This window comes from Python bivittatus, unplaced genomic scaffold (genome assembly GCF_059951505.1).
Source record: "Python bivittatus isolate LINGU-HERP-01145 unplaced genomic scaffold, Pbiv_v1 ctg000480_np1212, whole genome shotgun sequence".
In the NCBI taxonomy this organism is placed as follows: domain Eukaryota; kingdom Metazoa; phylum Chordata; class Lepidosauria; order Squamata; family Pythonidae; genus Python; species Python bivittatus.
This window is the reverse complement of record NW_028277075.1, coordinates 73,525,270-73,597,358: the sequence shown is the minus strand read 5'-3', so window position 1 is coordinate 73,597,358 and position 72,089 is coordinate 73,525,270. Positions and strand designations below refer to the sequence as shown.

The 72,089-nt window shown below is 41.4% G+C and overlaps 1 protein-coding gene across 2 annotated transcripts; it reads left to right on the top strand.

Annotated features, from left to right (window-relative positions):
- The first annotated feature begins 35,451 nt into the window (after positions 1 to 35,451).
- LOC148215044 (aldehyde dehydrogenase family 3 member B1-like) lies at positions 35,452 to 64,091 on the top strand. 2 transcript variants are annotated; one of them, XM_088145163.1, is made up of 9 exons: positions 35,452 to 35,613; positions 36,216 to 36,326; positions 37,995 to 38,115; positions 38,233 to 38,318; positions 42,180 to 42,261; positions 44,882 to 45,268; positions 45,767 to 45,933; positions 47,858 to 47,957; positions 48,773 to 48,966. In XM_088145163.1, the coding sequence occupies exons 1-9, from the start codon at positions 35,518 to 35,520 to the stop codon at positions 48,964 to 48,966; spliced, it is 1,344 nt and encodes a 447-aa protein (XP_088001289.1). In that variant the 5' UTR covers positions 35,452 to 35,517. The 2 variants fall into 2 exon arrangements, with proteins under 2 accessions (XP_088001289.1, XP_088001290.1); XM_088145164.1 differs by lacking the exon at positions 48,773 to 48,966 and adding an exon at positions 63,898 to 64,091 and having other exon boundaries at positions 35,458 to 35,613.
- Positions 64,092 to 72,089: the final 7,998 nt, after the last annotated feature.

The following is a 72,089-nucleotide window of genomic DNA, read 5'->3' as shown; positions in this document are numbered from 1 at the left end:
AGTATTTCTTCTTTTATTTCTGTTTTCAACTTATCAAGATTCAAGGTTTTTAATTCCTGTAAATTTTTAGCTATATTTATTCCCAAATATTTAAAACTCTCTGTAACTTTAATCTTGTATTTCTTTTTAATTTCTTCTACTTCCCCTCTACTATTACTGATTAACATCATCTCAGACTTGTTCCAATTTATTTTCAAACCTGTCACTTCTTCAAAATCTTCTAAATGTTTCTGAATGCTACCAAGAGCTTTTAATGGTTCTACTATAGTTAACAAAGTATCCTCTGCAAACAAACTAATCTTTACTTTTTCTCTTTGTCCTATTCCTTCTATAGCTTTATCTTTTCTTGTCACATTTGCCAAGAATTCTATCACTAATATAAATAAAATTGGGGATAAAGGGCAACCCTGTCTTGTTCCTCGGCTTAGGTTAAATTGTTCTGTTATTCCATCATGAACTAATACGGAAGCTTTATTCCCTGCATATAACTTTGTAATAATTTGTTGAATTTTTTTTTCAAATCCTGTTTGTTGAACCAAATTTTTTAATGTTGGCCTTTCTACTGAATCAAAGGCTTTGAAGATATCTAATGCGAGTACTCCAGCTTTTACTTCTTTTTCATTTATATAATTAATTACATTCAATAACCTTCTCGTTAAATCCGCCATTTGTCTTCCTTTTATAAATCCGCTTTGATCATTTCTAATATATTTTCCTATAAATCCATTCAATCTTCTCACCAGTATTGCCATAAATATCTTCGCATCCTGGTTTATTAACGATATTGGTCTATATGAGTCAATTTCTGATTTATCTTTTCCAGGCTTTGGAATCGAAACTATTGTAGAATACTGCCAGGAAGGTAGAATACTATTAAATAATTTTTCCAATTTTGGAATTAATTTTTTTTTTAAACATTTTATAACATTCTGCTCCTAAACCATTCATCCCAGGTGTTTCTCCAACTTTCAAACTCTTTATAACATTTTCTATCTCTTCCTTCCTAAATCTTTGTTCTAATCTATCTTTATCATCTTCCTGGAGTTTGATACTTAAATTTTTCTCAACACAATTTCTAATTTTATCTTCTGAGCTCCCTTTAGTTGTATATAATTTCTCATAAAATTCTTGTATTGCTTTTATCTTATCTTTCATCAAATTACATCTCTTTCCTTTCATATCTTTAATTATGCTTATTTCCCTCTCTATCTTTTTCAGTTGGGCAGCCCTACTTAGCATCCTCGAATTTTTATTAGCATATTCAAAATATTCTCTTTTTAAATAAATCAGATTTCTCTGAACCTTTTCCATCTCAGATCCTTGCAATTCTTTTTTAACGCTAATATCTCATTCAAAATTTTCTTATCTTTTTTAGTAATATAATTTCTCTCTAACTCTTTTATCTTCCCTTCTATCTTTTCCTTCTTTTGTTCTTTTTGTCTTTTAATATTGAAGCTTCTTTAATACTTAATCCTGCTTAATTTCACCATTATTGTTAATCTGCCATATTTCCTTCCATTCTCTCTAGTTTTTCCAATATCTCTTCATTTCTAAAAATATTCACATCCATTTTCCATCTTTTGGCTTCCTTATAATCACATTTCATTTTCATTTGGATACTCACCATTGAATGATCACTAATTTTATACCTTCATTTTCAAGATTTGTAATTTTTGCCAGCGCATTATTTGAGGGAAATATGTAATCTATTCTCAATTATGTTTTGTGCACTTGTGAAAAATACGTAAATGCTTTTTCCTCACCTTTCAATTCTCTCCAGACATCTTTTAAATTAACCTTTTTCATCAATCTGTTTAACTTTGTTTTTCTATTTTTCATCTCCTCGATTGTTACATTTGATTTATCCAATTTCTTATCTACTACCGTATTACAATCTCCTGCTAATATAATCATCCCTTTACTTTCTTTTTCAACCTGCTTTACAAGAGTATTAAAAAATTCTCCGTTTTTCGTTCGGTGCATATAAGTCTATTAATGTAATATCCTCACCTCTTATTTGACCTTGTATCATTAAATATCTTCCTTTATCATCTCTCGTCATATTTTCCATTTTAAACTCACATCTTTTCGAAATCAATGTTGCTACTCCCCTTGTTTTTGATATACCATACAATTTTTCATATTTTTCAATCCAATTTAGGTTCAGTTCATTAATTTGATCTATTTTTTGATGTGTTTCTTGTAGGAAAATTATGTCTGGTCTTTCTTTTCTTAATTGTGCTTCCACTCTTAGTCTTTTTAACAAGTTACCCAAGCCTCTAACATTCCATGTTACAATTTTTATGTTCTTAACCATCTTTGAATTTATTACTAACCCAGCAGATATTTTTGTCCCACTTTGTGAACTATCTGTAGTAATTAACACCTTAATATAGCAATAACTAAATATAAAAAAAGACGGAGAGACAAAAATAAATAAACATATATCCCCCTCTCCCCACCCACACATATTAATCTTTTACCCCCTATCCACCCTTCACGCTTCCTTGCTCAGGTACTCACCCAAATTCTTCGGGGGGGACACGCCTCTTTTCCCCCATATCTATCCATTTCCCTTCCCTCACCAGCTGCTCGACTTTCTTAGCTTTCCATTTCTATCTGCCTCATTTTTAATCCTCTTCTGTCTCTTTTCTAAACACCTTTTCCATGGATCTCACTCCAAAATTTTAAAAACCTAATACTGGTTTACATGGCTGACTTGTGTCTTCTTAATATTTTACATTAAGTGGAAGATGTTTAATTTTCCACTTTTTCTTTGGAACGAGTTTTTCTAAGTCTCCTTTATTTTCAGCCAACATTTGTGTTTCCACATCCAGTTTTGATTTCAACTGTCATCTGTGCCAATGCTGACATTATTACACTATATTTACTGTAGAAATTAAAGATGTATGGAAAAAATACACATCACTGGCTCAGTGATCCACTCTGTTTGCCCAAACCCAGTTCTTGCATTAGCTTCTTGTTCAATGTAAAGTTATATTAGAAGAATAATCAGATGCTCTGCCACACCCATCAGCTTTAACATAGTCCACATTCTAGCATGATCCTCATAGTCAAAGGTAATTATTATAGTCAATAAAGCAAAGTATAACAAAGGATTAAGCTCCTTCTTAAATTCTATTGGACTCTTCATTGTGTATTTTATGTTAGCTATCTCAGCTCATGTCTCTTTGCCTTTGGTGAAATCTGTCTGCTTATTTAGCATAGCTTTTCCTACCTATGGCTCCATTCTTCTATGCGTTCTCCATTAAAACTTGGCTTATGTGAGGAATTAATGCAATGGTTCAGCAATTTGCCCTTTCTTTTGTATCTCCCTTTTATGGTGTAGGTACAGGTAGTCTGACGAACTGAGTTTGTAAGAAAAGTATGGGAGTAGTTATTCTTACTTCCGGCCCAAGATGATGATGTTCTTCATGAAAAGAATGAAACAAGTATTAGTCACAAGAGAAAAATATTATTTGGATCCTTCTCCAAAGTAGAAGTCTTTTTATGAAGTGTTGAGAAGCTAAAACGGTATTGAGCCATGGCAGAAACTCTCAAACTGGGTTAGAAAACGAAAGAAAGGCAAACCAGTTATCCATCCAGTTCCTACAGGGCATCCTGCCTTGCAGGGTCAGGGTTAACACAAATGACCTAAGGAATGGGACTCTTCCATAGCTCTTTTGATTCTATGAGTATTTGTTTTCTCCTAGTGAAAATCTCTATGCTGGCCTAGTGGAGTCCTTACGTGCTGCCTAGTGGACAGGGAAGACACGGCCTATGGAGTATCAGGTGAAAAAGCTGGAGGCCCTGTGTCACTTTCTGGAGGAAAGGCACGCCGAAATCCAGCATGCCCTGTGTGCAGATTGACCTTCAAGAGAGCATTTTTTAGAATCCCGTATTTGAGATAAAGGCTATGATATTCCTCCCTGATGCCCTCAGAGCCTTGTGGATTGTGTGCTAAGGCCAAACATTTTGGCATTTCCCCACGATTCCGCTATTAAACTCACATGTGGCTGAGTTGTAATTGTAATAGGGTTTGGGGGAGGCTGGAGGTTTAAAGACCTGTAAGCCTAATGAGGGCTTAACCCAACCATTCCACTCCTTAACCCTTTCCCCCAACTGTAACAATGTACCTTTCACAATTCCAAGGATTTCTAATATTTTGGCCCCACTCGCCCCGATGAGATAGTCCACCATGCTTCCTGGATGGCAAGCACATATGTGTGTACGTGTAGGTATCAACTCTCCAAGCTGCAACAGAAATGCCCACTCATAATCAGTTGGTGTGAAGTAGCCTTTTTTATGTCAGAAATGCCTGACGTACATAGCAAGGAAGAATCTTACTGAGATTAAACAAAATACCAACTAAACAAACTAAGAATACAGGACTGAAAATGGAAGCGTTTCAGCATCAGCTTTTCAAAGTTCAGTGCTATTCAAGCCTTGCACTTCCTTTATAAAGAAAAAGAGGATACACAATGCTAACTCATGTGCGCTAGAGCAAAGATTGGTCTGAAAGCAGACAACAATTTGTAGCTCCTCAAGTATTTCCACCCCTACAAAATCATCTAGGAATTTCCCTTTCTGCTTCACCCAGTTGCTTTCATGGATGTTTCTGGTTTTTCTATAGCTAACGAAGCTGGACTGTGCCTTCATTCGCAAGGAGCCATTTGGTGTGGTGCTGATCATTGGAGACGCTTACTACCCTCTCTACGTTACTCTGATACCCCTCGTGGGGGCCATTGCAGCTGGCGAGTGAGAAGTTATCTGCTAATTCATTGTAGACATTGGATCTTCCAAGAGATCCAGGCATGTGGTGGATGTTTTTCTCTTGCAGCCGTGTTAAAGTGTTCTCTCCCCGCTGCTAGGGAACTGTGTGATTCTCAAACCTTCAGAACTGAGCAGCTGCACTGAAAGGCTCCTGGCAGAATTGCTGCCTTGTTATCTTGATCCGGTGAGTTCCTCAGCTGCAAGTTTGCCTTGCTAAAAAATCAAAATGTAACTGAGGTTTTCTGATTTGCTTTTCCTCTGTCATTTGCCTTGATTTCTTGGAAATTATGACTGGGCAATTCCTTGGGCCTCTTCAGGAAGACCTCTGGATCTGAAGTAATCTCAAACCGTTTTCTGTTTTTTGAAGCTGAGTCAGATTAGTTCTGGCTGCCCCAGTTCATTTGAAACCCTCCAAAAATTTATATTCCTTCACATTGTGATGGTGGTAACCCTCTGAGGCTTACAACTGAAGCATCAGGGTGCACTACTTCACCTTTTCCTTCTTTTAATTTTTTATGATAACTTTATTAAAGTTTAAAACACAGAAAGATAAAAAATAACAAGAAGTAATCATCAAGAAAAAAAATGAAGAAAAGGAAGAATAACGGGGAAGAAGGAAAGCGGAAGGGCAGAAAAAGAAAAAGGAACAGAAATGTAAAAAAAGAATGACTTCCGACTTCTTTTACAGCTTATTTACAGATATTCAGTACTGTGTACAAGTTTTAGGCAGGTGTGAAAAAATGTTGTAAAGTAAGTATCCTTTCAAAAATATGTATTGTAATTTTTTATGTTTCTCAATTTAGAAAATGCAAAGTAAGCAAACAGAAGAAAAATCTAATCAAATCAATATTTGGTGTGACTACCCTTTGGCTTCAAACCAGCATCAGTTCTTACACTTGCACACTTTGTATATTTGCACAAAGTCAGGGATCTTGTAGGATTAGAGTCAGGGGTATGATTAACCAATTGTACCAAGCAGATGCTAATGATCATCAATTTGATATGTAGGTTGAAACACAGTCATTAACTGAAAGAGAAACAGCTGTGTAGGAGGCTGAAAGCTGGGTGAGGAACAGCCAAACTCTGCTACGAAGGTGAGGTTGTGGAAGACAGTTTCCTGTCACAGGTCATACATCATGGCAAGACTGAGCACAGCAACAAGACACAAGGTAGTTAGACTGCATCAGCAAGGTCTCCCCGAGGGAAAAATTTCAAAGCAGACTGGGGTTTCAAGATGTGCTGTTCAAGCTCTTTTGAAGAAGCACAAAGAAACGGGGAACGCTGAGGCCTGTAGACACAGTGGTCAGCCAAGGAAACTTAATGCAGCAGATGAAAGACACACCATGCTTACTTCCCTTTGACATCAGAAGATGTCCAGCAGTGCCATCAGCACAGAACTGGCAGAAACCAGAGGGAGCCAGGTACACCCATCTACTGTCCGGAGAATTCTGGCCAGAAGTGGTCTTCATGGAAGAATTGCAGCCAAAAAGCCATACCTCCAACATGGAAACAAGGCTAAGCGACTCAACTATGAATGAAAACTTAGGAGCTGGGGTGCAGAAAAATGGCAACAGGTGTTCTGGGCTGATGGGTCAACATTTGAAATATTTGGCTGTAGCAGGGGACAGTTTGTTCACCGAAGGGCTGGAGAGCGGTACAATAATGAGTGTCTGCAGGCAACACTGAAGCATGGTGGAGGTTCCTTGCAAGTTTGGGGCTGCATTTCTGCAAATGGAGTTGGAGATTTGGTCAGGATCAGTGGTGTCCTCAATGCTGAGAAATACATGCAGATACTTATCCATCATGCCATACCATCAGGGAGGCGTGTGATTGGCACCAAATTTATTCTGCAGCAGGACGACGACCCCAAACATACAGTCAATGTCATTAAGAACTATCTTCAGCGTAAAGAAGAACACGGAGTCCTGGAAGTGATGGTTTGGCCCCCACAGAGCCCCAATCTCAACATCATCAAATCTGTCTGGGATTACATGAAGAGACAGAAGGATTTGAGGCAGCCTACATCCACAGGAGATCTGTGGTTAATTCTGCAAGATGTTTGGAACAACCTACCTGCCGAGTTCCTTCAAAAACTGTATGCAAGTGTAGCTAGAAGAATTGATGCTGTTTTGAAGGCAAAGGAGGGTCCCACCAAATATGGATTTGATTTGGATTTCTCTTCTGTTCGCTGACTTTGCATTTTGTAAATTGAGAAACATAAACAATTGCAATATATATTTTTGAAACCATTCTTACTTTACAGCATTTCTTCACACCTGCCTAAAACTTTTGCACAGTACTCTAAATAAGCAGACATTGAAGTCTTACTCTAAGATTACAACTTAACCTCCATTTTTTCTATAATCTATTGATTTTACTAATCATCAAATCCATACATCATAATTTCATTTTTTTCTGTTTCCCACAAAAAATCCAAAAGGGGCTTCCAATTACTGTTAAAATTAGTTAATGTGTCTTCTCTAATCAAAGCTGTCCATTTCACCATCTCAGCTACCTCCATCAACTTTACCCTCCATTCTTCCATTGTAGGTAATACCTTTCCACACTACTTTGCTTTTTCCAGCCCCTCGATTTCAGTGAAAATGAAGGTTGCCAAAGCGAAGCAGCCAGTTTGATGTGCCTCAGTTCTCTTTGTGGAGCCACATCAAAAGGGAAATGAGAGCTTACAGTAGGGTGATCAGTGTCAGTTCATTTTGGACGTAGGTTATGCGCTCTTTTTTCTCTTAAGATCCAAGTACAGCGTAAGGGACTGACTATATACTGTTGTTATTTTAATGAAAAACCCTTTTGGGGAGAATGAGGCTAGGAGACTACTATGAATGTAAGACAATTCTACTCGCACAGGAAGGTTAGACAGAAAAAAAATCATAACAGTGAGCATCCTGTATTACTGTATGCTCACTGAATCAAAAATGATCATCTCATTTTAAAATTGAAATACTGAAGGAAAATCTTAGTTTCCTTTCAGTTTAATGCAGCAGTTCCCTGCTCCCAGTTGACCCCAAGAGGCTTTTTGCCCTGCAGGTTTCAGAGACAGAAAACAGCACCCGTGTGATGTGCAGGCAGGTTGAATGGATGTGAACTTCCCTTTCTGTTTTATAGGAGACCTTTGCTGTGGTGACAGCTGGTCCTGAAGAAACAGGAAAATTACTGGAAAATAAGTTTGATTATATCTTCTATACAGGTGATTTTCTCTCCTTGAATATTCTTTTCAGGTTATTCTTTTCAATCGTATTGTTTTTTTAAAAATTGATCATTAATGTCTGCAGAACAATCTGTGTGGTAAGCCAATATCCAGCTATTGAAACTGGAAGGTTCGGGTAATTTATCTAAGATCATGCATTAGCACACAAACACACACACACACACAGACACCCCATCTGCAGTAGAATTTCTCTCTGTGGCTACTGCAATGCCTTTCTAGAAGAGCAAATTGTTAATAATAGCAGCAGTTGGCCATGTGTCTTCGTTCAGTAGCTTTCTCACGTCTACTGCAGTGCAGCTGAGTTCGTGGCAAGTTAGTGGCAGCTTCCAGATTGCAGGTCTTGCCCACAAGTGGAGGAAAAGATTAGTTGTCACACTGTAAGTAGGAGAAAGGCTACGCTTGATGCAGAACCTCAGTCTTTAATTTCAGCCAACATCGGATTTCATTTCTATCTCAGATTTGCTTTTCCCTTTCATTGCCAGAATAGCTCAGGATAACAACAACAGCTGCAATGTTTAACAGGAGTTTGGCAGCAGAGTTTAGTATGGGGTTTTAATGGATTGCCCTAATAGATTCTAGACCTAAACGGACAGTGATTTTAATAACTTGGATGAAGAGGAAGACAGGATAATTATCATCTTCTGCAGATGAAAGAAAATTGGATGGAAATATATACTCTAGGAGTCACTGAAAACAGTAAGTTAGGGAAATGGACTGAAAATGACAGAAAAATGCAGTTTTTGACTTAGGAAAACAAAAATCAAATGAACCAGGTTGGAAACAGCCCTTGTAAAAACGATCTTCGAATAAAATGCTGATGACGAATTGTATGAGTCAGCAGTGTAATATGGCTGCAAGAAAAGTTTATACAATTTTAGTCTGCATCGGGCAAATTTCTAAAATGGGATTCACAGTTCTCCTTCACTCATTCCATTTGCAAGCTTAGGTTTTAGCAAAATTCATTTAAAATTACAGCAATCCATATCAATTCAGTCCATCCCCTCTAGTATTTGCCACGCTATTTGTCAACATTTGCCTCCGTATCTTTCTTGCAGCCATTGCGAACAATGCAACTTGATTAGTTACATATTCATTTTCATCAGACAACAAAAAATAGGTTTTTTCTAGATTACTCTGATTCAATTGATTTAGCAAAGGCATAATAAATCTAGCTCTTGGTTCTTGGTATAATCTGCAATGTAATAGATAATGAGTCAGATCTTCCACCTGTGAGGTATTCCAAATACATAAATGGTGTGTAGTTGGTAACCCTCTCTATCTTCCACCTAAATAGACTGTTGGCATTGTTTGAAAATGAAGTTCTTTAAAAGCTTTTCTCAGGGACTGGGGTATGGATTACTGTAAGGAATATGACATTCCGTGCCAATTTTTAAGAAGACGATACCACTTGGCCAACTTAAGCCTGCACACCTGATCTCTATCCTGTCTAAAATCTTTAAAAAATAAATAGTCCCTCAATAGTGTATGATAGCTTGTGTCGTTAAACAGTTCCTGATCTAGGGAAAATTGAAAAAATAGTTTTTGACACAGAATCGCCCATCTGTTGCTATTAAAATTTTCATAGAGGCATTTTTTGGCCGGATGATTATTGGGCATAAGAACTAATTTCCTATAATACAGGATTATTGCCTTCTTTACTCTTATATTAATCGATGGGAGGCCGACTTCTAATCTCAACATTGCCGCTGGTATACATGAAGGTAAGGCTAAGATTGATCTCAGAAATTTATTCTGGACCACTTCTAATTCTTCTAATTTACTAAACCCCCAAATTGGGGCCCCATATATCAACTGTGATATTATTTTCCCCTGGAAGATCGTAAGTGCAGGTTGATCTAAGCGTCCTCCTTTTGAATAGAAGAAGGAACAAATAGCCCTCATAGATCTCATAGCTGTTATTCTTGTTGATGCTATATGACTATATATATATAGTCCCAAGACAATGTTTCAGTAAACTGCATGCCCAAATACTTAAACGACCTCACTTGTTCTATCTCCTTACTGCCTAGAGTCCATCTATGTCTCTTTGGTCTTTTGGCAAATACTACTACCTTGGTTTTAGAATAATTTATCTGCAAGTGGTCTTTCTTACAATACATGCCAAATTCTGTCAGAATTCTTCTCGTTCCAATTAATGTTGTCGACATAAGTACCATATCATCTGCATACAGTAATATAGGGACCTTTCTCCTTCCAATGGATGGAAAGAAGGATTATTTAAGTCTTCTACAATATTGTTGATATAAAAGTTAAAAAGGAAAGGGGCCAGTAGACAGCCCTGGCAGACACCTTTTAAGGTTCTAATCTGCTTTGTTAAGGAACTGCTCTCATTTATCCTTACTTGTATGTAGGTATCTTCATAGAATATATATATTAAATAATCTTCTATCTATATCAGTAACTAAAAACTTCTCCCATAATTTCCCTCTATTTATTTTGTCAAAGGCAGATGATAAATCAATGAATGCTGCATACAGGCATTTTGAGGGTCCATTCACTGATTTGTGGATCAGGTGTTGTAAACTGAAAAGTTGATCTATAGTACTATGTCCCTTTCTAAAACCTGCCTGTTCTTCCGCTATAATCTGCCTGGAATCTGCCCAATCGTTCAGCCTGTTTAAAACATATCTTGTATATAGCTTGCACCCTATGTCAATAAGATTTATAGGTCGAAAATTAGCTGGATTTGTAGTATCTCCCTTTTTATATGTTGGGATTACTACACTGTTATTCCAACCTACAGGTAATTGACCAGTGGCGTTGATATAGGTAAACAAAGAGCCAAGTATAGGGGCCCACCAATCAGGACATTTCTGGAGGTAACATGTCCTCTCCCGGGCTTTACCAGCTCTCTGTTGTGCAATTATTCTTTTTACTTCTGCCACAGTTACAGGGGGCCATTTTGGGGATGGTTTTAATATATCAATACCAATTAGCTGTTGGTTTGATATACTAGTATCCTCAAATTTATTTTTAAAAGAAGTTAGCAAATCTTCCGGTGTAATCTGAGCTTCTATCATTACTTTTATCTCTCTCTCGCCTTAGGAAACTAGTTCCCAGAATTTCGTATTGTTATTTTGCATACATGACAGTCTTAGTTCTTGCCACTGTGTTTTATAATCATCTTGTTTACTCCTCCAAATCAACGTTTGATATTTTCGGCGTTTATCCCTCACTGCCTCTACCCTATTGAATGATTTATCCTTCTTAATTTGTCTGATAAGTCTGGCTAATTCCTTTCTTTCACGTCTACATTCATGATTAAACCACGAAATTCTGGTTTTATCTGTTTTCCCTTGCCATGTTTTACACATCAGTGGTTTAAGGTTGCCAGCCACCTCCTCATCTATGCTATTTGCATTTCCGGTATTTTGAATAAGCGTCAGCCTCTGCTGTAACATTGTTGGGCTGTATAATATTGATCTTAGAACTTCGGCCAAGGGGAGTATCCACTTTAATCGTTTCTGATTTTGTATAGAACTGCCTATACTATGGTTCTCTTGTGCTACATTATTTTTAACAACCCCACGTTAAATCCAGGCCGATTGGTAAATGATCCCTCTCAGGTCTATCTATAATATTAAAACACTGTACTAATGGGATCAATGAGGGTGATATAAACAGATAATCAACAACAGCTCCTCCTCTATGACTGACTGATGTATATGAGCCCCCGGATTGATCCCATTGTGATCCATGTAAACTGACTGTTTGTAATTTATACATCAGTTTGAGTAGTTCTAAACCATGCTTATTCTGAGTCTTATCATATGACATATGATATCATATGACATAGGGCCCAGGGGGAAGATGGCCTCCATTTCAAATAGGCCTTTATCTTTTAAGTTCAATATTTCCAAACCTGGGCCAATTCTAGCGTTAAAATCCCCACAAATAATTCAATCTATCATTGTGGAATACTGTAACATATCAACTAAAGACTGTTCCAGTGTATCCCATTTAGCCTGTTGTCTGGGTGGGGCATAAATGTTAATACATATTAACGTTCTCCCTTTAAATTTCAGCCTCAGTATTTGGATTTCATCTATATCATAATTTCCAAGATTTATTTCTTCTATTCTCACAACCAGATATACTGCAATTAGGCTCATTAAACCCCCTTTAAACGCGGATTTAATTTCTGTTCAAGTTTTAGATATCATGATAACCAAAAAACACGTGTCTCATTTTACTGGGGATTAAGGCAGTTATAGTTCAACAATCATGAAACACAGCAGGCCCGCAAATTATTATCCAACCAAGCTTTGCTTGTCATTATTAGATTCTCCTCTTTAGTCCCTTCTTTAAGAGTAGTTGTGCAACATCCATTGGATAGAAAACCTTTCATAGTGAGCACGATGAGGAGAGTTCTTTTTAAGGGCAGGTATCGTCCAGCCTGAGGAAAAAGAATAATTAACAAGGGCTGCGCAGGTTGTGTTGTCAGCTGAAAGATGGCAGTCAGCAGAACTGATCTGAACTTCTTCTTTTTTTAATATTGCAGGACTCAGTGGATTTGGCAAGTACCACGGCAAGTTTACTTTCTACACATTTTCTCACTTTCATGGCTGTCTTTTGCGCTGCATGGGCCTGGAGACAATCCACAAAGTGCGCTACCCCCCATACAACGATCATAAGTTGCAGCTAGCGATCTCTGCTTCGGAGATCAAGCGCAGAGGCATGTGCACTTTGCTGTGAGGCCTGGAATCACATCACCTGCGTTCTTAAGGAATCCGGCCAAGACTTTTGCTGTAGTTGAGAGGTTCTTCTCTTCATCAGCTGGTCCTGGAATTTTGCCTCATCACCTGCAGAGACCCTTGAAAAACACTCTCTCTTCTGACGAACCTTGTTTTCACCGTCTTTGCTCCTTATATTGTTTCTATATCCTGTATCAGCTTATAGAAATTCAACATTTAGTATGGTTAGAAAACGTAGATGATCCCCTTCAAGTCTCTTTGCACGGTTGTAGGGAATAGAACATATCCTCAATCCCAGTAATGACTAATTATACAATTAATTAAAGTTTAATCTTCTTTTGAACACATAAAGCCAATTCTGCTTTAAAAGCTACAAGCATCAGATTCTTTGTTAAAAATGGACATCATCATCATCGTTATTTCGGTCATTGACCAATAAAAATAGATACAATAAAACAGACAACAATATTACCCCTTTCATCAATAACTACTAGCAACCATTTGTGGGCGAAGCTTACAGATTGTGTGGCAAAATTTTGCAACTTTTAAAGAAATAGATCTGTCTGGATTATTTAACAAATAATGCAAGTAAAAATTATCGGAATGCCCGGGGAATTTAAATAAAAGAGGGGTAATCAGCTGAAAGCGAATGTCCCTATAATACTGACAATACAAAAGAACATGGACTGTGGTTTCAGTGGCACCTGTACCACAGGGGCAGTATCGAATATCATTAGGGAAATTACCTGTATTTTCCTTCTAAAACAGCTGTAGGGAGAGTGTTAAATCGAGCTAAGGATAAAGCTCTCCTGAATTTTGGGACTGTAATATGATACAAGTATCACTAGAATTTGGTTATTTGCAGTTATATTATGGGTAAAAACAGCAGTTTCTGCTTGGCCTTCTGTATCTAAGATCCTTTGCCTTAGTAGTGACCTGGCTCGGTCAAACTCTAAAGTCAAAATGGCATCGTTGGAAAACCCATAGAGACTCAGTTTCTTTTGGATAGCTGTTTTCCAGGTCGTCTCAGAGTTATCTGCCAGTATTAGATGGGTCAGTCCACCGGGGTTATGGTGTAATTTTAGCCAGTGGGTAAAGATATTAATCCATAGATTGGTTTCAAGTGTACCGACTCCTGCTTCCCGTCGGAGTACTGCATTTGGAACATTAGTCTTGGTATAATTTATTATTAATTCCTCCTCGATACAGTAATCTATAAGTGAGTTCAAAGCTCTCTTAAGGCCAATAGAGGTTAATGATAGAATAACTGCATCATCAGCATACAATAATAAGTTAATATGTCTTTCAGCTAATTTAAGGGGGTGGAATTAGAATTACTTAAATAAGAGACTAATAAGTTTGTATAATAATTAAATAAAACTGGGGCCAGTACACATCCCTGTCTAACTCCCCTCTTTACAGGTATTTCTTTTGTGCCATGGCCTTGAGTGCTGCACCTAACCTTCAATCTGGTGTTCTCATGGATTTTAATAAGCAGCAGTAATAGGCGTTTATCTATTGTGGAATTTTTTAATTTAAGCCACAGTTTAGTTCTAGAAACAGTATCAAAAGCTGATCTAAAATCAATAAAAGCTGCATAAAGAGATTGTCGCGATTTATGAGTGTACTTCTCAACTAAATGTTGCAGGACCAAGGCATGGTCTAATGTTGATCATCCTGTTCTAAACCTGTTCATCCTTTATAATATTTTCAGATTCAAGCCAATCTAGTAATTTCTCCTGTAGGTGTTTGGCATACATTTTACTAATCTGGCTTAACAAACTGATTGGGCGATAGTTGGCTGGATCATCCCTTTTACCCTTCTTACATATTGGTATTATAATGGCCAGACCCCAGTCCTCTGGTATCACAGTCAGATGATCTATTGCTGTGAAAAGTGAAGCTAACACAGGGATCCACCAATCCAGGTTATTTTTTATTACTTCAATTGTAATGAAATCTGCTCCTGGGGCTTTCCCTGGTTTAAATTGTTTGATTATATTTCTGATCTCCGAGTGTGAGACCGGGGGCCAATAGGGGAGAGAGGACACATCCAACTCTAAATCTACCAAGGAATTTTCTGCTTGACTATATAGGATAACAAAATATTGTTCCCATATATTGGCTGGTATATGCGGCAAGGAACTATAAGTATTATCAGAAAAAGATGGCGCTACCATTCTCCAAAAGATGGCTGGATTTTTTGCACTGGCAGCCTCTATCAACCATTGCCAGGATGTCCATATGTCTTCCCTTTTTTTTTTTGACAGATTAACTGTTTGTACTGTTTTTTCAGTTTCACTAGCTCAGAGACTGTACAGGAGCCAGGAATCTCTTTATATAGCTTGAAATGATAATTTAAAGAATCCCAGGCTTCACGGCATTCATGGTCAAACCAAGCATGCCGTGACCTTAGGTCATGTCTTATTGCAACTGGTTGTGGGGCAGTTAGCAGAGACAAGAGTGATCTAGCTAGACTGTTAAAGTTGGCCAGTAAGGTATTATCTATCTTGCCATCCACTATTGCTGAGTAAAGTGAATTTGCTGGTTCCCCTCTGATAAAATTAGTGATTTTTACTGCTTGTTGAGAAGTCCATTTAGCACGAATGGGGCAAAGATAATCAGCCACTGCTGTAATGTGGCAAGAAGGTAAAAACAACCTATCAAAGATTTTTAAACACAATGTGACAGGAAAATGGTCACTTTCTGGTTGGCTAACAATTGCAAACTTAGATATATAGGGAATCAAGCTCTGTGAGATCCCTGAGTAATCTAGCAGGGATGGCTTAGTACTTGCCCAGTGGGTATACTCAGCTGGGTAATCATCAGTAGTAGACCCATTTAAAATGACCAAATTCAGTTTCGTAAAGATTTGTACAAGACAGAGCCCTCTATAGTCACTATGGGCATCCTTAGACTGGCGACATAGGATGGGGGGAGTTATTACAGGTAACGGCTGGCAGTGAAATTTAGCAAAAAGTGATTTGTCATTTGCTCCAATCCTGGCATTAAAATCACCAGCCAATATCAAATGAGCTGTGGGGAATACAGTCCTTAGATCTTCAACATAAATGTCTATTTTGTCCCAAACATATTTAATCTCTGATCATATATGCAGGGGTGGAATATAAACATTAACCAAAAGAAGTTGGCTCCTACTAAATTGAAGCAAAACAGCCATTGCATACCAATCTAATGGTTGTAAGTTAGTTACTTGGGCCTGCAATGAAGTAGATGTTAGAATACCTAATCCCCCACAAAGCCTCCCATGCCCTGCACCAGGCACAGCTTCCAGTGCAGATGTCTTAAACCCGTCTACTAGTAAATCACCCACATGCCATGTTTCCTGGAAAAAAACTATGTCATTGCTAGAAATATATGCAAGAAATGAAGGATCTCTACTCCTGGCCTTCCACCCTGCAATATTCCAGGAAATAACAAACAAGGGAGTAGTATTATTTGAATGTCATTTAGCTTGACCAGACAAGGATGTTGCTGTGAGTTCTACCTGGGACACACTGGGTGGAGTACATCTCCCTTCTTCATTGCCAGGTGTTGCACAAGAACAGTCAGGTATTTGCATGTCCATTGTTGTGGCTGTGATAGAATCCTGAGTGGTGAGCTGCAAGATCTGTAGTCTGCGGGGCTAGATTTACCTCTCCTGGTGGTATAATCAAATCTTCTGTGACACAAACTGATTGTTTATACAATTGGCTGTCACCGGGACATGTTGAAGGCAAGCTCTCATTTATACTGCTTTTGCAGGGGCCACAGAAATCAGATCAATTAGAGAGGCCACAGTCTCATACACTGTAGTTAAGGTTTGCTTAAAGTGCTCTAATTTCTTCAATAAGTCCTCCTGTTCGCTTCCTGCCATAGCTCCAAAGATGTCAATTATTTCTGCCTCTAAAGGATCTGTTGTAACCTGCCCTCTTTCTGCCTGTGGTTGCTTATCTGTGTTAGCTTCTGCCAAGGCTGATTTGCTAACTATACAGCTGGTAGCAGTAGCGTCCATTCCTTGTTTCTCATTTAAAGTACTAGCAGCACCTTGATGTCATGACTCAACAAGTGGGGGAATCTGTGTTTCATGGAATACACGTCTTGGGAATATTAGAAAGGAGGACAGCATGAGTTTCATCTTAAAAAGCATACTTGGAATTACAGATTGCTTGAATGTCAACAAGATTCTCTTAAAGCCCATCTTAGTAGGAAGCCACTCCACTGAATGTAAGTCAATTGCATAATGGTGGCATCGGAATAGCTGACTTAAGGAGTAACATATGGCTTTCTTTGTACCCCACCGTCCACTGTTAAATCTATTAAGGGTAATTTGCAGGTAAATCTGATTTGTTTGCAGCATACGTTTGTTATGATTTTGACTTTAGGTTCTTCCATGACTCAGCCGTTGAGAGGCAGATTTTTGTAGGGTTTGATCTCTTTCCTCAATCGGGACATCTGTGGGGTCTTTATTTTGGGCTACAAAGGATTGAGCCTTTCTGTGTCCAGAACTTTCTGCATCAGTAAACTGAGTTAATTTGTTATGAAAAGCCCGGGTAAATACATCAAAGGACTCTTTCAAAGAGTCCACTTTTGCTTTTACTTCTCCTAGAGAGTCAAAGATTAGAAATACAGTACACGCTATCAATGAGCTTTGCTCCTTATATTGTTTCTATATCCTCTATCAGCTTAATTATATTCAACATTTAGTAGTGGTTAGAAAACTTAGGTGATACCCTCCAAGTCACTTTGCACAGTTGTTGGGTATAGAACATATCCTCAATCCCAGTAATGACTAATTAAACAATTAATTAAAGTTTCTGGGTAAACTTTCATCTTCATTTGAACACATAAAGCCAATTCTGCTTTAAAAGCTACAAACATCAGATTCTTTGTTAAAAATGGACATGTACATCTCCAGTTTACAGTGGAGCAATCATCCTGATTAATATATTTGTAGAATAAAGATAGCAACCCCTGATGGTCTCCGTAAAGTGGATCCATTAAACAATTTAATTCCCTAAGAAATTCACAGCTGAACTAATGCAGATTGTTATACGTAAAGATACTCTGTTGAGAATGCTTTTTTATACTGTGATGCTCTAAAGCTCAGACATGCCCCCTTTAATTATATTGCTTTCAATATCCTTGCCCACAGTTAGAGTTCAGATTCTTTATTCCATCAGTGATTTCTACACCACCCAGCCCAAAGCATACTAATTTAGAAGTACAGCACATCCTATCAAGTTCAGAGGCTGATTTCCACATAATTCTGCTAACAATTGCCAATATACTGAGATTTCCTGCACTCTTGCATTTTTCAGGTAAATGTCTTGCTTCTGCAATAAAGATCTTGCATCAAACCTTACAATAGTTGACTAATTATTTAATAGTGCCATCAATTGACATAATGTATTACATAATAAAATGAGCCAATAATTAGTTCCTGAATCAGGAGCTTTTGACTGAAATTTAGATACTGGGGAATAAAGAGAACAGAAGAAAATAAAGAAAAAAATGTTCAAGTGAATGTATAAGCAATTTGCTACAGTAAAAATAAAGAGCATCTTGGCATTCTAAAGGGAGTAGCCACTTAGAGAAGACACCCTGGAGTAAAATAGTAGCAAGTAAGTCACAGTCAGCCTTGTGTTTCTTGAATGGATACAAAGAGTTTTCTGTGAGCTTCAGAAGGTTCTGAGACAAGAATTACAGAATCATTAATTAACAATGATGAACACTGATGCATCCTCTCCTTTGAGATGCATTAGTAGTATGAATGAAGATGTCATAACATACATCTTCTTTTGGAAGACAAAAAAAGCAAATGCATTCTGGATGGAGATACTGTACCTATAGAAAGCTCTTCTTTCCCAGAACTTAAAGAAGCAGCAGAAACCAATTTAAACCTTGGGATGGGGGCAAAATATGAAGGATGAACTGCCTCTTGCGGGTCATCTTCAACAAATGACATTTCAGCCAAGAGGTGATTGGTCCCAGTTATTCTTGCCGCTGATTGGCAGCTCTGAGCAGACAGTCGTTTCTATTGCTGTGTTTGTGGGTGAGTTCTTGACTTTTTGTCCTGCTCGGCCTCTGGTGACACCAAGAAATTCTTCCGCTGAGAGGAGAGGCAGGGGAGAGCATTGTATTGGAGCATGAGGGTAAGGCACTCCTGGCTAGCTCCATTTAATAGATCAGAAAAGGTTCATTCTTCACCTACAAGAGCAGGATGTGATCCTGCTTTTCCAATGTTACCAAAAGAAAAAAGAAGGAAGCCAGTGTTTCTATCACTGGAGAGCTGCCAATGATGCAAATGGAAGTCAGTGCCTTATTTGGGCTGGTATGACCGGTAGACAGTCTTGAGTGTTTCCAAGGGAAAGGCTCTCCTCTTATGAACTATATGAAGATGTGGAGTTGAATTTCCCTAGGAGATGGGATGCTCTGCTCCCCCCACCGACTATGTCCTATGACCCCACCATTCCATTCCACCCCATGGAATGATAGAGAAGAAAATGGACCGTGAAGTTCAACTGAGAAACATTTTTCAGCCATTTTTCCCAAATCCATTTCTAAATCTGATCCCTTCCAATGTAGGATTTGGCATATGTGAAGTCAAATTGCTGGTTTACCAAGCTTAGTGTTTCTTGAATTGGCAAGCAATGAATGTCCCAAATTTCAGAATAGAGTCTTTCTAACCTTTCTAGAAAATGCCAGGGGTTGACCTTGGGATCTTCAGAAAGACAAGCAGATGCTCCATCATGGACAACTCTTCCTACAAATGAAATGAGGATGGATTGTATATTCATGGCAAAGCACGAAGGTGAAGTGAGGGAGATGCTGCCTCTGGCTAGCTAGTATTTGGCATGCTGGACTAAATGGATCTGGAACTGATGAAGCAGGAGTTTTATTTATTTGGTTTATTTCCTGGTTTATGAGCCAAATAAAGCCAGTGCCTCTGGGTTACACACAGATCTTGGGGAATTCTGAGCAACTATAACAATGGGTAATTGCAGCTGAGTACTTTGTTGGAAAATGTGCTCACCTGGTCCAAAAGAGAGAGGGAGAGAGAGAAGTAGGCTGAGCATAGTAGAGAACAACATGATGTTTGGAGAATCAGTTTGCTTTCTTGAAAATTGGTGCTGTGTGATTTGTCATTCCTTGGCAGACCTTTTGTCAGAGTGCCCATGCAGCTGGCAGTATTCTAGAACAATTGAGTCTAGTCATCACTTCAGGCCAAACTTTAGATCTGTAGTTTAATCTTCCATAGCTGAGTTCAAAATAACCTTGAATTCCTCTGAATTTCCTCAATCCAGAACACACCTGCCTCTCACATACACCATTTTCCACAGAGCGCTTATTTTCAATTTAACCTTTGCAGCTAATGTTGATTAAGAAATAGAAGTTGCAGACATTAATTCTCCCAGTGTTGAATAATGGCACATGGTGGAATAATTGTGGAGAAACTAACTGATCAAATTCTTACAGCCCAAAGGCAAGTCACTTCCCTCAAATCTGAAGCCAGCCATATCCAGTGAAAAATCTAGCTGTTATATATCTCATACCACAACCAGGACTTGGACATTCCTCTCCTTATTCTGATCATTAGAAGTACAAAACTAAGTTGCAGTATTGCCTGCAACTGTATCAGATATGCAGTGAAGAGGGCCACATTAGCTAGGTCCTCTTGAGTCGGGCCTAACCTGTGATGGAACGTATTGAATGTTATGGGGGAAATTATAGAAAAGAGTCCTGAGAAAGAGGAAACCATGAGAAAGAAACTCAAGATAATATTGCCTTGATTTTGTTAGGTAGAAGTACAAGTAGAGAGAAATTCTGGCAGACTTTCAAGGTTCTGTTATAATACTCTAACAGCAAGGAAGAGAATTTCTGAAATCCCAGTTGTTCCTGTTTCTTGACTTTGCTTACCTTGACAGGCTAACACAACTCCTGAGGATTGTATGGACAAAAACCTGTCTCCTTGTTGATACTCTACTGGTCTATGAATAACATTCATTTGATATTCTGCCAATCCATTGTATTGTCTTCTTCTTTTCCCACTTCTCTCAACTTTGCCAAGCATGATAGTGTCTTCTAGTTCATAATCCATTCTGTTATATGCCCAAGGTATATGGGTTTCTGGTTGCTGAGTTACTCCCTTGCTTATCTGGCACAGGATTGGCTGGTTCCTCTTGCAGTCCATGGTACCCTTGCTAACTGGCTCCAAATCAAATTAAAGATTTATTACTGTCATAGACCAGCATAATTGTGCATTCATTGTGCATTTTATGTTAGCTATCTCAACTCATGTCCCTTTGCCTTCGCTGAAAACTTTGCTGAAACCTATGACTCTATTCTTCTACATGTTCTGAATTAAAACTTGGTTTATGTGAGAAATTAATGCAGTGGTTCAGCAATTTGCACTTTCTTTTGTAACTCCCTTTTATGGTATAGGTACAGGTAGTCCTCACTTAATGAACATTCGTTCAGCGACTGATTGAAATTACGACAGCACTGAAAAAGTGGACTTACAACCTATGCCTGAAATTACGACTGTTACAGTGCCCCCAGAGACTTGTGATCAAAATTCAGGTGCTTGGCAGCCCACCCGCACTTACAATCGCAGGGACGCTTCAGCTCCCCCCACCTGCCTATCCCCCCCATCTCAGCCCTTTTGTCCTCCTGCCAACCTGCGCTCTGTTGCCCCAGCTGACCTTCCCCACCATTTTCTTGCTCCTGTTGCTGATGAGGTGTGCCTGGCCTAGCTGCTAGGCCCTAAGGTGCTGGGTATGCAGTGCAAAGAAAGGAAAAAGAGCTGGAAGCAGCCTCTTCTTTCCCTTCATCCCAGCACAAAGCAAGCCCCACTCCCGCCCAGGAGCTCCAAAGATGGCTTTGCACTGGGAAGAACGGAAAGAGAGCTGAAAGCAGCCTTTTTCCCCCTTCTTTGCAGCACTCCCTCTCATCCCTGGGGGCTGGCTAAAAAAGCTCTGTGATGAAATCCAAGCAGTTTTTGACCTTTCCTGCCAGCTTCCCCGTTGACTTTCTGGGAAAGCCAGGAGGGAAGATTGAAAATGGTGATCGTATGATCGCAGGGTGCTTGGCAATCATAAGCCACTGCCACCTGCGAAGAGGACTCCCTCTTGTCTCTGGGGGCTGGCTGAAAAAGCTCCATGCTAAATTCCAAGCAGGTGTTTCAGCCATGGAAGATTTTCAAGCCCCAGAGGAGGAAGGCTTCAGAAGCCTCTCAACTCTGGGGCTGAAAATTCAAGTGGTTCTGAGGCCCTTGCGCACCTGACCTGCACCACACCCCCGCGCACCCTTACTGACCTCCCCAGACACCCAATGCACCCCCTTGCTCCCTCTCTCACCCGGAGGGACCTGGGGCTTGCAATTTCCTGCCGGCTTCCCCATTGATTTGATTGTGGGAAGCCGGCAGGCAGTTGCCTCGCCTAATGACCGGGACATTCACTTAGCGATGCCAGCTGGGACTGCTGAGATTGCAGTTGCTAAGCAAAGTGGTCATGTGATAATTTGCTTAACAACTGCATTGCTTAGAAACTGAAATTCAAGGACTACCTGTATGTACATGAATCTTTTTCAATCTCTCAGGCACACAGATTTATTCCATTTTTATTGATATAGAACCGTTAGTACTTTAACTAGTTCTTCCCCTTTGTCTTTAAGCAATTGAATGAGTATATATGTACTCCTAAGACTCTCGGTGTTTGTCTGTTTGTAACCTTAAATTGAGTGAAGTAGGACATCATAGGGCAACAATTTTTGAATCAACATACCTTAAATGGGCTAATTTAAAGAACGAGTCCAAAATATGGGACCCATTACTCCCATGGGATTGAAATTTGGCAAAATTGTGGCAGCTTCAGCACCACTGTACCTTCCAACTATACTTCCCAGAAACCCGTAGGCTGCATGGTGCAAGGGAAGACGGGAGGGCCATATCGTCACCCTCTTTCCCTCCTCCCTCTGGCCTCTGTGCCCAGTTGGCTGGCCGCAGGGCCTGGCAGGCGAGCGGTGATTGGCTGCTTTGGAACTGAGGCTGAAATTTGAAATCTCTTAATGGCGGTTGGCTGTCAGGGAAGCACAAGGGAGCGACTCAATGCCTGCTGGTGAGGTAGGGCTGGTTGGGGGGCGCCAGTGGTTGACAGGTGAGCCCTCTTGCTCCCTGGAGGGAGGGGGGACTTGGGGACAATCTGGGATGGGGGGTGCAAGTTTTCCTCATGCTACGCATCTCCCTTTGTTCCCCCCTCTCCCCACAGCAAAGTAGCAGGCAGTTCTATGGATCAGCAGAGGAAGAGGAGGATGAGTGATTTTTGATGTTCCCCGACAGCTTCCCACAAGCAAAGTCAATGGGGAAGCCGGCAGGAAGTTGGAAGTGGCTCCCACTCCCACTGCTTTTTTGCCCACCTGTGGCCATTCTGTTTTTCTGTTTAGGTAAGGAAATATCTCCAAAAGGATGACCCAATGAGTGATGGGTTGACTAGTTTCATCTGAATCTGTGCTTTCCTGCTCAGCAGCTGGTCTATTGCTTACCATATCTCACTTTTGAATCCAACTCTTCTTGTAATTTCAGGTTTCTCCATTTCTCCAACTTTGCATTGGTGGTACTGCATTCTTTCTAAATGCACCGAGTACTTCCTGCAATTTGCTAAAGAATTCTTCAGTGTTTTTCACCACTCATTTCCTACAGTTGTAGTAAGTGCATACTTTTTGTTACACTGATGTTCATTGAATGTCCACCAATTCTAACAGCCAGTGTATTGTTTACTGGGATATGTATAGCCAAACACATATTTTCCACTGTCCTTTATGAGTTTTGTTGCTACCCACTCCATTCCTTTATTTGGTGTCATCCTCTGAACCACATGATCATTTGGTTTAAAGTGTCTGCTCCAGTCCATCTAAATATACTTATTTATAAATCATCCCGTTTAGTGCCCTTCATTTCCTCTTTGACAATTCAATTTTCTCCTTGTCTCATGCTTCCCGTGCAGCATGTCCAAATTTTATGTAATGTTGTAACTGTTTGTACAATGAAGATCTCTGTTTTTATTTCTGGCACCATTGGTGATAGATTTCCATACTGCTTTGATATGATCATGTCCTCACCTCCAGATCTACTTCTGACAGGTCAACAACACCTTGTGAGTATCGTCATCTAAAATCCAAAATTGTTTAAATGTTTCAGTCAAGTCCATATTGTGTTCTTGACAATAACATAAGAGTGATTTGCCACTGCCTTCTCCTGGACTTGAAGTTCTGAAGGTCCTACTCCTAGGTCGCTTGGCTTTCCTCACACCTCCATCTGCCCCCACTCCCACAGAGACTTACTCTTATCTTCATCCCTCCCTCCTGTCCTGTCCAGCAACCATCACCCTACCAGGAGTCGCCCCTTTCACTAACACCACGCACTGAAGGGACTGAGGCCTCCCACCACATCTAGCTGATAAATCTCATGAGAACATCCCTATCATGCAACCATGTGGAGTACAAATATACAAATCCACATGCTTCAAAAAAATAAATAAATGGGGAAACCACATGGAATGGATGCAAAGCTTGTAAAAAATCAGCCAGATAACAAGATTATTAATAAAATACACAAAATGCTGGTTGATGTTATACCTGCTCTTCATGAAAAGAAATGGGCAAAAGGTTTTGCTTTTTAGATTTGTTTTTGTTCACTTTTTACTTAAAATATTTGTGGTGCTTTCTTTTTTCATCAGAAAGTCCTTTCCAGCAGCATCCATGGAGAGATGTCAAACTTTGCAAAGCGACAGTCATGATGTCACGATGTGTGGACCGGTTCTGATTGCACCACTAGGCCTGCCATCTTACAGATTTTGACCCCACCGCACCCTTGCAACTCTCCATTGACTTTTCCCTACTCACTGTTTACCTGTATGCAGTTCCAGCAAGAGAAGAGAGTTTATTTATTCACTTGTGATATACTGAAAAAAAATCTGTCCTAAAAAACCAGACATACTGTATGTAGAGCTACAGTATTCAGGGTGGGGGTATTTTTTTTAACCTCTTGTTAAGTAAAGTTTAATTAACAGGTAGACTTTCAAGCTTGTTTCCTCAAGTGTAATTTTTTATTGCTTTCTTTTAAGCATGGGATTGGAATTTATATCCGGTTAATATAGAAGAGCTACTTCGGGGTCCTATTTAAATAGGATGAAATTGGCTCAGGAGATCTATAAGGTAGTAAAATGTATAAAGCTACATCGAAGGTACGTTGGAAATGTGAACAACATGAAGGAACGTTTCACCATCTTTGGTGGACTTGTAAAAATGTTTTAAAAAATTGGGACTGAGCTTCATATCTGCGTAGAGAAGATTCTGAAGATCAATATACAGTCAAAACCAGAGACTTTCCTTTTAGGTTTGATGGACAGTCAGTTGGAAAAAAGTCATGGAACTTTCTTTTTAGGTATGATACCAGCAGCAAGGCTTTCATACGCACAGAGATGGAAAGACAAGATATTACCTACGGTGGAAGCGTGAGTAAACTATATCTTTGGGTGAATCTTTGGGTAAAAGAAGCAAGTTTTTAGAGGCCTCAGGTGAATGGGATTACCTTAATAAAATTGAAACATAATGGAATGTGCAGCATCCTTGAAGCTGGTGTGAACTAGGTTGGTTGTAAACTCGTTATCACAAACATCCCCATAGCAACATAAGGGAGGATGCCTTCTTCCTGGCAGTTGGCACCTTGAACCAATTTGTTTCTTCCTCTCTGATATGCGGTGGGAATCGGTGGTCTTTACTAGGTTCTTCATATATACACTGTAAATGTTCATTACAGCTAGTTATTTATTTATATGAGGCATGGTGTAGGAGAGGATTGCAAAATGATGGGGAACCACTGATAACCAACTCCTCTCTCCCAAAGAGTATTCATGTATCTAAACAATGTTAAGAATGCAGTAGAATACAATAGTTCCCAACTACAAGCCTCCCAATAAGCTTCCAGGTGTAGTTCAAGATGTCGGATGCCATTTATAACCCCCTTTGTAGCATGGGGCTGGCTCCTGATATTCCTCCGACTGTTTCTGCCCATCCACTGGACTGAGCAGAAGGGGCATGCTCCGGGTCCTCTTTATTAAACAGTGTCATAGTACTCAGGAAACGTGCCTTCCACGTCACAGCCCCCGCCCTTTGGGAAACCATGCCCCCAAGCTTTGCTTGGCCCCCAACCCTGTTGGCATTTTATAAATCCTTGAAGACCTGGATGCTCACTGCGCATGCGGTTTGGAGTTTGGGTAATCCCATTGTTGTGATATTTTAATTTCATGTAATTGTTATATGAGGTGGATTAGATTATCCTTGGGCATCAGTGTGTTATTATTGTATTATTATTATTGTTATTATTTGTGTTTTTCTGTTGTGTGACTTTTTTAAATCCTATATTTGCCACCCAGAGTTGCAGTTTCTGAGATGGGAACTATATAGATCAATAAGATAAGAGATGAGATGAGATGAGATGAGATGAGATGAGATGAGATGAGATGAGATGAGATAAGATAACAACACCATTTACTCCAGTCTTTGTGGTGGGTACATTTTACCACCTTTAGATATAATTTTATACGTTCACCAGTGGAATGGACATGGTGGGAGAAATGGAGCTGGATATGCAGATTAATACAAAGTAGCCCTATATCAATTTAGCATTTCAAAATCACTATTAAAATCAGATTTATGTTCAAAGATTGCCAATGTAATAGGAATCATCAGTCAAGATGGAAATTATCTTATCTTAATTAGGTCATCTAATGTATTCTAGAAGTTATTCTATCTAACATGTCTTAGTAAGACAGAATTAGACCTAGCTAACTAAGAAGGTCTATCTTTATTGCAACAAATCAGACTAGTTCTAATGTTTTATAACTTTATGTTAGGAGAAATCCAGACCTTGGATACTGTGCAAGTTGACATGCAGAATAATAATCCATAAATGGATTCTATGTTAAGTCAAATTCTGTATCTGACTTCTTTTTCAGATATGAATTATTTTATAGAATGATGCATACTTCCACAGTTTAGTCTGCCATTCTTCTAAAGAAAAGATTACATGTGAACTATGCTGCTTATCTGAAGGTATTGGAACCAATGAGGTGGTTTTGATCATTCTGAGGAAAGAGTCTTGAAAGATTTCATCTTTGTTTTATTAAGAAATAAACCTTGCAGTCTATATTAACCATGTTTCCACTGATCAGGTGTTTTGCTTCATTCACCTTCATAAAAATAAAAATTAATGGTAAAGACCTTGTAATTCTGCATGTAGCCTACATCACAACAATACCATTTGAGTTGCCTAATAGTCTGTTCTGTGGCAGAAACTCATGATGCTGCAATGTACAGATAGTCTTGGATAGTAATGTCATATAAATCAAAGACCTTGTTGCTGAATGACTCAAGAGGCACATTCTTCTGACTGCACATGTAGCTGCACCACAGTAAAGACACCAAAGGTTTTCCATTGTTACCTGTTCCCACCGGCACAGGATGCTCAATTAAGAACTCTGGTCAAAGAGATGAACTCTAAAATACTCTCATTATATCCTGAAAGATGACATCTTTGATTAATGTAATTATTGTCAGAGGTGCAAAGGAATAATAGTGGTGGTTTCCCTGTTTTTCGTGTCTTGCCCACATAGTTCCAGAAGACCAGGTCAGCCTCCTCGTGCTCCATATGGATCATCCCCACCCCTCCAGTCATATCCTTTGCACTGAATATTCCCTTCTTATTCTTGGGGTTTTGCAGAGTCACTCCCACAGCACCTTCAGCATCCAATCAACTACAAGAGACTTTGGCTACCAACCAATCAGCATGGCCAGAGATGAAGTACTGAGGAAGCAAAGCAACAAAAGCATGCTGCGTAAGAAACAGTTCTCCAGAAATAAAGAAGGTGAAGAAGAGACTTACCAGTTGCACCCAGAACCAGCCAGGCAAAAAGAAGCAGAAGTACAGGCTGAAGAATACAACTACAACAATGGAAAGAGGTACCAAAGAAGAATATAGGCTGGAAGCAAATCCCTTACTTTCCTCTTAGGGCTGAGATGGCAATCTGGTGATTTACTGAGGTTTTGAATTTCCTCTCTCTTCATGCCCAGGCAGAATGGCCAGTGGCAAGAGACAGGCTTTTCAGCCCAAAATATCTGGAAGACACCAGTTTGCCCCCCTGTGATATAGGGGAGCCTATTCCCAGCTCAATCATGGGTCCAGGGAGTTAAGGGAGGGTTGATTGGATTCTCTTCTAAGATTTAACAGTTCGGATCTCAGGGAAGAAGCAGTGATGGCCCTCCATGTGCTGCTGAACCATATTTCACAGAAACCACAGCTGGCGTAGCCAACAGTGAGGGATTCTGGGAGCAGGTGGTCACCAACATCTGGAGGGTCCTAGATTCTCTGCCCTGGGATAAGTGGTTCAGATAGAAAGGGACTGGATATAAAAAGCACTTTGGGGAGCGTGGTGTAGAAATCAATCAGAGAAACTCAATGGTAGTCCACTGTGCTCTGCTATTGGATACTCATCTGACGGGTCAAGTCTGATCAAAGAACAGGAAGGATTGAAAAACTGCCAGGCTGAACACTTTTCCAACCTACTCAACAGACTGTCCGTTGACAGTTGATCATGATGTCTTACAGCAGATTCCTCAGCTGCCAGTCTTGGATGCTCTAGACCTGCTGCCCTCTACTGATGTGATCAAGAAAGCGATCTCACAGATGAACTCAAATAAAGCAACAGGGCAGGATGGCATTCCTGCTGAGATCTACAAAGCACTAGATCCAAATACCTTACAGGCAATCCAAAACATCTTGGAAGACATTTAGTCCACAGAGGAGGTGCCTGATGAGTTCCGCAATCCCCTCATTGTGGCTCTCTATAAAAATAAGGGAAGCAAATCAGACTGAAGAAACTACAGAGGTATCTCACTGCTGTCCATCACAGGCAAGATCTTTGCCCACATTCTCCTGAACAGATTGGTCACTGTCTTGGAAAGGAACTTCCCAGAGGGGCAGTGTGACTTTTGGCCAGAATGGAGTACAGCAGATATGATATTTGCCATGAAGCAAGTCAAGGAGAAGTCCGTTGAGCAGAACAAGCTTCTTTACTGTGTTTCATTGACCTGATAGAAATATTTGACACTGTAAACAGGGAGGCTCTCTGGATTGTCCTGAGAAATTATGGATGTCCGAGGAAATTTGTGAAGTTGATTCAGCTACCCCATGATGGAATCACAGGACAGGTTCTTTACAATGGTGATACATCAGCTACATTGGGTAAAAAAAGAGTTATGTGCTAGCGCCTGTTTTGTTCAATCTGTTATTCGCTTGCATGTTGTCATGTGCTGTCCAGGGTCTGAAGGAGGGAGTGTACATCAGGTACCGATTGGATGGCTCTCTCTTTGACTTTCGTTGCTTGAATGCATGGACAAAGTGCCTCCAGACAATCATTCAAGAAATCCTCTTTGCTGATGACCATGTGCTCCTGGTGCACAAAGACAGCGATCTACAGTTGATGCTGAACAAATTCTCAGATGGTGCTATGCTCTTCAGCCTGACTATCAGCCTGAACAAGACTGAAGTACTTTACCAGCTTGTGCCAACCCTGTAGAACCAAAATCACTGTTGATGACACCCAGCTGACAAATGAAAACAGCTTCAAATACTTGGGAAGCATTATCTTGAGCAATGGGTCTTTGGCAAGGACATTGACTCCAGGATCAGCAAGGGCAGCCAGGCACTGGAGAAGCTGCATGCTAGAGAGCTCCATCAACACAACATCTGTATCTCCGCAAAGCTGAAAGTCTACAGAACTTTGGTTATCCCTTCTCTCCTATATGGATGTGAGTCCGGGACTCTGTACCGAAGGCAAATCAAACAACTGAAGAAATTTCACATGCGTACTCTCTGCTCCATCCTCGGCATTTGGTGGCAAGACCGTGTCTCCAACCTGGAGATCCTGGATTATGCAGAATCCACCAGCATTGAATCCCTGATTATCAGAGCCCAGATGGGGTGGGTGGGATAAGTCATTAGAATGGGTGATCACTGTATGCCTCGCCAGTCACTCTATAATATACTGGAGTCTGGGAAGAGACCTTGAGGTTGACCACGCAAGCACTACCAAGATGCTGTGAAAGGAACCCTACGCCACTGGGACATCCAGCCAAGGAACTAGGAGCTGCGGCTGCTGACAGAACTCGCTGGCGAGTCCTGTGCTATGAAGGCTACACTGGCTTTGAACAGAGGCACCACCAAAAACTGATAAAAAGCCATGAGTGGCATCACAGAGTGACACCCACAGTTACTACAACAATGGACTTCCAGTGCCTCCAGTGTGCCAGACGCTGTGCTTCCAGACTGCGACTGCAGAGCTCCCTCTGTGTCCACAGATGAACTGCACAACAGTGGGTCTTCTTCAAACCTGAAGGACTAGCATATAGATATTTCAATTCTCTAATAGCACTTTTGCTCAAAGTTCTGGTAATTGCAGTCCACGTACAATTGGGCTGGAAGCCACCAGTTGTGGAAGACTGGGCTATATAAACGGCAGAATGATATGTAGAATTTCAAGTGTCATGTGAATATTTATGTTTGTGTGTGCATGTGTGTGTGTGTGTGTGAAATGATATGGGATTCCATATAAATCATTCAGTGTTAAAAGTGCAACTTTAAAAACAAAACATAAATAAAATTGTCCTAGCCCAATGTTTTACAATGTCACTTTTCAGCTTATATGTAGTAAATTTACAAACAATTTCTTAAATCATTCACAAATGTGATTCTGTCCATACAATAAAGTGACATTGTTGACTCTACCATCTTATTTCACTGCTTATGTGCACTCAAAAATATTTGTGATAATTTAAAATACATGCTGTTTTTATTAACCGGCAGGCATTAATAGTAGCAAGACAGCACATCTGATTATTTTCTTCTCTTCTTCTAGCTGGAGAAAGAATGCAAGTTCAGGAAGTGGCCATGCAGTGTGAAGACCAGCAAGGTACTACCTCGGCTGAGCACAAACTCCATGAAATCCCCCTCCAAGATGAACGCACACAGCGCGCTGGGACTTCAGGGAAGCAGACTTTCGGGAGGCAGTGCAAGCTCAAGGAAATTACCACCCCACTTGGCGGCATACAGAGTAGCTGCTCAGGACAGCCTAGGAAGCCACAAGAAAAACTCCAAGATGCTCCCCAGCAAAGTGGCTCTTCAGGACAATGTAGTAGAAGGTAAGAAAACAGACCGCCCCAGGAAAGCCCAAGTGAGAACACACAGATTTGCTCTTCTGGGAAACCCGATCCAAAATGTGACAAAATCCCGAAGATTTCTGGCGAATGCCAAGACACGCAGAGGTGAGAAACTGGTACAGAGTGAAACAGGTTAGGTGAGATCTCAGTAGATTACTAGACTGTATTTTCAGCTGAGCTCAGTTTGTGTGATGTTTTATTGGTAAAACAGAAGAATCAGAGTCCGCTGAGTATACGTCATGAAAGTAAGTCACCTATACAGGTGAATCTGAAGCAGATTCACCAGAAAGTCTAGGGGACTTAGTGGGGCTATCGCATGCTAAGCTGTAAACATTGCTTAAAACTCCTGTGGCAGGGTTCACATAACATATTATATCAAAACTAAAGAAACTATTTTATAAACTAAGATGATGTGTGAATCCAGACAGTGTACTTAGAACTGTGCTCACAAGCGGTCAGCAAAGACGAAGAAAGACACATTTTCTACATGGAAAGTATGGTAGATTTTGACCTGGGATAATAGAATCTCTTTTCTCCACATAAAAGCAGTTCTGTACCTGTAATAACAACATAATAAGCAAACATTTAGTAGGTTCTGTGTTGCTTCTTTCCAGCACTACTTCTCTGTTCTTGGAAACATTCTCCATCCTCACTTTCTGCCTGTTGCGCAAAAGTCATAGCCACCTTTTTGGGAAAATCAAAATAATCAGGATGGTTGAGAAAATGAGCAACAGATAAACTCTAAAAGCACCTTGCCTTTAAAAAACTAATTGTAAGTGCCGCCTATATGAATTGTTCCTGTGCATGAATTACTTGTTACAAAGCAACTGACTTCATCCCAAAGCTTGGGAAATGCAGGGTGACACCGGGGACACCAGCAAGCTCCAGGCATGTGGGTTGTAGCTGTTCCAAGCAAACATCTTGGCAGCTTGTCACTGCTCACCCAGATGCCTTCAAAGATATTTTGTATTTCTTTGTGGCCAACATGAACAAACCAGTGGGGTTCAACCACCAGAAGTTCAGTCTAGGAACTCTTGTGGAAGCAATTATTTCAGCGTAGCAGTTGAGTTGCATCAACCTGATCTGAGCCCAGTGGTTTCTATGTACCTCAGTCTGCTGGTCCTTTGCTAAAATAATCTGCTGCTTTCCTGCCATGCTTGTTTCTTCAACAGATGAGTACCTTTGTTTAAGCGCTTAGTAACCATATTGAGAAATCACATTGTAAGGTTATGGGGGACGTTTTCCAGGAGAAATGCTATGGAGAACTTAAATGGGTTTATATGTAAGCAGTGGACTCACTCTTGCAGATCTAGCTTCCATTCAGAAAGGGATTTTATTTACTCATTCAAAAGATTTGAATGGCTGCCCATCTTAAACAACTCTGGGCGGCTCACAGTAGCAATAAAACCCAGTAACTATAAAACATAACCATAAAACCGTGAAACAATAAAATGATCAAACAAAAACCCGGAGCCTTAATCACCCCCTTAGGATGCCCCACAGCAAGTTCCAATTACCCTAATTCCATTCTCTCGATTCTATTCTGTACTATCCCAGTGCCTGGGTAAAAGCCAGGTCTTGATGGCCTTCCGAAAGGCAAAAAGGGTGGGGGTCTGCCGGATGGCCGGGGGGAGGGTGTTCCATCAGGGAGGGGCAGCCATGGAAAGGCATGCTTCCGAGGCACCACTAAGTGCCAGGATTTCAGGGAAGGATCTGGAGGGTTCCTACACTATCCGATCTGGTGGGACAGGCTAATATTCTTAGAGAGAGGCAGTCCTGCAAATAACCAGATCCTGTTCCATGTAGGGCTCTAAAGGTGATAGACAGCACCTTGAATTGCACCTAGAAGGAAACTGGAAGCCAGTGCAGCTCATGCAATAGAGGTGTAACGTGGGCAAACCTAAAACCCCCAACACTGTGTGCGCCGCTGCATTCTGGACCAGTTGTAATTTGTGAGTGGTCTTCAAGGGCAGCCCCATGTAAAGCTCATTGCAGTAATCCAAACAGGAAATGACCAAGGCGGGAGAAATCGTGGATATAAATGAGCAGAAAGCATAAGTAGGCTGAACCTTTTCTTCCACACTCAGCATCTCTTGGTAATTAGAGAAAGAACATTGTGCAAACTCTGAACTAGGTGAATTGAGAAGCATAGTTCAATTATCCTATCTATTAGTGAAGCTTAGTGAAGTAAAACGGCTGTAAAAGTTTGCCTGAAGCTTACAAGTAGGAATCAACCAATCTTGACCGGGGTAGTGAATGTATGGTCTGCTTGAGTGACTTTCAGGTAATAGTAGTTTCAGATGAGGTGGACAATAAGTCCCATCATCCTTAGCCAACATGGCCAACTTATAGCTGAAGAAAGCAAGTAAGAGCGTAATTGATAAAATTCAGTGGCATTGTGGTTTTCCCTCTGAAAAATTGTAGAGCAGAGTGAGGGCCAACCATTACAAACAACTGAGCAGGCCCCAATGCAGTGCTTTTCGGGTATGCACCGTTCTTGTCAGAAGGGTCAAAACCACAACTAGTTGGAGAAGATGGGAGTTGTGGTCTACATCATGTAAAGGGAGCTGGATTGGGGAACATTGCTTTAACCGAGAAGAGGATATGGCTAGCTGGAAGCCTGAGCACAGATGCCATTGTCCTCAGCAGTGAGATTATGCTGCACCATTTCACTGTCTTAGTTTTTGATTCCAGACATGACAGAAAAACTGTGACTATTGTCTGGATATGACCAACTGAGTTTGTAAGAAAAGTATCGGATTAGCTATTCTTACTTCTGGAAAACGCAACAGTGGCCACGGGATTGGAAAAGGTCAGTTTATGTTCCAATTCCAAAGAAGGGCAATGCCAAAGAATGCTCAAACTATCGCACAATTGCACTCATTTCACATGCTAGCAAGGTTATGCTCAAAATCCTACAAGCTAGGCTTCAGCAATATATGAACCGAGAACTACAGGATGTACAAGCTGGGTTTCGAAGAGGCAGAGGAACTAGAGATCAAATTGCCAACATTCGCTGGATCATGGAGAAAGCACGAGAGTTCCAGAAAAACATCTACTTCTGCTTCATTGCATATGCAAAAGCCTTTGATTGTGTGGATCACAACAAACTGGCAAATTCTTAAAGAGATGGGGGTACCAGACCATCTTACCTGTCTCCTGAGAAATCTGTATGCGGGCCAAGAAGCAACAGTTAGAACCGGTCACGGAACAACCGATTGGTTCAAAATAGGGAAAGGAGTACGACAAGGCTGTATAATGTCACCCTGCTTATTTAACCTATATGCAGAGTACATCATGAGAAATGCCAGGCTGGAAGAATCACAAGCTGGAATTAAGATTGCAGGGAGAATCATCAATAACCTCAGATATGCAGGTGATACCACCCTAATGGCAGAAAGTGAAGAAGAACTAAAGAGCCTCTTGATGAGGGTGAAAGAGGAGAGTGCGAAAGCTGGCTTGAAACTCAACATTAAAAAAACTAAGATCATGGCATCTGGACCCATCAATTCCTGGCAAATAGAAGGGGTAGAAATGGAAGCAGTAACAGACTTCATTTATTTGGGCTCCAAGATCACCGCAGACGGAGACTGCAGCCATGAAATTAAAAGACGCTTGCTCCCTGGGAGGAAAGCTATGGCAAACCTAGATAGCATATTAAAAAGCAGAGACGTCACCTTGCCGACAAAGATCCGCATAGTCAAAGCTATGGTTTTTCCAGTAGTAATGTATGGCTGTGAGAGCTGGACCATAAAGAAGGCTGAGCGCTGAAGAATTGATGCCTTTGAACTGTGGTGCTGGAGAAGACTCTTAAGAGTCCCCTGGACTGCTAGGAGGTCAAACCAGTCAATCTTAAAGGAAATCAACCCTGACTGCTCATTGGGAGGATTGATAATGAAGCTCAACCTCAGATACTTTGGTCACCTAATGCAAAGAGAGGACTCCTTGGAAAAGATCTTGATGCTGGGAAAGATTGAAGGCAAAAGGAGAAGAAGACAGCAGAGGATGAGATGGTTAGATAGCATCACTGAAGCAATGAGCATGAAACTGAGCAAACTCAGGGAGGCAGTGAAGGACAGGAAGGCCTGGCGCGATATGGTTCATGGGGTCACGAAGAGTTGGACACGACGTAATGACTGAACAACAACAAATTCTTACTTTTGGCCCAAGATGATGACATTCTTCACGAAATGAATGACAGAAATTTTGGCCACAAGAAAAAATATTATTTTGATCCTTCTCCAAAGTAGAAGTCTTTTTATGAAGTGTTGGGAAGCTAAAAATGTATTGACCCATGGCAGAAACTCCCAAACTGGGTTAGAAAATGAAAGAAAGGCAAACCAGTTATCCATCCAGTTCCTACAGGGCATCCTGCCTTGCAGGGTCAGGGTTAACACAAATGACCTAAGGAGTGGGACTCTTCCATAGCCATTTGGATTCAATGAGTATTTGTTTTCTTCTAGTGAAAACCCCTACGCTGGCCTAGTGGAGTCCTTACGTGCTGCCTGGTGGACAGGAAAGACACGGCCTATGGAGTATCGGGTGAAACAGCTGGAGGGCCTGTGTCACTTTCTGGAGGAAAAGCATGCCGAAATCCAGCATGCCCTGTGTGCAGACCTACGGAGGGTGAGTGGACCATCCAGCCAGAGCATCTGACAGCTCAGACCAAGGGACTTGCAGATCAAGGCCTTGCTTACCAGTTAATAGACATTGCACAGCTATTCCATTTTTCCCTTCACTGGATTTTCCATGAAAAAGTTATGAACAGGGAACAAGATTTTCTGAATTTAGCAAGGTGGCAAGCAGCAGTTCTCAGGCTACAGAAAATCATTATGTAAGCATAGTTGAGCTGCCTCCTAAAATGGTCAAGAGCACAGCCAAGTATCCATTATCTCAGAAAGGTGGGAAGAAAAAGCCTAAACTGATAAAGCCTTTGATTTCTTTGCATAGTAATCAGCTGGCTATATATGGTTTCATTTGTAGCTGAGCTTGTGAGTCTTTTGCCTGATTAAGGGTTAATTATCTAGAGAACTAAACTTAGTGCCATGTCCAGGTGTAAAGCCCAAAGATTTCATTTCAAGAATCAGTTGGGATGATTGCACGGTAAAGCACTACCATGCAATGAATGAGACCCAAGGTTTGCTCACTGAAGAGCTGCTGCATAGTTCACCTCTTCAAGCCAATATGGACATCACTGATGCATCTCATTTTATTTCTCTTCTCCACAGCCCTGCTTTGAAACTGAGCTCTTGGAGATTCTTTTAATCAGAAATGAACTGGCTGACACTCTTAACAACTTAAGCTGCTGGATGAAGGATGAATATGTGCACAAGAGCCTAGTAAGGAGTCAAACAGAGTGGGAGGAGATAAAATGGAAAAGAATGGTTCTAGGTTGTATGGGGATGAAAGTCTAAAGGGTGTATTATCTCATCAAAGTGAAGATGGACTTTCTATCTGTGCCCTTTCAAAACAGGTGGATGCTCATACTGGAAGGCAAGACTAACTTGTAGAGTATTAATTGTTTTCCCGCACACACACACCTGATGTCCTTTCCATGGTGTTTGGGAATGATGAGATCTGTAATCTAACATACCAGGATGCTATCAGGTTACTGATATGTAAACGTTTTGGGGCAGCTTCCACATGATAGTCTCTACACCCATACTTGCTTTACCATTGGAGGAACATGTTCCAGCTACTTTTGTAGGATAACCTCTGCACTCCAATTTAGATTCATTAAAGTCACATTGGTTTAGAACAGCCTTTCCCAACCCATTGCCCTCCCAATAAATCAAATTATAATCTTCATAGTTCCCAGTTTTCCTAGTTACTATTGCTAGTGTTTGCTTCCTAGTTGTGTGGCCAGCAATCTCATCTGTGCACAGTGCAAGAGAGATTAAAAGGTTTGAAGTGTTAGGTGTGAAAACATCCTTATATTTTACATGCACATATCATCTAAGGCAAATGTGGCAACGTGGAGCCTGATTTCAAAGCTCTCTGCAGGCTATTGATTCAAACCTCTAGTAGGAATACTCTGTTCTAACCTACAACGTGGTGAGAGAGAAAAAGAGAAATGGGTGTGAGAAAGAGGAAAACAAGGAAAGCAGAAGAGAATGAATCATCCCGTTCATGCTTGGATTGGCCCTAACCTGAATGGTCTCTTTCGTCCTACCTACAACTGACATAGCTCCTTACAATTACCTTCAGGGGGATTAAAGGAGCTATGTCTTCAAGACAACATTTTTTGGAATCCCGTATCTGACATAACGGCTATGATATTCCTCCCTGATGCCCTCAGAGCCTTGTGGATTGTGTGGTAAGGCCAAACATTTTGGCATTTCCCCACAATTTAGGTATTAAACTCACATGTGGCTGAATCGTAATTGTAATATGGGTTTGGGGGAGGCTGGAGGTTTGAAGACCTGTAAGCCTAACGAGGGCTTAAGGCAACCATTCCATTCCTTAACCCTTTCCCCCAAGTGTAACAATATACCTTTCACAATTCCTAGGACTTCTAATATTTTGGCCCACTCGCTCCAATGAGATAGTCCACCATGCTTCCTGGAGAGCAAGCGCATATACTCTCTGTGTGTGTGTATGTATGAGCTCTCCAAGGTGCAACAGAAATGCCCACTCATAATCAATTAGTGTGGAGGAGCCCTTTTTATATCAGAAATACCTGATGTACATAGCAAGGAGGAATCTTGCTGAGATTAAACAACATACTAACTAAGCAAATCAAGAATACAGGATTGAAAATGAAAGCGCTTCAGCATCAGCTTTTCAAAGTTCAGTCCTATTCAAGCCTTGCACTGCCTTTATCAAGAAAAGAGAACATAAACAATGTTAACTCATATGCTCTAGAGCAAAGAATGGTTTGAAAGTAGACATCAAGGGAGGTTACACTTTGTATCTCCTCAAGTATTTCCACCACTACAAAATATTCTATGAATTTCCCTTTCTGCTTCACTCAGTTGCTTTCATGGATGTTTCTGGCTCTTCTATAGTTCACGAAGCTGGATCATGCCTTCATTCGCAAGGAGCCATTTGGTGTGGTGCTGATCATTGGAGCCTTTAACTACCCTCTCTACCTTACTCTGATACCCCTCTTGGGGGCCATTGCAGCTGGTGAGTGAGAAGTTATCTGCTAATTCATTGTAGACATTGGATCTTCCAAGAGATCCAGGCATGTGGTGGATGTTTTTCTCTTGCAGATGTGTTAAATTGTTCTCTCCCCCCTATTAGGGAACTGTGTGATTCTCAAACCTTCAGAGCTGACCAGCTGCACTGAAAGGCTCCTGGCAGAAGCCCTGCCTTGTTATCTTGATCCGGTGAGTTCCTCAGCTGCAAGTTCGCCTTGCTAAAAAATCAAAATGTAACTGAGGTTTTCTGATTTGCTTTTCCTCTATCATTTGCCTTAATTTCCTGGAAATTATGACTGGGCAATTCCTTGGGCCTCTTCAGGAAGACCTCTGGATCTGAAGTAATCTCAAACTGTTTTCTGTTTTTGGAAGCGGAGTCAGTTTATTTCTGGCTGCTCCAGTTCATTTGAAATCCTTCCAAACCTGTATATTCCTTCGCATTGTGATGGTGGTAACCCTCTGAGGTTTACAACTGAAACATCAAACTGCACTACTTTCCTTTTTCTTTATTTTAATTTTTTATGGTCATTTTATTAAAATTTAAAAAACAGAAGGATAAAAAAGAACAAGAAGTAATCATCAAGAAAAAGAATAGAAGAAAAGGAAGAATAAAGAATAAAGAGGAAGAAGGAAAGCATAAGTACAGAAAAAGAAAGAAAAAGAAAGATAAATACAAAAAAAGAATAACTTCCAACTTCTTTTACAGCTTATTTACAGATATGTGGAGTCCTTGGAGTTCTCTGAGCTTGGTTCTTTTCTTGCAAATGTTTCATTACCCGGCTAGGTAACATCTTCAGTGATAAGATGGGATGGGGTTTGCTCTCTATTTATATACTGTGGCATGCCTTGCCAGTGCTGGAGGGGGGGGGATTGTTTTGCTCCTCTGTAGTTCCTTGTTTAGCATATGTTTACTGCTTGATTGTGTGCCTGGTGGAAACCTTTGCTTACCTGTGTGATGATTGCTGGTGAGGCAATCTTCTGGTCTTTTGTCTCTTTTGAATAGTATGTAGACCCTGTTTATCTTTATGTGTCTGTTAATTGCTGCCTTATATGAGTACAAAGCTTCCAAGAATTCTCTTGCATTTTTGGATTTAGCTTGGTCTAAAATGCCGACAGTTTCCCAGTTAAAAATATGGTTAAGTCTGTTCATGTGATGTGAGGTTAGGGAGTTTTCATCATGTCTTCTGACTGCTAGTTGGTGCTCGTGGATGTGCTCTGCCAGTCTTCTGCCTGTCTGTCCTACATAGTGTTTGTAACAGTCCTTACATTGTATGTCGTAGATGACTCTGTTTTTTTCTTCTTGTGCTACTGGGTCTTTTGGTTTACTTAACATATTTTGGAGTGGAGTCCCTGGAGACTCCAACATACAACATAGTGAAAGAACAGACAAAAAAGCTTGGACACCTCACAGAGAACAGTGAATATTCTATCAAATCTTTTTTTGTATTTATCTTTCTTTTTCTTTCTTTTTCTGTACTTATGCTTTCCTTCTTCCTCTTTATTCTTTATTCTTCCTTTTCTTCTATTCTTTTTCTTGATGATTACTTCTTGTTCTTTTTTATCCTTCTGTTTTTTAAATTTTAATAAAATGACCATAAAAAATTAAAAGAAAGAGAAAGGAAAGTAGTGCAGTTTGATGTTTCAGTTGTAAACCTCAGAGGGTTACCACCATCACAATGCGAAGGATTGTGCCTGCAGAAAATCAAAGACGTACACATAGATGAAGATGAAATTATGATCTCATTTGATGTCACAGCACTCGTCACGTCCATAAACCTAGAACTAGAAAAAGAATCCATATCAGCAATAGTGCACAACACACCCGACTTAACCAAATACAACCAGATTGAAATACCCAGAATCATGGACCTCATCAACCTCTGCCTCACCACCTATTTTCAGTTTGATGGACAAATATACCAACAAATCAGAGGCACACTCATGGGATCATCACTGTCACGACTCATAGCAGAGATTGTAATGCAATGCCTAGAAGCTATAGCACTTCCTCACATACAACCTAAAGTATAGATCCGGTATGTAGATGACACCTTTGTTATAATAAAAAAGGAACAACTAGAAAAGACACATGAAACCATCAACAACATCTTCAAAGGAATAAAATTCACCAGAGAGGAAGAAAACAACACGCTACCCTTCCTGGATATCCTCATCAGCAGAGGAAACAACAGTAAAGTAGAAAACCAAGTTTATCAGAAGACAACCCACAATAATCAAGTACACCATTACCAAAGTAACAACCCAACCTCCCACAAGAGGGGCTGTGTAAGAACATTATTCAAGCGAGCACAAACGCATTGCAGCAACCCAGAACAGCAGAAAAAGGAAAACGACCACCTATACAACATCTTCCAACAAAAAGGATATCCATGCAACTTTATCAAAAAGTGACTGACCACGCAACCTACTACAACACAACCAACACAAGCTATGAAAAGGATCATACTGCCATACATCAGAAACGTCTCAGAAACCACCAACAGACTATTACAACCACATGGCATCTCTGTACCACACAAACCAACAAAATCACTCCAAAATATGTTAAGTAAACCAGAAGACCCAGTAGCACAAGAAGAAAAAACAGGGGGCATCTACAACATACAGTGTAAGGACTGTAACAAACACTATGTAGGACAGTCAGGCAGAAGACTGGCAGAGCGCATCCATGAACAGCAGTCAGAAGACATGGTGTAAACTCCCTAACCTCACAACACATGGACAGACTGTACCATACTTTTAACTGGGAAACTGCCAGCATTTTAGACCAAGCCAAATCCAAAAATTCAAGAGAATTCTTGGAAGCTTGGTGTTCAGACAAGGCAGCCATCAACAGGCACATAGAGATAAACAGGATCTACATACTTTTCAAAAGAGACAAAAGACCAGAAGATTGCCTCACCAGCAATCATCACCCAGATAAGCAAAGATTACCACCAGACACACAATCAAACAGTAAATATATGCTAATCGAGGAACTACCAGGGGAGGGGGAAAAAAACCCCACCCCCCCCAGCACTGGCAAGACGTGCCACAGTATATAAATAGAGAGCAAACCCCATCCCATCTTATCACTGAAGATGTTAACTAGCCAGGCAGTGAAATGTTTGCAAGAAAAGAACCAAGCTCAGAGAGCCCCAGGGACTCCACAGTTCAGCGCTGAGCTACACATATTCGCCTTAAAGATATAAATATATAAATATATTTAAAGATATAAATAAACAGACATTGAAGTCTTACTCTAAGATTACAACTTAACCTCCATTTTTTCTATAATCTATTGATTTTGCTAATCATCAAATCCATACATCATAATTTCATTTTTTTCTGTTTCCCACAAAAAATCCAAAAGGGGCTTCCAATTACTGTTAAAATTAGTTAATCTCTCTTCCCTAATCAAAGCTGTCCATTTCACCCTCTTAGCCATCTCCATCAACTTTGCCCTCCATTCTTCCATTGTAGGTAACAGCTTTCCACACTACTTTGCTTTTCCAGCCCCTCGATTTCAGTGAAGACTAAGAAGGCTGCCAAAGGGAAGCAGCCAGCTTGATGTGTCTCAGTTCTCTTTGTGGAGCCACATCAAAAGGGAAATGAGAGCTTACAGTGGGGTGATCAGTGTCAGTTCACTTTGGACGTAGGTTACGTGCTCTTTTTTCTCGTAAGATCCAAGTACAGTGTAAGGGACTGACTATATATTCTTGTTATTTTAAGGAAAAACTCTTTTGGGGAGAATGAGGCTAGGAGACCGCTATGAATGTAAGACAATTCCACTCACACAGGAAGGCTGGACAGAAAAAAAATCATAGGTCCCCTATTACTGTATGCTCACTGAATCAAAAATGATCATCTCATTTTAAAATTGAAATACTGAAGGAAAATCTTAGTTTCCTTTCAGTTTAATGCAGCAGTTCCCTGCTCCCAGTTGACCCCAAGAGGCTTTTTGCCCTGCAGGTTTCAGAGACAGAAAACAGCACCCGTGTGATGTGCAGGCAGGTTGAATGGATGTGAACTTCCCTTTCTGTTTTATAGGAGACCTTTGCTGTGGTGACAGCTGGTCCTGAAGAAACAGGAAAATTACTGGAAAATAAGTTTGATTATATCTTCTATACAGGTGATTTTCTCTCCTTGAATATTCTTTTCAGGTTATTCTTTTCAATCGTATTGTTTTTTTAAAAATTGATCATTAATGTCTGCAGAACAATCTGTGTGGTAAGCCAATATCCAGCTATTGAAACTGAAAGGTTCGGGTAATTTATCTAAGATCATGCATTAGCACACAAACACACACACACACACAGACACCCCATCTGCAGTAGAATTTCTCTCTGTGGCTACTGCAATGCCTTTCTAGAAGAGCAAATTGTTAATAATAGCAGCAGTTGGCCATGTGTCTTCGTTCAGTAGCTTTCTCACGTCTACTGCAGTGCAGCTGAGTTCGTGGCAAGTTAGTGGCAGCTTCCAGATTGCAGGTCTTGCCCACAAGTGGAGGAAAAGATTAGTTGTCACACTGTAAGTAGGAGAAAGGCTACGCTTGATGCAAAACCTCAGTCTTTAATTTCAGCCAACATCGGATTTCATTTCTATCTCAGATTTGCTTTTCCCTTTCATTGCCAGAATAGCTCAGGATAACAACAACAGCTGCAATGTTTAACAGGAGTTTGGCAGCAGAGTTTAGTATGGGGTTTTAATGGATTGCCCTAATAGATTCTAGACCTAAACGGACAGTGATTTTAATAACTTGGATGAAGAGGAAGACAGGATAATTATCATCTTCTGCAGATGAAAGAAAATTGGATGGAAATATATACTCTAGGAGTCACTGAAAACAGTAAGTTAGGGAAATGGACTGAAAATGACAGAAAAATGCAGTTTTTGACTTAGGAAAACAAAAATCAAATGAACCAGGTTGGAAACAGCCCTTGTAAAAACGATCTTCGAATAAAATGCTGATGACGAATTGTATGAGTCAGCAGTGTAATATGGCTGCAAGAAAAGTTTATACAATTTTAGTCTGCATCGGGCAAATTTCTAAAATGGGATTCACAGTTCTCCTTCACTCATTCCATTTGCAAGCTTAGGTTTTAGCAAAATTCATTTAAAATTACAGCAATCCATATCAATTCAGTCCATCCCCTCTAGTATTTGCCACGCTATTTGTCAACATTTGCCTCCGTATCTTTCTTGCAGCCATTGCGAACAATGCAACTTGATTAGTTACATATTCATTTTCATCAGACAACAAAAAATAGGTTTTTTCTAGATTACTCTGATTCAATTGATTTAGCAAAGGCATAATAAATCTAGCTCTTGGTTCTTGGTATAATCTGCAATGTAATAGATAATGAGTCAGATCTTCCACCTGTGAGGTATTCCAAATACATAAATGGTGTGTAGTTGGTAACCCTCTCTATCTTCCATCTAAATAGACTGTTGGCATTGTTTGAAAATGAAGTTCTTTAAAAGCTTTTCTCAGGGACTGGGGTATGGATTACTGTAAGGAATATGACATTCCGTGCCATTTTTTAAGAAGACGATACCACTTGGCCAACTTAAGCCTGCACACCTGATCTCTATCCTGTCTAAAATCTTTAAAAAATAAATAGTCCCTCAATAGTGTATGATAGCTTGTGTCGTTAAACAGTTCCTGATCTAGGGAAAATTGAAAAAATAGTTTTTGACACAGAATCGCCCATCTGTTGCTATTAAAATTTTCATAGAGGCATTTTTTGGCCGGATGATTATTGGGCATAAGAACTAATTTCATATAATACAGGATTATTGCCTTCTTTACTCTTATATTAATCGATGGGAGGCCGACTTCTAATCTCAACATTGCCGCTGGTATACATGAAGGTAAGGCTACAAGAAGAAAGATTCTGAGTGAATTAGGAAAATCATCCCAACAGTAACAGCAGTCCAAGAGTCAAGAGCCAGCTTGGTCTAGTGGTTAAGGCTCCAGGCTAGAATCCCGGAGACTGTGAGTCCTTCATGAACAGCAGCCGGTGACTTTGGGCCGGTCCAGCTCTCTCAGCCCAACTCACCTCACAGGTCACTGGGTGGGGAAAATCGGAGGAGGAAGGAGTACTAGGCTTGTTTGCCACCTTGAGTTATGTATAAAAAAGAATAAAAAGGCAGGATTAAAAAAATCTGAAAAAAAAGATGGATAGCTGGAAATGTAGTACATCTGGACATTCCTGTACTTTTAAAATTTTACATATATAAATATTCTTTGTTCCTTTTTTTCAATTAGTTCTTTTTGAATCTTACAATGCAGTATTGATTTTTTTTTTACCAAGAAATCATAGGAATTTGTGTAGCTTTCAACTTTATGTAATTCAAATTTTTGCAGCTGTCAATACATTTAATATTTCGAAATCACTGTTTTTCCACGTATCCGACAACATTGATCTTTAGTCAAATAGGATATCACAGGCTGCCATGTTTTGATATTTTTTAAAATATAAGTATCTTCCAAATACTTTGTAAATCTGAAAATATTTCTTACATTATATACAAACTGCCTAGGCAGAGTGGCCTTGCCAACTCTTATTAACATTTCGTGGATATTTTTTAAACAACCTGTGTGGAATTTTGCTGATCTGCATGGAGGAATGTTAGACAAAAAACAACACGGGTGTCTTCTGAACACACAATTGTGGCCTCTGATGCTGGATGGGAGGTGTGGGTGTCTGTATATCTCTCTTGACCCAAATGTTGCCATACCTCTACAGGGAATAACCATGTAGGAAAGATCATCATGACTGCTGCAGCGAAACATCTGACACCTTTGACTCTGGAGCTGGGGGGTAAAAATCCCTGTTACGTGGATCACTGCTGCAATTTCCAGAATGCGGCCAACCGAATTGTATGGGGAAAGTTCCTCAATGCTGGACAGACATGCGTTGCACCTGATTATGTGATTTGTACAGTTGAAACACAGGAGAAGTTAATACCTTGCCTGCGCCAAGCTATCTGTGAATTCTATGGCCCTGATCCCAAGGAGTCCCCTGATTTTGGCCGCGTGGTGAATGACAAGCATTTCCAGCGTGTCCGGGATTTGCTGAAATGTGGCCGGGTGGCCATTGGTGGAGAGACCGATGAGTGTGACCGTTACATTGGTGAGTATATAGCTTGGGGCAGAGGGAAGAGTAAGGGGAAAAGGTTGGAGTTTGGGAAAGACGGAAAGACATTTTATGATTACTATCTAGTAAGCTTATGGAGAAAATCTATGTGGTCGCAAGAAGTCAAAAACAACTTGATGGCACATAATCAATCAATCAATCAATCAGTCAATTAATCAAGCTTGTTAAAAAGTGCGTGGTGAGTAGGTATAGGGATGAAATAAGGCTTCAGGTTGGTGCTGAACAAACGTGTTGGACTTTAACTCTCATTGGCCACACAGATTTTGTGTGGGATTTTGAAAGTAGAAGTCCCACAATCTGGCAAGTGTCAGATTGGGAAAGTGTTTTAGACAGAGCAAGAAGACAGACATATTTTCCTGGGTTTGCGTATTGGAAGTGTAGTGCTGGGGAAAACTAAAGCTCTGGTTAAATTGGACAATCAAGTTATGAGAGATAAGCAGAGCAGGTCTTGATGTGATCTTTTGCCCATTACAGCTCCCACAGTGCTGGTGGATGTGAAGGCATGGGAGCCCATCATGCAGGAGGAGGTTTTTGGGCCCATCCTGCCCATTTTCACTGTGAAGGATTTGGAGGAGGCCATCCAGTTCATCAACTGCAGAGAACGCCCATTAGCTGCCTATGCTTTCTCCTGTGATTGCAAGGTATATTGTTTACGTTACAGCATACTGTATCTGGGAGAATCTGGATTATTTCCATCAGCCTATCCACAATGCCTAAAAGAAAGGAGACTTGCACTATTTTCAAAATGTGCTTAGTGGTAAGCTGTGATGAACCAACATGGAAGTAGTTCTTGGCCCACTGGTAATACAGCTTGGGTGATAGAAGGAAAGCCGAATTGTATCCTTGTTGATTTAGCAATAAGCCTGCGTTAAAAATAACTGGCTTATCCACACCTCCACAGTGCAAAGGAAACTACATTAACAGTACTATTTTTAAGGTTCTGTCTTCAAAACATAGCCTCCCTCTCATCCCCAGCCCACTGCTCAGGAGGCCGCAATTGCTCTAAGCTGTTCTGGTACGACAGTGGTCTTTCCCCTTCTATTGCATCAGAAGAGCTCCCAGGCAGACATTCTAGGGCACAAATGTGGGTCTTCTAGGAGATCAGTACTCCCATTGGTGCACCAAAATCAGTTGTGAGACTCTAAAGCCCTTGTCCTTGGGGCAGGAGCCTCTGCTTGTGGCCAAATTAAGGACAAGCAAGTATCTACACTGAAAGTCTAGTAGCCAAGGAGGGCAAAATTAAGCAAACGATAAGAATGAGAGCTTGAACACCAACGATGTCCCACCACATCTTCAGGAGAACAACTGGTGGTGATACTGTTTGAGGGCAGCAATATTGCTGGCCTTGTTGAGCTGTTGTTCTCCCTCCCGTCTGAAATGTCCTCCCAGGAGCCTGCTGGGTCTCCACACCCTGCCCTACCTTGCAGCATTGGTGCAGCTGTTTGGTAACTACTTCTGTCCCAATTGCTTCCCCGGGAGCTCCACTCCATCCCTGCTCTGGGAGAAAGAGAGGGTCCCACAACCCGTGCTGTCCTTTGGGCAAATAAAAACTGGGAAAAAATGAAATAATTTCTCTACTATGCCCCCCTGACCTTGTAGCATAAAAGTATGTGGCTAGTTATTTTAACCCATCACTCTTCTTTTGGAGACAAATCAATCTTGCAAGTGACAATGAAACTTTATTTTTTTACAAAGCTAGGATATATGGAGCCCAGCTTACAAAAATGCACACCGTGCTCTTGACTGAGCGTAAGATTGTGGTTGTCTGCTATAATTAGTAATGTTGGGAGAGAGACAGCTTTCACGTAATACATCAGCTCCCAAGAAATTAATAGAGAGAAGAATAAATCTTCAGCTTGTCTCAAATTACACTGAATGTCCTAACTTTACAGAGAAATTGGAAGAAGAAAGAACAAGATTTTGGACACAGAGAGAAAAAAGACATTGAAACAACTTCTTGGAGGTCATTTCAGCTCTTTATCAGAGTTATTGGGGAGATGGCCCCCTCCATTTCCCCCCCAATTCAGGCACTGAAATTTCTTGCCTGTGCCCCAGAGTTCTGCCATTGCTTTTTAAAAGAACAACCTTTCTCTTTACCTGGGAAGAGAGGAGTTGAGGGAAACTTCTGAGTGTTTGCTGTAAAGCCCTGGCTTGGGAGAGGGTATTGATTATTTTACCTAAAGTTCTCCTCTTTATTCCCACTCATTGCTCTTGGCTCTGTATGTCGTGAGCATGGGGGTAGAAAACAGGGAGTCCAAAAGGGTTTATTTGCATTTTCAAACTCTTGGCTAGTATACTAAGATTCATAGAGAAATTATTTTTTATTTTTTCTTTCCAGTAGCCTTTTAGGAAATGGCTAATTGGCCACGCTTACAATATCAGCCATTTTGTGAGTGTGCCTGTGGCAGATTTTCAACATTCCAAATGTTGATAGTGGCACAAAGGCTAAAGACCTTTGTTTGTATCATGCCCCTTATTATTATAGAGCTGGGACTTGATAAAACTCATGTTTGGAAGGTTAAGGACAGGACTCCTAATACTCTTCTACTGTTTTTCTCTTTATAGATTGTGAACCGTGTACTGGATTGTGTTAGCAGTGGTGGCTTCTGCGGCAATGATACCCTGACACACGTAACATTGGTTACCCTACCATTTGGTGGCATTGGTATGATTAGCCTTTTATCTCCTAGGCTATCTCCGTTTCTTACCTCCATCCTTACCGTTTGCTTCCAACCTGAAAAGTTCTCCCTCTTGTTGAGTATTTCAATCAGACTAAAGGCAAAGATATTAAGAGTCCATTATTTTTAATTATTTCCAGCATATTTACAGATTAACCAAATGCAATCAAATAATAAATACCCCACTGTGCTATAAGCTAGGTGGTCATTTATGAATAAATGAGAGGGCGGGAAATCTCCTGGTGTACATTACACTGGGAAGCAGGAGTAAGGGGAGGAGGCCCACTATTTTTAACTTTGTAAGTGGTGCTAAGAAGACCAAAATGTGTTCCACAGGACGAACAGCTCTGGTTCAACAGACCTGGTCACAAACTACACTGAACCCAGCTTAACATGCTGTGTAAATCACGATTGTTGCATTTTGAGTACAAAACATGGTTAAACTGAAGAGATATACAGATTTAATTTGTACCAAAAGAAGCAATAGTCTCATTTTACTGGGGATTAAGGCAGTTGTAGTTCAACAATCATGAAACACCGCAGGCCAGTAAATTATTATCCAACCAAGCTTTGTTTGTCATTATTTGATTCTCTTCTTTACTCCCTCCTTTAAGAGTAGTTCTGCAGAGTCCACTGAATGTAAAACCTTTTATAGTGAGCACTATGAGGGGAATGCTTTTTAAGGGCAGCTATCGTCCAGCCTGATGAAAAAGAATAGATAACAAGGGCTGTGCAGGTTGGGTTGTCAGCTGAAAGATGACAGTCAACAGATTTCATCTGAACTTTTTTTCTAATATTGCAGGACTCAGTGGATTTGGCAAGTACCACGGCAAGTTTACTTTCGACACATTTTCTCACTTTCGTGGCTGTCTTTTGCGCTGCATGGGCCTGGAGACAATCAACAAAGTGCGCTACCCCCCATACAACGATCATAAGTTGCAGCTAGCGATCTCTGCTTCGGAGATCAAGCGCAGAGGCATGTGCAGTTTTCTGTGAGGCCTGGAATCACATCACCTGCATTCTTAAGGAATCCGGCCAAGACTTTTGCTGTAGTTGAGAGGTTCTTCCCTTCATCAGCTGGTCCTGGAATTTTGCCTCATCACCTGCAGAGACCCTTGAAAAACACTCTCTCTTCTGACGAACCTTGTTTTCACTGTCTTTGCTCCTTATATTGTTTCTTTATCCTCTATCAGCTTATATAAATTCTACATTTAGTAGTGGTTAGAAAATTTAGGTGATACTCTCCAATTCTCTTTGCACGGTAGTTGGATATAGAACATATCCTCAATTCCAGTAATGGCTAATTATACAATTAATTAAAGTTTGTGGGTAAAATTTCATCTTCATTTGAACACTTAAAACCAAATCTGCTTTAAAATCTACAAGCATCAGATTCTTTGTTAAAAATGAACAAGTACAGCTCTGCTTTACAGTGGAGCAATCATCCTGATATATATATTTGTAGAATAAAGATAGCAGCCCGGATGGTCTCTGTAAAGAGATAAAACTATTTCTGAGTGAATATTCAAAAGCTGGATCCATTAAACAATTTAATTCCCAAAGAAATTCACAGCTGAACTAATGCATGTTGGTATGCATAAAGACGCTCTGTTGACAATGCATTTTCTATACTGTGATACTCTAAAGCCCCCTTTAATTATATTGCTTTCAATATCCTTGCCTACAGTTACAGTTCAGATTCTTTATTCCATCAGTGATTTCTACACTACCCAGCCCAAAGCATAATCATTTAGAAGGACAGACATCCTATCGAGTTCCACATAATTCTGCTAAAGTTTGCCAATATACTGAGATTTCCTGCACTCTTGTATTTTTCAGGTAAATGTGTTGCTTCTGCAATAAAGATCTTGCATCAAACCTTATAAATAGTTGACTAATTATTCAATAGTGCCATCAATTGACATAATGTATTACATAATAAAAGGAGCCAACAATTAGTTCCTGAATCAGGACGTTTTGACTGAAATTTAGATACTGGGGAATAAAGACAACAGAAGGAAGTGCAGAAAAAAATGCTCAAGTGAATGTATAAGCAATTTGCTACAATAAAAATAAGGAGCATCTTGGCATTCGAAAGGGAGTAGCTGTCAGGTTCAGCCGGCGTGGCACTGCTAGGAACTTGGCCAGCCGCGCTGAGTCAGTTCTACCGCCCTCTCGCAAGCCGGGGAAAAAAGGAAGTGAAAGCCGCGGTTGATTATGAGCCACCTGTGCCCACTTAACAGGGAAACCGCAGAGTGGAAGTTTTGTATCCACTCTGATTATCTGTGAGCGCTGAGACAAAGAACTAAGCCACGGCCCGCAGGAAGATGATCAGTGAGCAATTGGGAAAACCCCAGTTTTGTGCGCAACTGAAAGGACCCAGAAGAAACACACTGGGGGGGCAGAGCGATTAAGGGACAATGGGAACTGGCTGAACCTGCTACTGGAGTAGCAGGGGGAGATTATCGGGGCAATTGGTAATCTGGAATCTGCAATATGTAACTTAGCAACGGGGCAAAGCCCAGGAAGGGAAGAACTATAAACTGTACCATGAAATGTGCCAAGCCAGTCCTGGATTTGTTTGTAACTGCTGCGTTACGCTTGAGTAAACTTCTTTGTTGAACACAGGTGTCATGAGAGTTTCTCTAGACGAATGGGGTAAACCTTACATAAAGCCAGGACTCCCCATTGAATGCTACTCAGTGCATGCCAAGGAGTGCTTTTTTCTCTTTTAACACAGGTGATCACAACAGGCCAAGGCTCGGAGTCCCGGACCCACGAGCTAGAGGACAGACTCATCCGGTTGGAGGCGAAGGTTGACCAGCATCTTGACGCCATCCAGGCAATGTTATAGGCCGTAGTACTGGGAGCCAGGGCCCCGACGACAGGAGCACAGGTGCAGGAAGAGGCAAGCGATGGCAGCAGCGACTCAGAGCCCCAACCAGCTCCAGTGCCGGCACCCAGGATGGTGGATCGGTGGGCGGCGGACGCGCTGAGACTCCGGGGCCTCACCAGAAAATTCTCAGGGGATCCCGAGCAATTACCCCGCTTCTTAACCCAGGTCCGCAACTTCATGAAGCGGAGCAGTCACCTGTTCGCGGGTGACGAGGAGAGGGTTGCCTACATGGCGGAGCTGTTAGAGGGCCAAGAGGGTAGCTGGGTGGTCTGGTTATACGACACCAACGCAGCGGAACTGAGGAGGTTCCCGGAGTTCATGCAGGCACTCCGGGACTGATTCGAGGATACCTTGAGCACCAGGCGGGCCGAGGACGACATCCTGCAATTAAGGCAGAGGGAGACGCTGGTGGCTGAATACGCTTTGGAGTTTCAACAGCTGGCGGAGAAACTCACGGATTGGCCAGAGTCACTGAGGGTGACGTATTTCAAGAGGGGCATCAACCAGGAGGTCTTCGAGAGGGCATTGGGCCGGGATGACCCAACCACCCTGAAAGATTGGATCTGGCTGGCCAGGACAGCGGAGTCAGCGTGGCAGCAGATCCAGCAGAGGTCAAGGAAATGGGAGCTGACTAAAGATGTGCCGCGTGAGAGAGTTATGGAGGAGGGAAGGAACAGCCGACGACAGCCCACGGGGCCCCAAGAGGCATCAAAAAATTCCAACCTGTGTTTCCATTGCGGGGGGCAAGGCCACCAGGCGGCGCAGTGCCCAAAGGAGCGAGATGGAGCCCCACCCCAGTAAGATGCCAGACCTGCAGAGACACCCGGGAGGCAAGCACCCAACCGGCCGAGGAAGGGAGTTGTGGCAGCAGCAGCAGAGCGCGGTGGAGCTGGATGGTCTACTCCTGAGACGGCGTCTTCCGGGGAGGAGTTGGGGCAGCAGGAAACGAGCCGCGCTCGCACTGAATGGCATCCCAGTGCGGGCAGAGGAGCCGAGATGTGTGGATCTGATAGCAGATGAGGACTGCCCTCCCATGCGGGTGAGGGTACAGATCCTGGGGGTAAGGTCTGGGGCTGAAGCGCAACTGCAGGCACTGCTGGACTCTGGGTGCACGCATTGCCTGATGCACCCAGCGCTAGTTTCAGGGTTCGGACTCCAAGTGCAGAGACTCAAGGAGCCCATCGCCTTCAGCCAACTTGATGGATCACTTGCGGGGAGGGGGACCGGCTCAGTACTACACCGAGCCAGTCTGAATGACGATCGGGGATCACCAAGAGGAGCTGAGGTTCATGGTGGTCCCGATCGCTGATTATGCAGTGGTGCTCGGCTTAGCGTGGCTGCGGTGGCAGAACCCGTGCATCGACTGGACGTTGGAGGCGCTGAGGTTTGGGGACAGAGAGCTGGGGAAGCACGAGCGCAGGGAACACCGGCAGCCGGCAACGGGAGGAGGCGCAGCCGTGACAGAGCAGGCGTTGACACTGGAGTGCCCAGAGATGGAGGTCCCACGGCAGTACTGGGACCTAGCAGCAGCATTCAGAGAGGAGGAATCCGATCAACTCCCACCCCACAGACCCAGTACTGTGCCATTGAACTCCAGCCAGGGGCAAAATTGCCCAAACTGAAAATGTACTCCCTGTCAGGCAAGGAGATGGGCACCCTTCAGGAGTTCATAGACAAAAACTTTATGCGGGGTTTTATCCAACCCGCGAAGTCACCATTAGCGGCCCTGGTACTATTCCGGGAGAAGAAAGATGGCTCGCTCTGGATGTGCGTGGACTACTGGGGCCTGAACGCAATCAGCACCGAATACAATTACCCCCTCCCCTTGATGAAAGACTTGCTATCACATCCATCCAAGGGGAGGGTGTTCACCAAACTGGACTTGCGCGAGGCATACTTTAGGGTCAGGATCTGCGCAGGGGACGAATGGAAAATGGCTTTTAACTCCCCACTTGGAAGTTTCCAATTCTGTGTGATGCCGTTTGGGTTAAAAGGGGCCCCGGAGGTGTTCATGCAATTAATAAATGAGGTACTGCATGACCTACCCTACCGGCGCATCCTGGTATACCTGGACGACATCCTAATATACTCTGAGACCCTGACTGAACACTTAAAACTGGTGCACACGGTGCTGCAGAGATTGTTAAAGTCGCAACTGTACGCGAAACTCTCAAAGTGTAAGTTTCACCGGGAGCAGCTGGACTACCTCGGCTACCGCATATCCAGCCAAGGGATCGAAATGGATCCAAAGAAGGTGAGGGATGTGCTGGGCTTGGAAGCGCTGTGGACCCGGAGGCAGCTCCAAAGCTTCTTGGGGTTTGCAAACTTCTACAGGCAGTTCATCCCGAACTTCGCCCAAGTCGCCCTCCCACTAACAGACCTACTCAAAACCCGGGGCAGCGGGAAACCCCCCAAACCCAGCATGCCGTTTGCATGGACCGCAGAGTGCCAAGAGGCATTTGGGGATTTAAAGCAGCGGTTCACGGCAAAGCCGATCTTGTGCCACCCCGACCCGGACTGGCGTTTCGTCATCCAAGTGGACGCATCGGACGTGGCGACGGGAGCAGTCCTGCTGCAGCCTGGCCCAGCGGGGCCCCTTCACCCATGTGCCTACGCCTCCCGCAAATTCACCGAGACGGAAAGAAGGTGGATGGCGTGGGAGAAAGAGGCGTTTGCGGTCAAGTGGGCCCTAGCCACCTGGAGACACCTGCTAGAGGGAGCAGCCCAGCCGTTCAAGGTATGGACGGACCACAAGAACCTTGAAGCCCTGAAAACCCCGCGGAGGCTGTCACCAAAATAGGCGCGCTGGTCCCAGTACTTCGGGAGATTTGACTTTGTCCTCAAACATATCCTGGGGAAAAGGAACTTTCTAGCAGATGGACTATCCTGCACGCCCCAGCATGCTAGCCAGTGGGAGGAGATTGTGGACTCCATCATCCCTGCGGGCAGGATGGCTGTGAAAGTAGTTACCCGAAGTCAAACCAAGAAAGAGGTAAGGGACATGGAGCCTGAGCTAAAGCGGGGGTTTTCTGAAGCCGTGGAGCGGGACACTTGACTTAAAGAGAACCGGAGCTCATTGATGAGCCAGGGGGACTTGTGGTTGCGTGAGGGGAAAGTGTACGTGCCCGAAGAATGCTGGCGGGGGGTAATGGAGAGAGCCCATGACAGCCAGAGCACAGGGCATTACGGCTTCGTGAAGAGTCTTCACTTGATCCGGCGGCAGTTCTGGTGGCCAATGCTTCGCAAGGACGTGGAAGGATACACGAGGGGTTGCCCAGTCTGCACAACTGCGAAGGGAAGCAAGGGCAAGCCCCGGGGACTACTCCAGCCGGTGGCAACACCTGATGGTCTGTGGCAGGAGATCTCTATGGATTTCATCATGGAGTTGCCGGAGAGCAAGGGACAAACAGCCATTTGGGTTGTAACTGACTTGTTCTCCAAGCAAGCGCACTTTGTGGCTTGCCAGCAAGTCCCCATGGCGGAGAGGCTAGTGTGATTGTTTGTGCAACACATCTACCAGCTGCACGGCACGCCCCGACGGATCGTCAGCGATCAAGGTGGGAACTTCATTGCGCGATTCTGGTGGGAGTTCCTGAAACGAGTGGGAATGCAACAAGCCCTCTCCTCCGTGGTGCATCCACAGACAGACGGAGCCACAGAACGCCTTAACAGGGGTCTAGAGCAGTACTTGCAGTGCTACGTGGGGCACCAGCAGGACGACTGGGCAGAGCTACTATCGTTCGCAGAAGTAGCATACAACAACGCCATCCATAAAAGCACCAGCTTTTCCCCATTTAAGGTGGCCACCGGGCGAGACTTCGTCGCCATGCCGGAACTACCCCAGCCGGTATTCCGGATAGACTCATTGGACACTTGGTTTGCCCAGATAGACACCACGAGGCGAGCAGCACACGTGGCGCTGCAAGGGGCCAGAGCAGACTATAAAAAGCATGCCGACCGCAAGAGGCTCCCTGAGTGGCAGTGGAAGGTGGGGGACCAAGTGTACCTCTCGACAAAAAACTTAAAAATGCACCAAGCATCGAGGAAGCTCAGCCCGCGGTTCGTGGGGCTCTTTCCCATTTCGGAAATATTCAGTCCAGTGGCTGTCAGGCTCTAGTTCAGTGTTATCAACTTTAAGATATGTGAACTTCAACTCCCAGAATTCCTCAGCCAACGTGAGAGCCAGTTTGGTGCAATAGGAAATGGTTAATTGGCCATGCTTACAATATCAGCCATTTTGTGAGCATGCCAGTGACACATTTTCAACATTCCAAATGTTGATACAGGCACAAAGGCTAAAGACCTTTGTTTGTACAGGTAGTCCTCAACTGACAACCACAATTGGGATGGGAACTACCATTGCTAAGCGATCTGGTCATCAAGTCAGTTGTGCCTGATTTCATGACTTTTTTTCTCCAGTTCTTAAGCAAATCACATGGTTATTAAGCAAATCCAGCTTTCCCCATTGAGTTTGCTTGGTGGAAGCCCCTGGGAAAGTTGCAAATGGTGATCATGTGGCGCTGAGATGCTGCAACTCTTGTAAATTCTTGCTGGTTGCCAAGGGCCTGAATTTTGATCACATGACCGCGTGGATGCTGCAATGGTTGTAACTGTAAGGACTGGGCATAAGTCACTTTTTTCAGCGCCATCATAACATTGAATGGTTGTTAAACAAATGATCATAAATCGTATAATGTTCCTTATTATTATAGAGCTGGGACTTGATAAAACTCATGTTTGGAAGATTAAGGACAGGATTCCTAATATTCTTCTACCGTTTTTCTCTTTATAGATTGTGAACCATGTACTGGATTGTGTTAGCAGTGGTGGCTTTTGCGGCAATGATACCATCACACAGGCAACATTGGTTACCTTACCACTTGGTAGCATTGGTATGATTAGCCTTTTATCTCCTGTGCTATTTCCATTTCTCACCTCCATCCTTACCCTTCGCTTCCAACCTGAAAGTTCTCCCTCTTGATGATGTTTTTCATCAAACTAAAGACAAAGACATGAAAAGTCCTTTTTTTTTTTTTTTTCAATTTCCAGCATGTTTGCGGATTAAACCAAATGCAGTCAAACAATAAATACCCCACTGTTTATAAACTAGATGGTCATTTATAAATAAATGAGAGGGCGGGATTTCTCCCGGTGTACATTACACTGTTCAGCAGGAGTCAGGGGAGGAGGCTCACTATTTTTAACTTTCTAAGTGGTGCTAACATGATCCAAACGTTTTCCGCAGGACAAACAGCTCTGGTTCAACAGGCCTGGTCACGCACTGCACTAAACGCAGCTTAACATGTTGTGTAAATCAAGATTATTGGATTTTGACTGAAAAACATGGTTAAACTGAAGAGATACGCAGATTTCACTTTCAGTTTCATACATTTATTTGCAAGCTTAGGTTTTAACAAAATTCATTTAAAATTACAGCAATCCATATCAATTCAGTCCATCCCCTCTAGTATTTGCTGCGCTATTTGTCAAAATTTGCCTCCGTATCTTTCTGGCAGCCATTGCGAACAATGCAACTTGATTAGTTACATATTCATTTTCATCAGACAATAAAAAATAGTTTTTTTCTAGATTAGTCTGATTCAATTGATTTACAAAGGCGTAATAAATCTAGCTCTTGGTTCTTGGTATAATCTGCAATGAAATAGATAATGAGTCAGATCTTCCGCCTGTGAGGTATTCCAAATACATAAATGTCAGGATTTTCATTCTCATGGGAAAGGATTCATCCCGTTATCTTTACAACAATAACAAATAATATTTTGACTACAGAGATCATGTGAAAAACACCTGTTATTGTGTGTTGTGTATTGTGCTATTTACTGCCACCTATTGGCGTGTGTATGCTAGGTACCCAGTGGGGGTGGCATAGAGCTATAATACAAGGGGAGGAAAATGTTCAGCTTCTCTGAGTAGTTGTTAGTTGTTTTAGTGTTAGCCACTATGTAGGTTTTATGGGCTACGTAGTTGTAACAAAGTACCAAGTAGCGTACCTCTTCTCTAAGAGTTTGTAGCTAGAGATTTTGTTAAGCTTGTGTTGCTAATAAGTCTTGGATGCTACATTAAATGAGAAGATGTGTTTTTCTTTATATTTTGTATGATATTTGCATTTTATGGAATTTTGCATTTTTATCAATAAACACCAGTTAGTATATATTTTCTGACTGGATTTCTTTGGGAAACAAGAAATGGACATTGCATTGTGTTTGCTATCATGGCTAATATTTTCCTGGAGTTTTTGCTGCACTCTGCACAAACAGGAGTGTTTGTGATTATCACTCTGCCCGACAATAAATGGTGTGTAGTTGGTAACCCTCTCTATCTTCCATCTAAATAGGCTGTTGGCATTGCTTGAAAATGAAGTTCTTTAAAAGCTTTTCTCAGGGACTGGGGTATGGATTACTGTAAGGAATATGACATTCCGTGCCAATTTTTAAGAAGACGATACCACTTGGCCAACTTAAGCCTGCACACCTGATCTCTATCCTGTCTAAAATCTTTAAAAAATAAATAGTCCCTCAATAGTGTATGACAGCTTGTCTGGTTAAACAGTTCCTGATCTAGGGAAAATTGAAAAAATAGTTTTTGACACAGAATCGCCCATCTGTTGCTATTAAAATTTTCATAGAGGCATTTTTTGGCCGGATGATTATTGGGCATAAGAACTAATTTCCTATAATACAGAATTATTGCCTTCTTTACTCTTATATTAATCGATGGGAGGCCGACTTCTAATCTCAACATTGCCGCTGGTATACATGAAGGTAAGGCTAAGATTGATCTCAGAAATTTATTCTGGACCACTTCTAATTCTTCTAATTTACTAAACCCCCAAATTGGGGCCCCATATATCAACTGTGATATTATTTTCCCCTGGAAGATCGTAAGTGCAGGTTGATCTAAGCGTCCTCCTTTTGAATAGAAGAAGGAACAAATAGCCCTCATAGATCTCATAGCTGTTATTCTTGTTGATGCTATATGACTATATATATATAGTCCCAAGACAATGTTTCAGTAAACTGCATGCCCAAATACTTAAACGACCTCACTTGTTCTATCTCCTTACTGCCTAGAGTCCATCTATGTCTCTTTGGTCTTTTGGCAAATACTACTACCTTGGTTTTAGAATAATTTATCTGCAAGTGGTCTTTCTTACAATACATGCCAAATTCTGTCAGAATTCTTCTCGTTCCAATTAATGTTGTCGACATAAGTACCATATCATCTGCATACAGTAATATAGGGACCTTTCTCCTTCCAATGGATGGAAAGAAGGATTATTTAAGTCTTCTACAATATTGTTGATATAAAAGTTAAAAAGGAAAGGGGCCAGTAGACAGCCCTGGCAGACACCTTTTAAGGTTCTAATCTGCTTTGTTAAGGAACTGCTCTCATTTATCCTTACTTGTATGTAGGTATCTTCATAGAATATATATATTAAATAATCTTCTATCTATATCAGTAACTAAAAACTTCTCCCATAATTTCCCTCTATTTATTTTGTCAAAGGCAGATGATAAATCAATGAATGCTGCATACAGGCATTTTGAGGGTCCATTCACTGATTTGTGGATCAGGTGTTGTAAACTGAAAAGTTGATCTATAGTACTATGTCCCTTTCTAAAACCTGCCTGTTCTTCCGCTATAATCTGCCTGGAATCTGCCCAATCGTTCAGCCTGTTTAAAACATATCTTGTATATAGCTGGCACCCTATGTCAATAAGATTTATAGGTCGAAAATTAGCTGGATTTGTAGTATCTCCCTTTTTATATGTTGGGATTACTACACTGTTATTCCAACCTACAGGTAATTGACCAGTGGCGTTGATATAGGTAAACAAAGAGCCAAGTATAGGGGCCCACCAATCAGGACATTTCTGGAGGTAACATGTCCTCTCCCGGGGCTTTACCAGCTCTCTGTTGTGCAATTATTCTTTTTACTTCTGCCACAGTTACAGGGGGCCATTTTGGGGATGGTTTTAATATATCAATACCAATTAGCTGTTGGTTTGATATACTAGTATCCTCAAATTTATTTTTAAAAGAAGTTAGCAAATCTTCCGGTGTAATCTGAGCTTCTATCATTACTTTTATCTCTCTCTCGCCTTAGGAAACTAGTTCCCAGAATTTCGTATTGTTATTTTGCATACATGACAGTCTTAGTTCTTGCCACTGTGTTTTATAATCATCTTGTTTACTCCTCCAAATCAACGTTTGATATTTTTGGCGTTTATCCCTCACTGCCTCTACCCTATTGAATGATTTATCCTTCTTAATTTGTCTGATAAGTCTGGCTAATTCCTTTCTTTCACGTCTACATTCATGATTAAACCACGAAATTCTGGTTTTATCTGTTTTCCCTTGCCATGTTTTACACATCAGTGGTTTAAGGTTGCCAGGCACCTCCTCATCTATGCTATTTGCATTTCCGGTATTTTGAATAAGCGTCAGCCTCTGCTGTAACATTGTTGGGCTGTATAATATTGATCTTAGAACTTCGGCCAAGGGGAGTATCCACTTTAATCGTTTCTGATTTTGTATAGAACTGCCTATACTATGGTTCTCTTGTGCTACATTATTTTTAACAACCCCACGTTAAATCCAGGCTGATTGGTAAATGATCCCTCTCAGGTCTATCTATAATATTAAAACACTGTACTAATGGGATCAATGAGGGTGATATAAACAGATAATCAACAACAGCTCCTCCTCTATGACTGACTGATGTATATGAGCCCCCGGATTGATCCCATTGTGATCCATGTAAACTGACTGTTTGTAATTTATACATCAGTTTGAGTAGTTCTAAACCATGCTTATTCTGAGTCTTATCATATGACATATGATATCATATGACATAGGGCCCAGGGGGAAGATGGCCTCCATTTCAAATAGGCCTTTATCTTTTAAGTTCAATATTTCCAAACCTGGGCCAATTCTAGCGTTAAAATCCCCACAAATAATTCAATCTATCATTGTGGAATACTGTAACATATCAACTAAAGACTGTTCCAGTGTATCCCATTTAGCCTGTTGTCTGGGTGGGGCATAAATGTTAATACATATTAACGTTCTCCCTTTAAATTTCAGCCTCAGTATTTGGATTTCATCTATATCATAATTTCCAAGATTTATTTCTTCTATTCTCACAACCAGATATACTGCAATTAGGCTCATTAAACCCCCTTTAAACGCGGATTTAATTTCTGTTCAAGTTTTAGATATCATGATAACCAAAAAACACGTGTCTCATTTTACTGGGGATTAAGGCAGTTATAGTTCAACAATCATGAAACACAGCAGGCCCGCAAATTATTATCCAACCAAGCTTTGCTTGTCATTATTAGATTCTCCTCTTTAGTCCCTTCTTTAAGAGTAGTTGTGCAACATCCATTGGATAGAAAACCTTTCATAGTGAGCACGATGAGGAGAGTTCTTTTTAAGGGCAGGTATCGTCCAGCCTGAGGAAAAAGAATAATTAACAAGGGCTGCGCAGGTTGTGTTGTCAGCTGAAAGATGGCAGTCAGCAGAACTGATCTGAACTTCTTCTTTTTTTAATATTGCAGGACTCAGTGGATTTGGCAAGTACCATGGCAAGTTTACTTTCTACACATTTTCTCACTTTCATGGCTGTCTTTTGCGCTGCATGGGCCTGGAGACAATCCACAAAGTGCGCTACCCCCCATACAACGATCATAAGTTGCAGCTAGCGATCTCTGCTTCGGAGATCAAGCGCAGAGGCATGTGCACTTTGCTGTGAGGCCTGGAATCACATCACCTGCGTTCTTAAGGAATCCGGCCAAGACTTTTGCTGTAGTTGAGAGGTTCTTCTCTTCATCAGCTGGTCCTGGAATTTTGCCTCATCACCTGCAGAGACCCTTGAAAAACACTCTCTCTTCTGACGAACCTTGTTTTCACCGTCTTTGCTCCTTATATTGTTTCTATATCCTGTATCAGCTTATAGAAATTCAACATTTAGTATGGTTAGAAAACGTAGATGATCCCCTTCAAGTCTCTTTGCACGGTTGTAGGGAATAGAACATATCCTCAATCCCAGTAATGACTAATTATACAATTAATTAAAGTTTAATCTTCTTTTGAACACATAAAGCCAATTCTGCTTTAAAAGCTACAAGCATCAGATTCTTTGTTAAAAATGGACATCATCATCATCGTTATTTCGGTCATTGACCAATAAAAATAGATACAATAAAACAGACAACAATATTACCCCTTTCATCAATAACTACTAGCAACCATTTGTGGGCGAAGCTTACAGATTGTGTGGCAAAATTTTGCAACTTTTAAAGAAATAGATCTGTCTGGATTATTTAACAAATAATGCAAGTAAAAATTATCGGAATGCCCGGGGAATTTAAATAAAAGAGGGGTAATCAGCTGAAAGCGAATGTCCCTATAATACTGACAATACAAAAGAACATGGACTGTGGTTTCAGTGGCACCTGTACCACAGGGGCAGTATCGAATATCATTAGGGAAATTACCTGTATTTTCCTTCTAAAACAGCTGTAGGGAGAGTGTTAAATCGAGCTAAGGATAAAGCTCTCCTGAATTTTGGGACTGTAATATGATACAAGTATCACTAGAATTTGGTTATTTGCAGTTATATTATGGGTAAAAACAGCAGTTTCTGCTTGGCCTTCTGTATCTAAGATCCTTTGCCTTAGTAGTGACCTGGCTCGGTCAAACTCTAAAGTCAAAATGGCATCGTTGGAAAACCCATAGAGACTCAGTTTCTTTTGGATAGCTGTTTTCCAGGTCGTCTCAGAGTTATCTGCCAGTATTAGATGGGTCAGTCCACCGGGGTTATGGTGTAATTTTAGCCAGTGGGTAAAGATATTAATCCATAGATTGGTTTCAAGTGTACCGACTCCTGCTTCCCATCGGAGTACTGCATTTGGAACATTAGTCTTGGTATAATTTATTATTAATTCCTCCTCGATACAGTAATCTATAAGTGAGTTCAAAGCTCTCTTAAGGCCAATAGAGGTTAATGATAGAATAACTGCATCATCAGCATACAATAATAAGTTAATATGTCTTTCAGCTAATTTAAGGGGGTGGAATGTAGAATTACTTAAATAAGAGACTAATAAGTTTGTATAATAATTAAATAAAACTGGGGCCAGTACACATCCCTGTCTAACTCCCCTCTTTACAGGTATTTCTTTTGTGCCATGGCCTTGAGTGCTGCACCTAACCTTCAATCTGGTGTTCTCATGGATTTTAATAAGCAGCAGTAATAGGCGTTTATCTATTGTGGAATTTTTTAATTTAAGCCACAGTTTAGTTCTAGAAACAGTATCAAAAGCTGATCTAAAATCAATAAAAGCTGCATAAAGAGATTGTCGCGATTTATGAGTGTACTTCTCAACTAAATGTTGCAGGACCAAGGCATGGTCTAATGTTGATCGTCCTGTTCTAAACCTGTTCATCCTTTATAATATTTTCAGATTCAAGCCAATCTAGTAATTTCTCCTGTAGGTGTTTGGCATACATTTTACTAATCTGGCTTAACAAACTGATTGGGCGATAGTTGGCTGGATCATCCCTTTTACCCTTCTTACATATTGGTATTATAATGGCCAGACCCCAGTCCTCTGGTATCACAGTCAGATGATCTATTGCTGTGAAAAGTGAAGCTAACACAGGGATCCACCAATCCAGGTTATTTTTTATTACTTCAATTGTAATGAAATCTGCTCCTGGGGCTTTCCCTGGTTTAAATTGTTTGATTATATTTCTGATCTCCGAGTGTGAGACCGGGGGCCAATAGGGGAGAGAGGACACATCCAACTCTAAATCTACCAAGGAATTTTCTGCTTGACTATATAGGATAACAAAATATTGTTCCCATATATTGGCTGGTATATGCGGCAAGGAACTATAAGTATTATCAGAAAAAGATGGCGCTACCATTCTCCAAAAGATGGCTGGTTTTTTTGCACTGGCAGCCTCTATCAACCATTGCCAGGATGTCCATATGTCTTCCCTTTTTTTTTTTGACAGATTAACTGTTTGTACTGTTTTTTCAGTTTCACTAGCTCAGAGACTGTACAGGAGCCAGGAATCTCTTTATATAGCTTGAAATGATAATTTAAAGAATCCCAGGCTTCACGGCATTCATGGTCAAACCAAGCATGCCGTGACCTTAGGTCATGTCTTATTGCAACTGGTTGTGGGGCAGTTAGCAGAGACAAGAGTGATCTAGCTAGACTGTTAAAGTTGGCCAGTAAGGTATTATCTATCTTGCCATCCACTATTGCTGAGTAAAGTGAATTTGCTGGTTCCCCTCTGATAAAATTAGTGATTTTACTGCTTGTTGAGAAGTCCATTTAGCACGAATGGGGCAAAGATAATCAGCCACTGCTGTAATGTGGCAAGAAGGTAAAAACAACCTATCAAAGATTTTTAAACACAATGTGACAGGAAAATGGTCACTTTCTGGTTGATCCCATTGTGATCCATGTAAACTGACCATTTGTAATTTATACATGAGTTTGAGTAGTTCTAAACCACGCTTATTCTGAATCTTAACATATGACATATGATATCATATGACATATGGCCAGGGGGAACCAGATATACTGCAATTAGGCTTATTAAACTTCCTTTAAACACAGATTTAATTTCTGTCCAATTTTTAGATATCATGATAACCAAAAAAGCAATAATCTTATTTTATTGGGGATTAAGGCAGTTGTAGTTCAACAATCATGAAACACATCAACCGACAAATTATTATCCAGCCAACCTTTACTTGTCCTTATTAGATTCTCCTCCTTAGTCCCTTCTTTAAGAGTACTTGTGTAGCGTCCACTGAATATAAAACCTCTCATAATGAACACTATGAGGGGAGTGCTTTTTAAGGGCAGCTATCGTCCAGCCTGAGGAAAAAGAATAGATAACAAGGGCTGTGCAGGTTGTGTTGTCAGCTGAATGATGACAGTCAGCAGAATTGATCTGAACTTCTTCTTTTTTTAATATTGCAGGACTCAGTGGATTTGGCAAGTACCACGGCAAGTTTACTTTCGACACATTTTCTCACTTTCGTGGCTGTCTTTTGCGCTGCATGGGCCTGGAGACAATCAACAAAGTGCGCTACCCCCCATACAACGATCATAAGTTGCAGCTAGTGATCTCTGCTTCGGAGATCAAGCGCAGAGGCATGTGCAGTTTGCTGTGAGGCCTGGAATCACATCACCTGCGTTCTTAAGGAATCCGGCCAAGACTTTTGCTGCAGTTGAGAGGTTCTTCCCTTCATCAGCTGGTCCTGGAATTTTGCCTCATCACCTGCAGAGACCCTTGAAAAACACTCTCTCTTCTGACGAACCTTGTTTTCACCGTCTTTGCTTCTTATATTGTTTCTTTATCCTCTATCAGCTTATATAAATTCTACATTTAGTAGTGGTTAGAAAATTTAGGTGATACCCTCCCAGTCTCTTTGCACAGTTGTTGGATATAGAACATATCCTCAATTCCAGTAATGGCTAATTATACAATTAATTAAAGTTTGTGGGTAAACTTTCATCTTCATTTGAACACATAAAGCCAATTCTGCTTTAAAAGCTACAAACATCAGATTCTTTATTAAAAATGGGCAAGTATACCTCCAGTTTACAGTGCAGCAATCATCCTGATTAATATATTTGTAGAATAAAGATAGCAACCCTGATGGTCTCCGTAAAGTGGATCCATTAAACAATTTAATTCCCTAAGAAATTCACAGGTGAACTAATGCAGGTTGTTATACGTAAAGATACTCTGTTGAGAATGCATTTTTATACTATGATGCTCTAAAGCTCAGACATGCCCCCTTTAATTATATTGCTTTCAATCTCCTTGCCCACAGTTACAGTTCAGATTCTTTATTCCATCAGTGATTTCTACACCACCCAGCCCAAAGCATACTAATTTAGAAGTACAGCACATCCTATCGAGTTCCACATAATTCTGCTAACAATTGCCAATATACTGAGATTATCTGCACTCTTGCATTTTTCAGGTAAATGTGTTGCTTCTGCAATAAAGATCTTGCATTAAACATTACAAACAGTTGACTAATTATTTAATAGTGCCATCAATTGACATAATGTATTACATAATAAAATGATCCAGGAACTAGTTTCTACACCAGGAGCTTTTGATTGAAGATACTGGGTAAGAAAGACAACAGAAGGAAGTAAAGAAAAAAAATGCTCAAGTGAATGTATAAGCAATTTGCTACAATAAAAATAAGGAGCATCTTGGCATTCGAAAGGGAGTAGCCACTTTAGAGATTACACCCTGGAGTAAAATAGTAGCACGTAAGTCACAATCAGTCTCGTGTTTCTTGAATGGATGCAAAGAATTTTCTGTGAGCTACAGAATGTAGTGAAACAATAATTACAGAATCATTAATTAACAATTATTAACAATGATGCATCCTCTCCTTTGGCATGCATTACTGGTATGAATGAAGATGTCATAACATATGTCTTATTTCAGAAGAAAAAAAAAGCAAATGCATTCTGGATGGAGATACTGTACCTGTAGAAAGCTCTTTTTTCCCAGAAATTAAAGAAGCAGCAGAAACCAATTTAAACCTTGGGATGGGGGCAAAATATGAAGGATGAACTGCCTCTTGCAGGTCATCTTCAACAAATGACATTTCAGCCAAGAGGTGATTGGTCCCAGTTATTCTTGCCGTTGATTGGCGGCTCTGAGCAGACAGTCGTTTATATTGCTGTTTTTGTGAGTGAGTTCTTGACTTTTTGTCCTGCTCGGCCTCTGGTGACGCCAAGAAATTCTTCCACTGAGAGGAGAGGCGGGGGAGAGCGTTGTATTGTAGCAGAAAAGTTCATGGATGCAGAGAAGTGGATATTCCTGAAGGAGTGTGACTGAAGGCAGGATGTTGCTTATGACTACCATATTAAATTCCTGGAGTCATTCCATACCACACACATCATACATGGTACCTCACTATTCTGCAGAATTCTTGTACACAGAGCTATATGGGAGAGACAACAGCTAAAATTTATTAACAAATGATGGGTGGAGGTGTCAGAAACAGTAGAATTAAATTTTGGTATTGATGAAATTTCTTCCAGCAACCCCGAGTGCTAACTGTGGCCCTCGAGACGCATGAGGGTAAGGCACTCCTGGCTAGCTCCGTTTAATATGTCAGAAAAGGTTGATTCTTCACCCACAAGAGCAGGATGTGATCCTCCTTTTCCAATGTTACCAAAAGAAAAATGAAGGAAGCCAGTGTTTCCATCACTGGAGAGCTGCCAATGATGCAAATGGAAGTCAGTGCTTTATTTGGGCTGGTATGACCTGTAGACAGTCTTGAGTGTTTCCAGAGGAAAGGCTCTTCTCTTGCAAACTGTACGAAAATGTGGAGTTGAATTTCCCTTGGATATGGGATGCTCTGCTCCTCCCACCGACTATGTCCTGTCCACACCTTGGAATGATGGAGAAAAAAATGGACCGTGAAGTTCAACTGAGAAACATTTTTCAGCCATTTTTCCCAAATCCATTTCTAAACTTGATTCCTTCCAATGTAGGAAATTGGCATATGCCAAGGCAAATCACTGGTTCACCACGCATAGTATTGCTTGGATTGGCAGGCAATGAATATCCCAAATTTCAGACTAGAGTCTTTCCAACCTTTTCGGAAGATGCCAAGGGTTGACCTTGGGATCTTCAGAAAGACAAGCAGATGCTCCATCATGGACAGCTCTTCCAAAAAATGAAATGAGGATGGATTGTATTTTCATGGCATAGCACAAAGGTGAAGTGAGGGAGATGCTGCGTCTGGCTAGCTAGTATTTGGCATGCTGGACTAAATGGACCTGGAGCTGATGAAGCAGGAGTTTTATTTATTTGGTTTATTTCCTGGTTTATGAGCCAAATAAAGCCAGTGCCTCTGGGCTCCGCACAGATCTTGGGGAATTCTGAGCAACTAAAACAATGGGTAACTGCAGCTGAGTACTTTGCTGGAAATTGTGCTCACCTGGTCCAAAAGAGAGAGGGAGAGAGAGAAATAGGCTGAGCATAGCAGAGAACAACATAATGTTTGGAGGATCAGTTTGCTTTCTTGAAAAGCGGTGCTGTGTGATTTGTCATTCCTTGGCAGGCCTTTTGTCAGAGTGCCCATGCAGCTGGCAGTATTCTAGAACAATTGAGTCTAGTCATCACTTCAGGCCAAGCTGCAGATCTGTAGCTTAATCTTACATAGCTGCATTCAAAATGACCTTGAATTCCTCTGAATTTCCTCAATCCAGAACACACCTGCCTCTCACATACACCGTTTTCCACAGAGCACTTATTTTCAATTTAACCTTTGCAGCTAATGTTGATTAAGAAATAGAAGTTGCAGACATTAATTCTCCCAGTGTTGAATAATCGCACATGGTGGAATAATTGTGGAGAAACTAACTGATCAAATTCTTACAGCCCAAAGGCAAGTCACTTCCCTCAAATCTGAAGCCAGCCATATCCAGTGAAAAATCTAGCTGTTATATATCTCATACCACAACCAGGACTTGGACATTCCTCTCCTTATTCTGATCATTAGGAGTACAAAACTAAGTTGCAGTATTGCCCGCAACTGTATCAGATACGCAGTGAAGAGGGCCACGTTAGCTAGGTCCTCTGGAGTCGGGCCTAACCTATGATGGAATGTATTGAAAGTTATGTGGGAAATTATAGAAAAGAGTCCTGAGAAAGAGGAAACCATGAGAAAGAAACTCAAGATTACATTTCCTTGATTTTGCTAGGTAGAAGTAGAGAGAAATTCTGACAGACTTTCAAGGTTCTATTATAATACTCTAACGGCAAGAAAGAGAATTTCTGAAATCCCAGTTGTTCCTGTTTCTTGACTTTGCTTACCTTGACAGACTAACAGAACCGCTGAGGATTGCATGGACAAAAACCTGTCTCCTGGTTGATACTCTATTGGCCTATGAATAACATTCATTTGATATTCTGCCAATCCATTGTATTCTTCCTCTTTTCCCACTTCTCTCAACTTTGCCAAGCATGGTAGTGTTTTCTAGTTCATAATCCATTCTGTTATATGCCCAAGGTATATGGGTTTCTGATTGCTGAGTTACTCCCTTATCTGGCACGGGACTGACTCGTTCCTCTTGCAGTCCATGGTACCCTTGCTAACTGGCTCCAAATCAAATTAAAGTGTAAGGCACTCAATGTTACCCAAGTTTCAGAGAGCCAAACAAAAACTTGAGGCAAGACTTCTGTAAAAGTTAACAGATGTATTTTGATCAAAACACAACTGGGTAAGCCCAATCAACATCTTGGCAATGAATGCTCATTGAAACCACACCTTGCAAAGCAAATATCCGAGGCTTTATACAAAGGTACAGGTGTAAAAAAATTCAAATCAGATAGTGCATCCTCTCATGCCCATACAAAGGATTTTTGGGATGGTCTAGGGGAGGGGTAAAGGTGGGTCCTAAAGAAGTGAATCTAAGTTTAGCTTTGATTTTCTTGTTACCAAGGAAACATCCTGTCAGTCTTTCTTATCTCTTCTTTGTTCCTCTTTGAAATTCAGGGTCTCTCTCTCTCTTGGCAACTTTCTTTGCCTGGTACCAAGCTAATTTACAACTTGTTTATTCAAAGACAGTCAGGCATCCAATGGCTGCCTGCCTCAAGGCAAAGGAAAATGGGGTAGGGGAAATTCTGTGCTCTTTAAAAAGCAAAAAGCAAGTTGCAAGTTAAAGTTTTAAACATAATGTAAAATAGAGTGCACTATTAAATGTATGTTATACATTATGTGAAATATATATATAGTATAAAATTATGTATTAAAATAATACCCTTCAAAAGATTTATTATGGTCACAGACCAGCATAATTGTGCATTCATTGTGCATTTTATGTTAGCTATCTCAACTCATGTCTCTTTGCCTTCACTGAAAACTTTGCTGAAACCTGTCTTATTTACCATAGCTTTTCCTACCTATGACTCTATTCTTCTACATGTTCTGAATTAAAACTTGGTTTATGTGAGGACTTAATGCAGTGGTTCAACAATTTGCACTTTCTTTTGTATCTCCCTTTTATGGTATAGGTACAGGTAGTCCTCACTTAATGACCATTCGCTCAGCGACTGTTTGAAAATATGATGGCACTGAAAAAGTGGACTTACAACCTGTGCCTGAAATTACGACTGTTACAGTGCCCCCAGAGACTTGTGATCAAAATTCAGGTGCTTGGCAGCCCACCCGCACTTACAATCGCAGGGACGCTTCAGCTCCCCCCACCTGCCTATCCCCCCCATCTCAGCCCTTTTGTCCTCCTGCCAACCTGCGCTCTGTTGCCCCAGCTGACCTTCCCCACCATTTTCTTGCTCCTGTTGCTGATGAGGTGTGCCTGGCCTAGCTGCTAGGCCCTAAGGTGCTGGGTATGCAGTGCAAAGAAAGGAAAAAGAGCTGGAAGCAGCCTCTTCTTTCCCTTCATCCCAGCACAAAGCAAGCCCCACTCCCGCCCAGGAGCTCCAAAGATGGCTTTGCACTGGGAAGAACGGAAAGAGAGCTGAAAGCAGCCTTTTTCCCCCTTCTTTGCAGCACTCCCTCTCGTCCCTGGGGGCTGGCTAAAAAAGCTCTGTGATGAAATCCAAGCAGTTTTTGACCTTTCCTGCCAGCTTCCCCGTTGACTTTCTGGGAAAGCCAGGAGGGAAGATTGAAAATGGTGATCGTATGATCGCAGGGTGCTTGGCAATCATAAGCCACTGCCACCTGCGAAGAGGACTCCCTCTTGTCTCTGGGGGCTGGCTGAAAAAGCTCCATGCTAAATTCCAAGCAGGAGTTTCAGCCATGGAAGATTTTCAAGCCCCAGAGGAGGAAGGCTTCAGAAGCCTCTCAACTCTGGGGCTGAAAATTCAAGTGGTTCTGAGGCCCTTGCGCACCTGACCTGCACCACACCCCCGCGCACCCTTACTGACCTCCCCAGACACCCAATGCACCCCCTTGCTCCCTCTCTCACCCGGAGGGACCTGGGGCTTGCAATTTCCTGCCGGCTTCCCCATTGATTTGATTGTGGGAAGCCGGCAGGCAGTTGCCTCGCCTAATGACCGGGACATTCACTTAGCGATGCCAGCTGGGACTGCTGAGATTGCAGTTGCTAAGCAAAGTGGTCATGTAATAATTTGCTTAACAACTGCATTGCTTAGAAACTGAAATTCAAGGACTACCTGTATGTACATGAATCTTTTTCAATCTCTCAGGCACACAGATTTATTCCATTTTTATTGATATAGAACCGTTAGTACTTTAACTAGTTCTTCCCCTTTGTCTTTAAGCAATTGAATGAGTATATATGTACTCCTAAGACTCTTGGTGTTTGTCTGTTTGTAACCTTAAATTGAGTGAAGTAGGACATCATAGGGCAACAATTTTTGAATCAACATACCTTAAATGGGCTAATTTAAAGAACGAGTCCAAAATATGGGACCCATTACTCCCATGGGATTGAAATTTGGCAAAATTGTGGCAGCTTCAGCGCCACTGTACCTTCCAACTATACTTCCCAGAAACCCGTAGGCTGCATGGTGCAAGGGAAGACGGGAGGGCCATATCGTCACCCTCTTTCCCTCCTCCCTCTGGCCTCTGTGCCCAGTTGGCTGGCCGCAGGGCCTGGCAGGCGAGCGGTGATTGGCTGCTTTGGAACTGAGGCTGAAATTTGAAATCTCTTAATGGCGGTTGGCTGTCAGGGAAGCACAAGGGAGCGACTCAATGCCTGCTGGTGAGGTAGGGCTGGTTGGGGGGCGCCAGTGGTTGACAGGTGAGCCCTCTTGCTCCCTGGAGGGAGGGGGCCCTTGGGGACAATCTGGGATGGGGGGTGCAAGTTTTCCTCATGCTACGCATCTCCCTTTGTTCCCCCCTCTCCCCACAGCAAAGTAGCAGGCAGTTCTATGGATCAGCAGAGGAAGAGGAGGATGAGTGATTTTTTATGTTCCCCGACAGCTTCCCACAAGCAAAGTCAATGGGGAAGCCGGCAGGAAGTCGGAAGTGGCTCCCACTCCCACTGCTTTTTTGCCCACCTGTGGCCATTCTGTTTTTCTGTTTAGGTAAGGAAATATCTCCAAAAGGATGACCCAATGAGTGATGGGTTGACTAGTTTCATCTGAATCTGTGCTTTCCTGCTCAGCAGCTGGTCTATTGCTTACCATATCTCACTTTTGAATCCAACTCTTCTTGTAATTTCAGGTTTCTCCATTTCTCCAACTTTGCATTGGTGGTACTGCATTCTTTCTAAATGCACCGAGTACTTCCTGCAATTTGCTAAAGAATTCTTCAGTGTTTTTCACCACTGCATTTCCTACAGTTGTAGTAAGTGCATACTTTTTGTTACACTGATGTTCATTGAATGTCCACCAATTCTAACAGGCAGTGTATTGTTTACTGGGATATGTATAGCCAAACACATATTTTCCACTGTCCTTTATGAGTTTCGTTGCTACCCACTCCATTCCTTTATTTGGTGTCATCCTCTGAACCACATGATCGTTTGGTTTAAAGTGTCTGCTCCAGTCCCTCTAAATATACTTATTTATAAATCATCCCATTTAGTGCCCTTCATTTCCTCTTTGACAATTCAATTTTCTCCTTGTCTCATGCTTCCCGTGCAGCATGTCCAAATTTTATGTAATGTTGTAACTGTTTGTAAAATGAAGATCTCTGTTTTTATTTCCGGCACCATTGGTGATAGATTTCCATACTGCTTTGATCTGATCATGTCCTCACCTCCAGATCTACTTCTGACAGGTCAACAACACCTTGTGAGTATCGTCATCTAAAATCCAAAATTGTTTAAATGTTTCAGTCAAGTCCATATTGTGTTCTTGACAATAACATAAGAGTGATTTGCCACTGCCTTCTCCTGGACTTGAAGTTCTGAAGGTCCTACTCCTAGGTCGCTTGGCTTTCCTCACACCTCCATCTGCCCCCACTCCCACAGAGACCTTCTCTTATCTTCATCCCTCCCTCCTGTCCTGTCCAGCAACCGTCACCCTACCAGGAGTCGCCCCTTTCACTAACACCACGCACTGAAGGGACTGAGGCCTCCCACCACATCTAGCTGATAAATCTCATGAGAACATCCCTATCACGCAACCATGTGGAGTACAAATATACAAATCCACATGCTTCAAAAAAAAAAAAAAAATGGGGAAACCACATGGA

Coding starts and splice junctions, on each gene's coding strand:
- LOC148215044 (XM_088145164.1), top strand. CDS start 35,518: ATGGAGTATCGGGTGAAACAGCTGGAGGGCCTGTGTCACTTTCTGGAG. Junction 38,319..42,179: donor TGCCTTGTTATCTTGATCCG/GTGAGTTCCTCA, acceptor TCTGTTTTATAG/GAGACCTTTGCTGTGGTGAC. Junction 42,262..44,881: donor TGATTATATCTTCTATACAG/GTGATTTTCTCT, acceptor ATACCTCTACAG/GGAATAACCATGTAGGAAAG.